At 38.7% G+C, this 72,089-nt stretch overlaps 2 protein-coding genes and 1 non-coding gene across 3 annotated transcripts; all 3 read right to left on the reverse strand.

Moving 5' to 3' along the window:
- Window positions 1-2,487: 2,487 nt before the first annotated feature.
- On the reverse strand, window positions 2,488-4,729 carry LOC127107962 (ribosomal protein S3, mitochondrial; the record flags this gene model as incomplete). The annotated part of the gene is made up of 2 exons (XM_051045314.1): window positions 2,488-2,990; window positions 3,076-4,729. Coding segments are annotated over 2 exons (2,046 nt in total), but the record flags the coding sequence as incomplete, so codon positions are not given.
- Window positions 4,730-27,399: 22,670 nt separating this feature from the next.
- LOC127102060 (uncharacterized) lies at window positions 27,400-28,740 on the reverse strand. The gene has a single exon (XM_051039477.1). It carries the CDS (start codon window positions 28,738-28,740, stop codon window positions 27,400-27,402), a length of 1,341 nt encoding a protein of 446 aa, XP_050895434.1.
- Window positions 28,741-35,986: 7,246 nt separating this feature from the next.
- On the reverse strand, window positions 35,987-36,093 carry LOC127109870 (small nucleolar RNA R71). The gene has a single exon (XR_007797118.1). It is a non-coding gene; the product is annotated as a small nucleolar RNA R71 (small nucleolar RNA).
- Between the last annotated feature and the right edge of the window lie 35,996 nt (window positions 36,094-72,089).

Below are 72,089 nucleotides of genomic sequence, written 5' to 3' on the forward strand. Positions count from 1 at the left end.
GACCGAGTTTCCATTAGGAGGTGGGACAAGAAGCTTAACCATACTTGGCTTTGGAAAGACTTCTGCTCGACACGTTCAAGCTTTTCCGGGAGGATCTTTTTTAAATATTTTATTCCCAGGTTAAAGACTGGGGCGGGTTTAACTAAATATCCTGACCCCTGACCCATAGTCTTCATGGATCTGATCTTTCCTGCTATTCCTAAGGAAAGGATAGTATTCAAGGCGATCAGAGTCAGCATCGGCATAAGGGAAGAAAAAGTGGCAAGAATCATTCCATTCTTCCTCGGCAAGAGCACCCGAATCCGAATTTTGTTTTTGGCCTTGTCAGTATCCCTTTGTGAGTCTTCTGCTGAAGACTTTCTCCTTAGTAGTCTCCCAATGGCCCTTGACCGGTGTGGCTAAGCCAATACATAATCACCATAAATTAGTGACGAGGGCTCTCTGCGGCTAAGAATAGAAGGTGGTGTACTAGTTCTCAGTAAGTATTGGAAGAATCCCATGAAATGTTCATCCAAAGAGGGATTTTAGTTAGTGAAAAAAGACCTTCTTTTTCTTGTTACCTCCTGCCCGCAGCCATGCACTTAATAAATCAATATCATAGGAGTAGTAGCGCTAAGCGAAGCATCAAAGCAGAAGGAGCTTGACACCATTGAATCAAGTGTTGAAAGACTACGTATGAAAATAGAATCCCCAGATGATAGGGGCCCGGGAACTGAACGATGTTAGCGCAAGGGGCTTAAATTAAAAGGCAGGTAGCATTCGATAAGCAGGCAGGTTTGGGAAACTAGCACCAGGTACTAGGTCGATGGCATGCAGAATACTCCTCATCGGTGGTAAACCATGGGAAGAGCATCACCAACCAGCTCCTTCAAATATTTTAATAGTATCTGAATGAAGAAGAATGTCGAGAGAATAGTTCAATGCCGGCGAATAGCGTAGGAAGTAACCAAGTTTGAATGGTGGAAAGCCAGCAAGGGAAAAAGCATTAGTTTCAGCGAAGCTATTCTAAGCGTCAGAGAAAAGTACTTTCAGGCAAGGTCGGCTAGCGAACCCCGCTACTCCTTTGTCTTTTAGGAAGGGAAGTCTGAGTCAAAGTCATTGTGAATCCTCAGTTTGAAGGCGATTCACCTTCACCCAGCATCTTTTAAAGTTTTAGTCTTATTATTTATCATCTGCCTGCGGCTCTGGCCGGCCCATCTTCCTCCATGTCCTCATCCGAGGTTCAAGCAATTGGTCATCATTCCTGGCCGGCTGGCCGAGGTCGAGTTCCTCCCTTATTTAGAATCTATACGGCTTTCTTCGTCTCTATTATTTGATTTATCAATAGCCAAAAACTTGACTTTCAGGTCTGCGAGAGGTCAATGTACTAGAGCTCATGCCCAAATAGGGGCTTTCTTTTCTCTTGCATGCGCCTTCCCTTCCTCCCTCATTCATTAAAATCAAAGGAAGCTTCATCGGGAAGGGATAGGGATGGCGCATTGGCTTGGTTGGCGGCTTGGCTTCGCTATCGCTCATGACTTGGTATAGAGTCCGTGTAGTCGGTGAGTACGAGTACAGCCTATGAAACAGGCTTTGAGTTCCATTACATTGCAAAAATGAATTCCCGCCACTCTCCCTTCCAGTGAACCCCACGTGTCTGCCTCCGGCTTCGAAGCAGTGGGGAAGAAAAGGACTCGGCTTAACTTCACTTGGGTTCGGTTTACCTTGTTACTATTGGAATGATGGAAGTAGCTCTTCTTCCTCTTTGCGTTAGCGACTCTGAGCTCATAGGGAGCTGGGAATTAGCTTGGTTAGCTGGAGAAGGGATAGAGTTGAAAGATCGGATTTTTTTAGCGCGCCTTATGCCTGTCCTTTCCTGACTCTGTCGATGGTATGCCTGAGATGGCAGTCTTTCTCCTTGGCTTGTACTCGAGATTAGATTCCCTTTTTGTTCGAAATCGATATCTTCGCCTTTGAGAAAGGGAACGAAGGAATTCCGTCTGTTGTCACAAGAATTGTTCAAGTTGAATGCGAATAATCGATTGAATCCGATCTTTGAAGACTTGAAGGACTAGTGTCCAATCCCGGCCGATGTAGAGTAGTCCCTTTTGGGCAGCACTTCCTCGTAGGGAACTACCTATTGTCCTTCTTTCTTGTGGTGGAACCTGGGATTCACCCTCCCAGAAGTTATTATCGCCAAAACAAAAAAAGACATCTTGAATTTCCCACAAGAGTAAAACTATAATAGTATCCGACTCATATGGCGGCGGGGGCTGCGTTCCCCTCTCTTTCTGCTGGATGGGGAGTGCATCGGTCGGCTATGTCCCTGGACCTCCTGGCTTCCCTGTCACGTCCGAACGTAATCAGAGAAGACCTGCCCAAGCACCGCACCACCTTGTGATCATAAAGAAGAATATCCAATACAATCACAGGAAAGAGTACCCGAAAAAAACCGTAACGTATCAGGGTCGTACGCCTGGAACAGTCGTACAATTTCGGCGATTCAAAAAGGAGTATATCCCTCTCCCTTAGTGTCTTTCCACTTCCCTCGTTCAGGAACAAACCCTTCGCCTAATTCTTTTGAGTCCCGGCCTGGTTTTTCCCCACTAACCAATTACGTTACGACCACTGAAGAAACTTGGTTGACGAACATGGTTTATGCGCCGCTAATGTAGCGGCTTGTCGAGCATTTGACAAACTCACACCATCCATCTCAAATAGGACTTGTCCCGCGGACACACGAGCAATCCAACCCGTAGGATTTCCTTTTCCTCTTCCCATTCTTACTTCTGTAGGTTTCCCGGTAATAGGGATATCTGCGAAAACTCTTACCCATATCTTACCATTTTTTCGGAATTGTCCGCTCATAGCACGATGGAAGTGCCCGATTATAGCCCGACGCGCTGCTTCAATGGCTCGATATGAAAGACGACCAGCTCTACAACTTTGAGTGCCATATCTTCCAAAACCTAGTTTTGTTCCGTCTGGTTTGCAACCCCTACTACATCTGCCTTTACGATATTTACTAAATTTCGTACGTTTCGGATATAGCACGTCCCTTTTTTTTTTTACTATATGAAATCCACACTTTGACACCTGAGATTCCGTAACGAGTAGATACTTCCGCAGAAGCATAATCTATTTTCTGGTTAAATACATTACGAGATGTTTTTCCATACTTTCCGCATTCAGTTCTAGCTATTTCTGCGCCTTCTGATCGACCTGAACAACATATACGGATCCCCTCAACCCCTTTTTTCATTACTAATGGAATATCCTTAACTATTCTACTAAAAATGGAACGAAATGATCTTGTTTTCTTTCTCAGTTGAAAAGAGATGTCTTGAGCAATCGGAGAAGCACTTTGATAAACAGATTTGATCTTGACCGACTCAATTAAGGTATTAGTGTTTGTTCTATTAGACAACAAAGATCGCATTTTTTTCACTTCGTTCAAATAAGAGTTGTACCCGTACGGAATTTTTCTGTTTCTCAGTATGATCTCTATCATCATCTCTATTCCCTTTATCCACTCTCCTATCCTACCTAGGTCTATGAATTTATCTATCAATTCCATTACCTTATCCTTACCCATGAGGTTCCAACATTTGATCCTTAATTGACCTAGGAGTGGTTCCCGGGCATCCTCAAAAAAAAGGTTATTATAAATCCCAACTCTATCCCTTGGAAAGAAAAAGGTAGCACCGAAGAAAGGAAAGAGCGAGATGGTGGTTTTTGTTGTTCCCGCGAAGCGAAGATCATTCGCCAAGCGAATGAAGTGGGTCAACCTCTTTTTGGCTTCGGCCAAACACTTTTTCTCGCTGGTCGAGCTTTCTACAAAAAAAGCGATGCGAGAACGTATTCTCTTATCTAAGCTTCTTCCCTGCGCATTCGCTCCCCCCATCGTAGATGGTTCAGCCACGCCCGGTGCCACGAAATGATTGAGAACTACGACGGGGTCGAAATGCATTTGGTTCTTTCTACAAAAAAAGTATTGCATGACCGAATAATTCAAGGAGGGGCGCACTGCAGGGAGGGTCCTTTTAAATAGATGACTCGTCGGGCCGTCGGAGCGGGACTTCTTGGGGAAAAATAACTTAAAAAACGAAGTTTTTCTGAAGGAGTCGTAATTTTCTATCAGGAACGCTATGTCATTTACAGCCCCGGCGTATTTCGGATGCTTGAAGGCCCCGCTGACCCGAAGTGATTTAGAAAGATTCTTCTTTATCGATGGTGATCGGTCATGGTATCCATAGCGTTGCTTCTTTTTCGGCCAAATCCTAATTTCGTTTTGCTTCTCCCGGTCGTCGAGCCTGATCGACTCGACTCTTTTCCCTGCCCTCCGGCCTCTCACTTCGTTTCGTTCTTCTTCTTTCTTGTTGCTGGAATGAAGACACCCGATCGGCCCGACTTTCCCAAATGCCCACCACCGGCCCTTCTCCTTTCCGGGTCTGGATTTATCGCGTCGTTTCAGTCGTCGTGGTCGACGGGGAAGAAAGAAATGAATGAATGTTCTTTTGGGAAAATGTATAAGAATACACCTACCGAGACGAAAGCCAAAGGTTAGTCTCGCAGGTGGACGTATCGAACCGAAATAAGATCTCAGATTGACATCTTGATAAACTAATTTACCATAATAATAAATAGAGTCAATGGTGACTCCGCCGTGGGAATAGCCGCTTCTTTCTTGATAGAGGGGCTTCCATTCACCAACGCTGACAAAAAGTGCTCTCCGAACCGTGCTGGATAGTCACCCATCACACGGCTCTCAAACCCAACCTGTGGTGAATCCCGGGAGACAAAGTCAAAGCGCTTGATCCTTTGCCCCATACTTTGAGATGCTTCTCCCCGCCGATCAAGCAGCGACGCTGCTCGTGATAGGCTTAGCTTTAAGCCGCTATCGTTCGGTTCGAATAAGTCAAGTCCCCTCGGTCGGTTCGCTCAGGTGGTCTTCCCTTATCTTCTCTTCTCTAACGTTCAGAGTTGTTCTGGTTTAAAAAAGGAGCACCGGCCGAGCGCCCTGAATGAATAATAAATGGACAGCAAAGGGAATCAATGATTCTTATTCAACCGAGTTGAAGTTAGCAACATGTCGATTACACACCGGAGGTTGGTAAGAACTGAGGGACAATGCCCCCCTAACCTAAGTGGGCCTACCAGCGAAACAACTGGTACTGGATCGGGGGTGGGGGGGTTGGTTTCGTGCAAGGCCTTCGCAGCAGGAAGAGGCAGTTGTCATTTGAAGGGAAAGGCCCTTTGTATAGGGTTCCCTGCGCACCCTGATTCAACATTTCTATGTTCTTAGTCAAGCCTAAACTTATTGAAAACTAAAGCGCTAACGCTATAATAATTATAAAAATAGCAACCTTTCGCCTTATAAACTAAAACAAAACAAGTTTACTTACTTACTATAAAAAAAGAAGAAAGCGGCAACAAGCACCTTCTTTCTCAAAGTAAACTTTCTCGCTTCTTGCTTTAGAAAGATTGCAGCGTTAGCGCTTCTTGACTAAGAACATCATAGAAAGTCAAGGCTCCTCTCCTTTTCTAGGAATCTACAACTCTCTTTACTGAGCGAGACTCCATCCATATCCCTACTAGTGGTTATATTAAATATTTTTTATTTTATCATTTGTTTGACAGCCTAAACTAGGCTCCATTTTAGATAGGTTTTCGGTCTTAATAAAAAAAATAGGTCAGGGGCGCGTCGGAACGGTCGGTGGCTGCTTAGTCTCATCCGAGAGTCTAATCTCTTTGTACTTTTTTATTATTTTTTTTAAAATAAATAAGAAAAATAAGGGGGTCGATTTAGGCTCCTTCCCTTCCACTGCATAGCTGCGCTAGCAGGTACTATGAGCCCTCTGTCCCACGCATCTAACCAGCTCGCGTGGTTCACCGGTTCCACCGAAAACTCTCATTTGTTGAAGCGGAGCATAGTGCGCTTTAGGCGCCGAGCGAGAAAGGTCTCTTTCTTCTTTCGTTTCGGTTTATTCACTGATCTGAAACTTAGCACTAGTTTTCTTATTGATTCCAGGGGCGGCGGCGTTCTTGAATGAAGTCTATCCGAACCGAATTAGCACTTCTCAGATCAGGCTAGGCCTCTCCAGCTCCGCAGGGCGCCGGGGCCCTGGATGCGCTAGCGATCGGCACATAGGGGGTGCCGGGTTTCTCGGCCTGGTATCCTGCACCTCGCGTTCATGATATCTACATTCAACTGTGCCCCGGAGACACGGTCGAAGCACGCCCGCCCGGTGTGCTTCTTTCACGACATGCTCTGGTCCCGGGTCTCTTCCAGTGGTCTTCTAGCGTTAGAAGAAGTCGTGTCCGTCCCGGACATCTGCTACGTCCTCCCATCCCAAGCTTTTTTATTCAACATATATAGGACAAACTGAAGGAAGGAAAAGACTGACCCATTCGGTGACTTTCGCGGTCGCCCTCACTGAACCGACTTGAATCTGAACTACGATTCAGATCGAGTCTTACCGAAATCGGATTTCCTTTTCGTGCCATATGCGCCTTATTGTTACTTTCTTTACTTTTTCCCCTTTTTTCTTCCCGGTTTAATATTTGTTCTCGAAAGTCTTCGTTTCGCAAACTCTCCAAATTGTTGACCAAGCAAGGTCGCACTGAGACTGTGAGAACACTAACGGAACACTCTCTGACCCCCACTGACCAGCTAGTCTGAACTGACGACCGGCCCGCAAGCTACTCGATTTTTTTTTATTCTTAGCTGCTCTGGATTCGATTCTAGATGCTACTTACTTACATATGATGTTTTCTTTCACAAGGTAGCGCATCTATATAGCATAGCTGAAAGCGGACAAAAAAAGCTGTTCCCATAGCGTTACGTAGGCTTAGCCTCTTTCTCTATCTACATTTATATATGATAATCTCACTAGTGGACAGCGAACAAAAAGATGCCACACTAAGAAAGCAATCCAATCAGGAACAAGGTAGTTAGGGACATGCGGACTAACTGCTCTGACATTCCTATTTTTTGAAATGAATCTTCGGACCTTCTGCCAGCGCTAACACCATCCGAGCTTGCACTGCCGCTCGAAGAGAGATGCCTGTGAGACCCCCTCCAGTTCTGTAATTCGAAGGAGGTTCTGAGAATGAAATTCAAACCCCTCGTCACTTACTAGTGAGCCGGAAAGCTTAGGGACGCCTCTCGTTCCTCTTCTCCCATTTGACAACCGTATCTCAGAATGTTCGGATGATTCTCTGGAACTAATATATGCTTTCTTTTTTTTAAAGAATGGGGATATATCGTTGGGAAAAAGCAGAAGAAAAGGATTTAACGGGCAGAAGAAGGGAAGTTCGGAAAAGCCTAGCAGACGGGACTATCAACTCCTTTCTATTACGATCTCGGCACCTTCCTTACCCCCCTACGAAAAATTAACCCCTATTTTGAAGAGGAAAGCTCCCAGGTTCCGCATCTTAAAAAAGTGCATGACCAGATTGGAAGAATTCGCAATGGGCCAACTCACCCAGCCATGATGCGCATGACAGAAGAGAGCGAGCACAAAATGGAGTTTCCATCTTGGATGAGGCTCACGTCCGGAAAGAATCTTTTTCAAGACTTTCTCCCCTATGTTGAACTTTCTCTATATTACCTTATTTTGGAATGCACTGGAATTTTCTGGTAGACTTGGACATGTTCCATGGCGCGAAGTCTCTTCTCATCTAATAGCTCTAATTGCGGGGATATCTAAAAAAGATGCTCCCCCTCTCATCCACATCAAAATCTTTGTCAAGCTGGGCCCTGATGAGGGATGGGAATGGCTGAATACGTCTGCCCGTACGCAAGTAAGCAACTGGCCAACAATTGTATCGAGCTACAGGCCCTTCTCATAAGATGTTGTAAGCTACGGGCCATAAAATGTCCGACGAAGCTTAAAGCAGACATAAAGAGCTAACTAAGAAGGGGGCCAACAAGCCCCTTTAAAGCAAATGCCTGTGAGAAGCCTTAGAAGTTACAGGACATAGAAGCAGGCCTAAGCAGCACCTAAGAAGCTGGTCAAGAAGTGGATTGAATCTTTTCCAGTCTAGAGACTGGCGGATTACCCTCGAAAGAAAGGATTCAAATCTTCCTTCTGCTTTGAACAAGATAAGTGGACAGATGAGTTGAATAATACAGGGACAGATAAGCTAGGCGAGGTTCCCCTTTGATATCTCCCAACCTAAAGGTTTATTCAGAGGTGGGTCTTTCAACTACTCTTTCGATGAAGGGTGCACTACAAGACCATCGGTACTAAAAAGATAAAATGGGGGGGTTTCGTTGATATTGAGTCGACTATAAACTACTCATCTTGCTTGGAACCGTCGTTGTGTATGGGAAAGAGGGGTTCTACCTATGCTTGGAAAAGGGTGAATGGTCCCAAAAGGGACGGGATAAAACCCACTAGAAAGAACGGGGGGTCATCCACTCCGTCGCTGGGTAGTCAACTTTATCCGTGACTCTGAGTACAAGATTTCCGGGATCAAGAAACTAGCAAACAAATATGCTCGGCTGGACGTATGCCCGGAAAATAAAATTGCGGTACAACTCAGCTTGCTGCAAAGCCTTTCTTTCTCGTCCAAACACTCCAGATCTGCACTTCCCTTTTCTCCATAGGGCCGAAGCTTTACTAAGAAGGGCTTTTTTTAGAGAGAGCGTAAGGGGCGATCTATATTGCTTGCCACAGCTCTATTCCCGACTCTAAATCCCTAAAGGACTTTAAGAGAGGATGAACATTCCCGTTCTATAGGTGGCACTGCCCCTATTAGAGAAGGGTGAGGGCCTACTGATTCTCTGCTAGCACTGTTAATTACCTTAGACCTACGCAGCAGGAACGATATGGAGCACCTACTCTACCGGTCGTCTGCTCTCTCGAGGTCGTCCTTCTCTAGGTACAAAAAGGACATTACGGGATATCTAAAAAATTCGATGTACTTCTTAAAGTGTGGGACACATCTCATGTTTGCCGAATCGAAAAACTATCGCCTTTGCATCCTCACAGCGGCTATGATCAGATCCCAGTGTTGGTTCACTTTGGACTTTATCCTCCACAAAATCTTCTGATCTCCTGTTCTCAATTATGTTAAGCAGCTCCTGATCGCAGCAATCATGCCTTCGAAGGTACGCTTTTTATAGGGGGGCCTTGCCTCTTGAATGAGCTTGTTCAACAATGTGCGCTCCTTCTTCCTATTAAGTATAAGGAAGGGCGAGTACCCCTTGAAGGACCTTTTGTAAAGGACATCTCCCAAGATCACAAATCGTCGGGCAAGTTCTCCTCCAGGCTCTCCTCTGACCACGAGTGGCGTACTCTGATATGAACCCGTCCTTGAGGTAATTGTAGAAATCATAATACCAAGGTTCCCATCGTCCTCGTAATCTTGACTGGTGATAGTTCATCATGTTCCAACTCTCGATAGTCTTCATCCAAGAAGATGAATGAGTCTCGTTCGACGGAAGGGCTCTCTGTGTTATGGCTGGGATGTCCAATCTCTCGATGACAAGCGACTTTATGCTTCGGTGTACTAGCATGTGTACTAGAGCGGCTGAGTATTTATTCCATAAGGGCTAGCGAGTCAGCCAAGCGATTGTAGACTCGCACCGCTCACTTAAGGTTTTATACAGAGGGGGTTGTATTGAAGGGCCATAAGCTTTGAATCAATATGCGTTGGTTCCAATCCGGATCTCGTAGTTTGGGTCTCGAGATGATATTCAGGAGACAAAAGAGCAGAGCTAATAGAAATGCTTATTATAATGGAGATACTAATTCTTTAATAAAGACTTGTGCCCATTGTCCAAGATTCCTTTGTGGGACTGTATTTTTCTTCTTCTTGACTCAAAAACCCTCCCATTCAGGACAGAACTCTGAGGGTATCTCTGAAGATTTAAAATACAGAAGAGCGACTGCCAATCAAGACAATATTGAAGCACGCGCCTTAGGACCGATCCCAGTTAAATATGAAAACGAATCCGCGCGCTCCAGTAAGAGAAGGGTTTCCTTCATCGATCGGAACAAAACTAGCAAAAGAAAGAGGGAGCTGCGCTATACATAATACTAAGGGACCCAGGCTCTGCCCGAATGATACGATCAGCAACTTCTAGTACCCAAGCTATGTGATCAATAACTATTCTCCTAGAGGCGAATCCCTCTGGGCGCCCTAAGCAACCGAAGGGTAGAGAAGATGAAGAATAAGGGTAATCTAAGCATGCGCCACCAAAAGGAAAGAGAGGACCGATTGATACCAATAGCAAGATACACATCTTTTTTTTTAGACTCCGAGGGGTGAGAATAGTTGAAGATCAGAAGATTGGCCTTAATAGATTAAGTGCAAACTTTCTTTTTTATATTATATTATATATATATGAGTAAGCCCCTTCCCTTAGGAACAGAAGGATTCGATTACATCGGCTGGCTATACGCTTTACACATCGTCTTATGTGCTACCTTCGGTCAGGGTTTCCCTTCTCTTCTGCGGCATCAGAATCAGAGGACAGATTTATCGTAACATCCGAATCAGGGGCGACTATTGGCTTTATTAAGACTGTTAGCCCTGAACTTATTCAATTAAGTGTTTGATAATTCATTCATTTAACAAATAAGGGTTTGTGTATTTTTTAAAATAAGACTTCTTCTTAAGTAGAATTCACCTTTTTTCGTATTATAACACATAAAGAAAAGATATCTCCTCAGAAGACGATTACGCGCATCTAGGAATTAATAGCAAGCACAGAAGCAGGAAAGCTAGCCACCGTGGAGTAGCATGAAATGCGCACCGAATCGTCTCTTTGCAGCAAATCGTCTATTATTGAATTGACTGCTTGATAGAATAGGCGGTTATCTTTCTGTTAGCAAGAATCCGCTGTTAGAGAATACGCTTGAACTAATAGACGGATGGGATTGATTGATTCTAAATCCGCCAAAAGTCTTTTAGTCAACAAGTACGGATTTATAGACTGGCATCTTATCTTAGAATAAAGGTTTAAGAATCCAGATCAAGAATAGAAGTAGAAGCATGCTAGCATAGAAAGAAGTCCCGAGTGAAAACGACTTTCCTTAGGATGAGCTTTTAGGGAAAAGTCTAAGGAGCTTATTCGTCGATAACAAGCCTTTATTCAAAAAAGGAATAGAACCGGAAAGCTTTGAAGGCTAAGGTCGTAGAGACAGATCCATATGCATATGTTTATAGGAGTGAGACCCCCAAATTTGATGGTATTACAGGAAGCTCGGCCATACGGGTTGAAAAATCTTCATTCGTACCATACCGAAAAGACCGCTGGTAGATTTTGGTAAGTAAATCAGAATCTAGTGCACATCCTTGCACCTCTCCATATGTATGTGCTTTAGCCCTGATGCCATTACAAGCCGGGATTAGACAGTCCAGACAGACAATACAATCTGTGTGTGACGAAATCATACGGCTATGCCAGGGCGAGCAGTGCTGCTGCTCGGCAGTCACCCGCAAGGATCCTGCCTTGTTAGTCATCCGTAGAGCTAAAGAAAATTTTCTTTAGCCTTAAGTCATTCCCACACACCGACCAGGTTAGGGTGGCTGTTCAGTAACTCCTAGCCCTACTAGAAAGAGAAGATAAATTGCTTGCGCGCTTCGTCAAGTGAGAGAGCCACTTAATTAGCAATAATGAGAGAGTGCTTTTATCTCATATGAGAAAGCGACGGGATAGGGTTAGTTTGAAAGGGCTACAGCAGGGGAATGATTTTAAGTCCTAAGAATAAGATCTTCTCGGACAATTTAGTTTGAAAACCTTGCCTTGCCTTTAGTTGAACTTCCCGAGTGGGAGATCAGTTGCAGGAGTTCAAAAAGGGGATGAGGAAGGTGACCATGCAACTTACGTGGGTCAGAAGCAGAGGGTTCTCAACTAACTAGTCGCTTCCCGGGAAGAGCCTTTGGTTCAGTCTGTTCCGCAGTTCTAGTTTCAATCTTGTTGTAACTGACTCCCAGTGAGGTGAGACAGGCTCCCCACTATAGCTATGGATTCCCGCCTAAGCGGTGGGTGACCACTTCTTCAGTATTATTGCTTGTTTAGTGTCGTTTTCTTGCTTGCTTTCTCTTGCTGTAAAACGTCTAGAATCATTCAAGTGGTGGATATGCCAATTGTAGCTAGCCTGAAGTGAAGGAAGTTTTTCCGGTACCGCTAGCTCCCTTTCACGAGAAGAGAGGCACACATTAGACTTTACTTTCAAATAAGCTAAAACCGTAGCCTCTGGCACACCCACATCGGATAGGACCACTTCCCCTTCCCCCCAGCCCAAGTTCACCCTCCTATGCTATGATACTTGGACTAGGGGCCTCCTCCCCTTGTGCTTTTATACACATGGAAGTACCTTTAATTATCAATTCGCCTTAACATAGTAAAATTTCTTTGGATTTGGTGACTACTATTTTAGTCCCTCTCGTCCCAAACTTCCCCTTTTTCCACAGAAGCCCTCCCCCCACTTTATTATTCTGCATGCTTCATGAGTGGGAAGAAAGCGGAATCTTTCTTATCCAATACCAATCCGGGAATACTAGGCTAAGCATGTAGCCTAGCCGCTTCACTCGTCAAAAACAGGCTTATAAGAATGGTACTAACTAAGAATGCTATTGGATGAGGAGATTTGTACTCAGGAAGACCTGGTAAAACTGAACGACTTTCGGCGGTTCCTTCTATTATCTCCTTCACGCTACCCAATCCGAACTCATGAGTGCCTGTAGCAGCATTGAGTGATCCCCTTCTCCGACATCGATACCCTAGGGATTACAAATTGTGCCAACTTCCCTCTGCTGCGTCGCTCTACAACTGGATACTGCATCTTTCTTTGCACTAGTCGAATTTATTGGAACCCTAAGAAGGAATCTACTGTCTCTCGCTTGACTTTATCGGTAAAGCATTTCTTGCTAGATCGAATTGAGGGTGACTTCTTCCCTTCCGCTTACTAAGGCGCTTCGCTTGTGCGTTTTCAACATCCATAGCTTCTGACTATGTCGGTGAAAAAGGTCCCTATTTTCTATTTCAAAGAACTACTTATGATCTGAGACTCTCTATCTATTGTCTGACTTTCGGCATCTTTATTTACGAGGAATTGCTAAGTAGGCGTACTGGTTGTCTCTTCTTGAAATGCTTTCCCTTGGCATCGGTGCCAGCTAGGACTGGTAGCATGTTCTTCTCTTAGGCTTTCTCTTGGTGTCAACATAGGAATGGGAGCTGTTTGAATGGATGCCTTTTTCCCCTGATCTTATAATACGAAACGCAATCGATTGAGAAGTCGGAATCTTTACTAATCGGCCGGGTGAAGGCAAGAAAATAGTTTCATTTGCGCACCACGGGAAAGCTTGAAGATCAGAGAAGCACCCTTTGGAATAGCAAACACTTTACTCTGGCCACAGGGAAGACATTTCTTCAATTAACATTCTGGTGACCAAGCTTTAATATTAATAGAAAAGAACGCAATGGATATTTTGAATTGAAGCAATTCCATCCATCTTCGATTCCCTTCTCCATGTGTAAAATGAATCAACAATTCTCATTGCTTCACTCGCAGGCGCATCCACGGGACACCCATACCACAACTTCGGATTCGAGTCAAAAGCAGCACGGGAGCTATTAGCCTTAGGTTCGGAAAGAAAATTCTTTATTCATATTAAACGGTAGCTTACGCTAATATGAGAAAAGGTTAGGGAATGACTAAAGAAGAACTACATTCATAGGTAAACCCCCTCTTTCTATTCGTTTATTCTTTTTTGTTGATTAGGTTCTGCCCTTTTCGTGCTGGCTAAGATTGATAATACGACTCAAACTCCTAAGTCACCATACCTGATTGCTTTGATCGAAGCTTAAACAGGGCCTGTGCTATCAGAGTGCTTTACTTTTTTTCGAGCGGTTTATCTTGTTTCGGTTGCCGATTGCTTTATTTTATGCGTAGATTGGTTGGACCCCGCTTTGACCCAGTCGTGAGACGAGCCGCAGGAAACAACTAGGTGTCAGCGGAAAGTAAGTCCTTGAAAGTTGGCAGATCGGCATGGGCGGTTAAACTAAAACTATTAGCTCCTCCGGTCACTCTTACAAAGCCTTATCCTTCATGTCTATCTTCCATGACAAGATGAATCTATTGCCTCCTCGCCTCACTTCCACTATAAGTTATTCTGTATGGGACAAACGCCAGTCACGCTCGTCATTGTCCACCGCACCACTAGTCACCCGACTCCGAATCCCATTTTAGAGATCGTTCCTTCCTCTCTCTGCAATCAAACTAAAGCCCTAACGCTATAAAGCCTATAGCCTGCCTTAGTCTCGCGCATACGTTTTCTTGCTGGGTGAGGGCTTTAAGACCCTATTCACATAGCATTCCTGACTTATAACATTTGAATTTCTCAAAAAATTTTGAATTTGAAACGGGTATGGCTTTAACTTCATTCATTTTGACAAGGATAAAATCAATGGGAAGAGGTGATTCATGTTCAAGAGAGCTGTTTTGTAGGGAAATATTAAAATTATATATGGAATCCCATAATTTCCATTGAGCGGGTATATGAAATTAAAAAAGAAGACTAAAATTTAGAAAAGGTTTTCCAATAAACTCCCCAGACTATAGTAAAATGGAGGGAGATGAAGCTCAAGAACAAGCACTCAAACGAGGGATCCATGTAAAGCAGACCGGCAGCCAGAGATTCCAATAGGCAAGAACGGTCCACACCAGTATGGGCGCACGGGAGTACTCTCCCCTCAAAGTACGCCACCGGTTAGGTTGAACGTAAGATGGCTTTGTGTTGTGCGAGAGTGGCAAGAATCGGGTCAGATTTCGCCGGGACGCAGCTCGATTGCCTTTCGTGCAGAGGAACCTTCGACTAGGGTTCGTACGATGCCCAAAACCTTACAGTCCACAAGATCTATTTCGAACAGCACTCTACGATAATTGTTGGAGAATTGGATGTAACTCTATAAACTCCTAGATTATCTCCTATCGCAGAATACCTAGTTTGAACTCCTACTCGAAATCGAAAGAAGGGAAGGTTAGTGGCACTTCTTTTTCACGCTTGAACTACGGGACAGACTAGCGGAAAAAAAGTTACATCCATACGGGAATAACCCCTGTAAGTAAACCCAGTTGTCTTAGGCTCAAATCCGCACTTTCGGGAATAGAATGCTTCTTTGACAGAGCTTTAAGCAATTGGACAAAAAGGTTCTGCACGTGAATCAGACTGGCTTTATCTCAGGATGTGGGATTACCGATGTCACGATTGGAATTAGGAAAGGAAGCCTCTGTCCCAACTTTCTTTCCAGACTTGTAAAAAAGGAAATTCCCACGGCTTCCGCGGAGAGACTCGGCTTGTGAGCTCCTTCTCCAATGGAACCTACTGTGTATACTCTTGCTTCACTGGAAGACTCGCTCGCTCTGTTGGTGTAGGTCTTACCTTTCTTGATCCCTTGGTTATGTGTTTGGTAAATCTTCATATGTGTAAATGCTGTGACTTGTTGAAAACTGTTATTCTCTATTATCGTTACCTAAAAATGCCAAGGTTCAATATAAGGGAATTTATTAATGCATCATATATATTACTAGGGCACCAATGAAAATACCAAAATGCCTAAAGAATTCGGAGATACATTTCTAGACGCAGTCTAAGTCAATAGAAGTCTGACTTAATGTGAAAAAACTATAGAAATGCATCTTCGTAAATATTACGGAGATGCATCTTGGGCGCTGGTTGTACATAACGCGTCATAATCATTCTTCTTCTTCCTCACTTGTTAAAAAAAAGAAGTTTTCTCTAAAGCCCTCTCAAAATCACATTGTCTCAAAATCAATCAAGCAACATCAAAGTTTCTTCAATCATCACCGAAAGATATCAAAGAGCTTATTCAACTACAACAACTTCAAATATTCCTCATTTTTATAATTTTTATTGTTGTAAACTTTTTTGAATTTTTGTAAAAATTTGTAGAAAATGATTATTAGGTATTGAAATACATAGTTTATGCATGTTTGATAATTTATACATTATGAGAAATGTGTTTCATAGTTAAAAGTAATGACCAATACATTATTTCATTAACGCCATTGACGAAAATGAAAGTTGCAGGAAATTCTGGAGATGCATCTTCATATATTTTCAATGTTTGGATTCTCAGGAACCAAAGATGCATCTCCGTAATTCATCAGTCTACATTTTTTTTGGCTTTCTTGCTTGTATGGTTGCTTTTAGTAATTGTGAGACAGATGTCTAGTTTACTTACATGCATTATGGCTGATAGAAACGAAAGATTGAGGCACAACAAGATTACACAACATGAATTTATCCGGATGGTAAAAAGGAAGGGCAGAGGAGGCCGAGGAACTCGGGGAGCTCTAGTCTGACATACGCAATAATTTATATTATTTGTTGTTTGGATTTATGTTAAGTTATTTTTCTACTTAATTCAACTTCATTGTATATTTCGACTTTATTGTGTATGTCATAATGACTTGTTTTGACTCCGGATTTATATATTTCATTTTTTGCATATCGGTTGTATGATTTAATTCACATCACATAACAAGGGCATTAACATTTAATAATCGTCATTTTCATCTGAGTCACCGTAAAACTAACTTAATTTGCACTATTTTGATTATTTACGAAGATACATCTCCGTAAACCCTAAACGAAGATGCATCTTCAAATCAATAAATGTTTAAAATATGCATTTCAGATAGGGATGGATGATGTGTGTTTTAAAATACTTTGGAGATGCATCTCTGAATCAATTGTAACGCTTTGACTTAAGATAATGGTGCATCTGGAGAGGCGTCTTTAGAAGCTAAAGGCATTTTGGGTTTTTCATAAAGTGTTTTTCCATCTCATAGAGTAGGATAAGAAATCCCATAATATAATATAGCTATCGTGAATCTAAGCATATCAGCCTGATACTTTGGAAATAGGTAGGGTGAACAAAAATAAGGCTCCACCTATAAACCGAGTAACCCAATTGATCCAATGGAAATTTGGGCAGACCTATACGAGTTAGCAGGTGTGTGAGTGAACAATAGCAGTTTGTCACATATATTTTGGTCGAGGATCTTTTAATGCACCCTATATATTTCTTAGGCACCACACAAAAATACTAAAGTGCCCATAGTTTTCGGAGATCCATCTCTAGTCACACCCAATACACACTTAACGTAGTCCTTTTGAGTGATGTCTTATAAGTTTAGTTTTTTAATACCAGAGATGCATCTCCAATATATTTTCGCAGATACATTTTTGGAACGTTTACACACCTGTAGTAGAAGCAGACACCAAAAATATGTAATTTGACAAAATAAAATTAACATTCATAACATAAAATAAGCATTATATAGATGATTTTAACATAAAATGCAACATTACACTTTAATATACAGGTGGACGCTTCAACATCTTCATAATATCTTTAATTAATCTTGAAATTGTCGCTTCCAACTCGAACAGAAGTTTTATTTTGAAAGGGAATATATATATATAGTTCCACACCTTATTATCTTATTCTGAAGATGCATCTCCGGAATCTCTCCTGAACTTATCAAACAGAAAACAAAACTTTTAAAAACAGAATGGTTTACGTTGTATATGTATTGAGTGCGTCCGAAGATGCAACTCCAAAAACTAGAAAGTATTTTATTATTTTAATATAGGATGTATTAAGAAATCCTTTTTAATTGCATGTTAAAATTTTGAACCCAATGGTACTTACAGTCGCCCAATTACATAATTAATACTATAAAAGTGACACATTATGCCTCTATAGTCATCGTGTTTTATTTCTGACATTTAACACTCATGATTCATCATCTTCTATAGAGTTAAAAAAATTGATGCTTCTAAATTTACTTTATCATCGTTTGTATCAAGTTGACATCTCTTTTTTACACTAACACTTTATATTCATACCTACAATGCATACATTCAATTTTTTTAATAATTGTATCTGTCTTGATTGTTGTGCAACAACATTTTCTTTGGTTAATGTCTACGGTATGTGAAAAAATAGTTTAAAGATAGCATAGCTGTTATACTAAATATTAACATGTTAGGCAATGATTTTTTTTTAAATAACCATGTTTTTCAAATTAAATCCCTAAATAACCATTTTAAAAAAAACAAAAACAAAATAGTCACATTTCCAAACAGATGCGCCAGTTGGACTGACGCATCCATTTACATTTCAAAGGAGGCGCCAACTCCATTGTCACCAATGGCGTTGCATGGAGACGCCATGGTTGCTGGCGCGTGCATGTGTAGTTTAGCACATGCGTCCATACATCTGTCGCATGCATGTGTGCTTGTGTGGGGCGCCTAGGCCTTTGACGCATACATTTCATGGTTCATCTATAAATATCATGCGCATCTCCCATATTTTTTCCACACAACTTCTTACCCTTCAACCCTATTTTCTTTCATTCTACTTCAATCACCTTCAATTTTGTTTTCTTTAATCATGTCTGAATACATTCACAAGAGAAATGTCGATTTAATCTTTTCAGCAGTCGCACCATCGATAAAGATTCGATTTTGGAATATAGATTTGTTAGAACGTCTTAATAGGACGTTGGACCGTTGGTTAGAAGGAGAAATTGCAGATGGTGAAAGGATTATAAGGATGCAATGACTTGAGTTCACGTTCAACCAAAATGGAGAAGTGCGTGAATGTGTGGATATTAAGATGACAGAGACGTTTGCAGGATGGTGCATAATATGTTAAAAATTGGTTTGATGGTTGTAATCGCTTAGTTATAGTAATGGTATTTTAATTGTTGTAGTTGTTTGTGTTGTTGTTTATGTGTTACTTGTGTGTTGAATGTGTTGTATTTGTTTGTGACGGTATTTCCTCACAAAGTTATCATATGAAATAAATTTTGTTTTTTATATATTACAAAAGAGGTACGTGTAAAATTATCTTGTTGTGCTCATTCCAACACTAGGACAGTTAGTACGATTGTGACCTGGTTGACGGCATGAACTACATAATTGAACCATTTTGCTCGCTGTATCCATTTCGGTTCGAATACGGGTTCTGTTTGGGCGACCCTTTTTATTTCTTCGCATAACTTCATTGTGCCAGAGAATGTCCCCTTGATATTCTGGCCAGTAATCATCTTTTGTAACTACTGAAAAACTAATTTTGTAAATATTGGATAAGCTTATGACTTTGTAAACATTAAATAGTAAGTAGGATGGATCCCTTCGAACCTTTGAACATGCCACAATGAAATAGGAGCAGGGCGTAAGTAAGGCTTGTAACTTTCCGTAGTCACACCAACCTCTATCTAGTTCCACTTTGTATTGTCCCATCGGCATGCCTTCATTGTGATCCATGGACTCAACAACATTGTATCAACCTTTAGTACGGTCAAACACTATGACCACGTGTGTGTTTGCTTTGACAGCTTCGTATCTAATGAATTTCATTGAAGCATCACTGAACAACTGCCCAAATTGCAACAATGAACTCCATTTGGAACGTCTGGTCTCAAACCTATCCAATTCATCCACCTTATCCAATGCTTCACATGTTGCGTACCTATTCAACCTCTGCAACACTTACTCATCTATAAATAGGGCATCAACTCACAACACTCAACATTTGTAACACTAATAATCAACATCTGCAACACTCCATTTTTACCACACTCAACCTCTACAAGTATGGTAATACAGTAAATATTATGTATTTACCATTGTTACGAAACATAAATAAGGTAAGCACATATAGTTGGTGTTCAGCTGTTTTGGCCCATCTATATAGTGCGATGTGTAAAAATGCCAAAAAAAAAATACTTGTACTTTTTATTCATGCACATATTTGCTACAATGGGGTTGGTCAATAATGTAGTCACTCGCCCCGGTAAACGAGAAGCCATTCATATTCTCGTTTACAACAAAGTAAGTTTAAAACATTATCATATAATTAATTAGACTTTATATTACAATTAACTGTAAATAATATTTTTTAGTTGTTTTTGATCTAGGTGGTCAGTTAGAGGGATGAACTACAATAGGTGTCTGAAACACACTATAGTAGTCTATCACAATCTATTGGATCACATTGGACCAGACGATGTAATACTCCTACACAACTCTATTTTAATTTAAAAACAGTTATCAAATTATTTATCATCTAATCATGTCGTATTGTTGTACAGTTTATCTGGAGGCCATATCTGGGTCTTTGTTTACTAGTAATTTCTGACAAACAATCGCTAGTCCTCCAATATTATTAATCTTGGTAACTTACAGGATCGACTAGATTGATCCTAGGGCATGTGTCTCAAGAACTAGTGTTATGGTGATTTGACTCATGATTAAGTTTGTTTCTGGTTTATGAATGGTAAAAGGTGTTTCGACAATAAACTCTAAATGAAATTTATGACTTTAAAGACAAAGGATAAATGGTAGTAATCCTGTAAAAAGGGCTTTTTTAAGATCCCAAAGGTAATTGGCAAAAGTAAAGATAAATAACTTGAAGTGAAAGGTTTTAAGTTTGAAAAGATGCTGGAAATAAAGGTCTAGCGAAATGTAAATGCAAAGGTAAAACCAATGACGAAAAACTTTGAAGATAAAGGCAATTCGACAAAATAAAATACAGTAAATGGTTTAATTTAAGTAACTTGAATTAAACAAATAACATGAAATGTAATCATGGTGTTCTTCATACATACATTTTCAGCAAAGACTCGTTTCTCTCGCTCCGGTACTTTGAGTATTTTTAGTGAATTTTGTATATCAGTTTGAACACCCGAAATCTAAAAACTAAGACTCCTATTTATAACAATTTGACCCTAACGGTCTCTACACAGATGATTGCCACGTTCGACATTTTCAAACGTTGCGTGTCTCAGATGCTTCCACGCGTTTTCTTGACGAAACTACTTTGTTTGAATTTCAAATCTTTCCCGCTCGAAGCTTCGAATCTACCAAACGCTGCTCTCAAAGAGAACTTGTGGAGATCCTAAAATCTTCTAAGTCTTCAGCTTCGACAAAAAGGTCCTTTCTCCCAAGAAAAGGATTTAATAAACAGCTTCGACAAAGCCATTTTTATATTGTTCTCCAGAATATAACATTTTCAAAGAATTTCAACCTAATGGTCGAAATCTCCAGCTAACAGTCTTGATCATCAAGTTAACCATGATGATGATGCAGTTTGGACAATAAAAACACCAATTATCTAGTTCAATACTATGGATATGCACCAGAGTGAACGGGTAAAACTGCAGTTCGGCATGCAGTAACAAATTCCAGAATCTCCGACGTGTTTGGGAGATTGGCATAAAAAAAGAGTCGATGCCCAATGGGATTATTCCAACTAGAGAGACTTTGCAAAAGAGATGCGTCATCATTGGAGGAATCGACGATAACACATCTTAAACGAATCAGTCATATATGGTGCTAGACTAACTCAATAGTATATGGCATGGTTTAGGTCGATTACAATGCAACAATTTTTGTCTGAGCCAAGGTATTTGATTGATCCACGCCAACTAGCTTCGTCGTCATACGCCCAACAATAAGTCCCCGTCCAACAACAATGTCAAACCACCCAAACCCAATGACCAACCTCACAAAATCACCCTACCACATACACCCAACAACCAAACACCCAACCTCGCAACCCGTTCATGCCACACACTCAACCTCAAAACTAAGAATCAAATCCTACCCACCAACAACCATACGCAGCCAACACAACAATCTATAGCCCAGATGATTCATACAATTCATGCCATCGTAACCCCCCACCAATGACGACCCAAACATCCCATCACCACAACACCCAACCATTGTTTAACTATAATACACCCCAGGAACCATTGCTTCATTTCCAAAATGATTCAATGTCCTAATTCGGGCAACTGTATCATCCACAACTCACCCAACCACATTGAGCCAACTTCGACAACATGGACACCAAACTGAATTACGGAAGCATCGTTGGCGAGAACTCTTCCCCCCCCCCCCCCCCAGCTATTGGAAATAAATAATGACACGTCTATCAAATATCGTTGAACCTTCCATCGGACTTTCACTCCAGCCACCATTGGATCATGTCAACACTCAAAGACCCGAAACACCTCAGGAAAATCGTGGGAGACCTGGAAGTCAGACTAACGCATCTGGATGTGGAATAGGGGGCGTTTCAACCGGACCGGTCATTGAATTTTTTGTCAACTCCATGTAATTTTTACTATAACGTAAATAAACTTTTTTTCAATATTTTTTATTTAATTATTAAATTAACATTTAAAATAAAAAAAAATTATTAAAGGTGCATGCGCCAGATGCATTGGCGCATACACCAATGCATACATGCATGCGCCAAGAGTCATGACGCCTACATGCATGGCCATTGGGAGCAAGCGCCATCTCAAATGATGCCTCCTTTGAAATGTAAATGGATACGCCAGTTCAACTGACGCATCTATTTGAAAAGATGGTTATTTTGGTATTTATTTTAAATAAATAATTATTTAGAGATTTAATTTAAAAACTATGATTATTTTAAAAAAAATTATTAGACAATTTAAGGATATTTTAGATAGTGCAATCATTTTTTCATCACACAAAATTAGTTTAATATATTACAACGTATCATATAAATATTATTGATATCATATCCGTTTCTACTCTTTTTATCTTTCTCTTATTTTAATCTCATGTAAAGAAACTAGGGTTTAGCTACTGCCAACCTTTGTCACTATCTAGTATGTATTTCTGGGATAGTACATATAACACCTTTCATCTCCCCTGTGGAATGATAACTCCTACGCTCTTCGACGTAGCTTCCATTTCTGGACTTCCTCCGACAGGAGAAACCTTCGACCCCTATCAAGACTGCGAAAACTTAATTGACTTTAACGTCAAGAATGCTTCGTTCAGCACTTATATTAATTTGTATCATGCTGATGGGGAAGAAGTTTCCAACGTAGAACATATAGCGTTCTTGGGTCAGTGGTTATCCAAGTTTTTCTTCTGCTGTAAATCTATGCAAGTTGCAAAGAGATTTCTAACCCTTGCTAATCAATTGCACGCTGGTCAAAAGGTATGTTTAAGTGAACTTCTATTGGCTAGTTTGTATGAGAGTCTAGGGTCTGCTAGTTCCAAGTTAAAGGAGTATAAAGCTGGTACAAACTTATTAGTATCTGGGCCTTATTGGCTTCTTCAATTGTGGCTCAATGCCACCTTCGAACCCTCTTTGCCAACACATGGAAATGTTGATGAAAATGCCCCAGAGATAGTAAATCGAAGCATTGAAGGCACCAGACTCCTTCAGTTGACTCCAGTTGATGATGTTGACAATCTGCAAACTTCCCTTGCCAAATATACCCTGATGTTCTCTAAGCGTCACAATTTCTCTTCTTCGATGGCTCCATTTGCCAATCGAACCCATGGTCCTTCTTGGTTCACTGCTTCGCTTGAAGATGCCGTTAAGAACGCCAATACAGAGATCAAAGACATATGGTGTGCATTTCTATTCCCAAGGCTGCTTGTTTCAAGGATCTTGCCAGTAAAGAGCCATGTTTGCTTGTTGGCTTACCAACCTAATTTTGTCTCTCGACAATTTGGGTTGTGTCAACTCATTCATGTCTCTCTATTCAATCGAAAGCACGGGATATGTTGTACAGGGACTGATTGGAGCGCTCGAGACATTGCAACACACAAGGAATTCCATGCAAACTTTACTGAATTTCACTTAATAGCATATCAACCATCATTCCACTCTACCAATGGGTTCGCCACTTGGTGGACAGATTTCTATTCAAAGAACATGTTTACTACTGCTGAAATCAAGGAACGTCTAACGAAGGCCTTTTCATCTTTGCAGGAAAATGTCTACAAGGGTAAGCTTACATATTCTGAAGAAATACAAGCATTCCAAAAGTACTTTGAAATTGTCTATAACCTAATGGAACTTGTTCAAACCGTCTGTTATGCAACGCCAATTTTAAAAGAGAAATTTGAAAAACAAATTGCCAAAAAGAAATTTCCCAAATCTGTAAAACCTGAATTTAAATATGATTTGGCCTTTGAGTGCGAACCATCCAAATTTCCAAATTTACCCAGTGCAGACTTTGCTTTGTCATTTTTTCCCCTTACCTAGATTGGTTCACATGTGGGAACATTTTTAATGAACTGAAAAATGACCGACAAAGACCTGCTAAAAGAGTAGTTGCAACCAAACATACCTTAGACAGTTTCAAAGGCTTTCTTCACTTTGACTTGGATGCAGTGAGAATTACCTCTTCGACATGTAAAGGTGTGGAATGTTTGGATTTCTTGGTCTTACAGAAAAAGCAGATTTTGCTGATGTGACGATCGCCACACATTCATGACGCTCGTCACGACCCAGACTATGACGACCGTCACAGGCCCATGACGAGCGTCACACGGCCACAAATTGCGCTTTGAAGCAGTCAGCAACAGGCACCAAAAAAGTGCCTATATTTCCTCCAACAAACTTTTCCCCACATTTCCCTCTCTCAAGACCAAGTGTTCCATGAATTCCTCAACTACCAAGACCTAATGGACACTATATAAAGGACTCAATTGGGAAAAATTGGGGACGCCTACTTTGATTGGATGCCTACTTTGATTTGACGCTCTGCAATTTAATTTCCAGTTTTTAGCATTCAGCAATTTTTCTTTCTTTCCAGCAACCTTGTTTCCGTTGCCTTATTGTATTCGCCATTCTTTTCATAGTTTCCCTTTTCCAGTTAGTTTTTTAGTTAGCCATAGTAGTAGTTTCCTACACTAGGGAGCTACTACACCTTTGTTTAATTTTAAGTAGTAATCTGTATTGAAGAAGCAAAGCCTACCGACTTGTGGAGGACTGCTCAAGTGCTCCAAGAATCGCTATACTTTGTACTTCGATATCCAGGTTTTTATTGAATTATTATTATTATTGCCCATTTATTGTTATAAGCATGTTTGCCGCTGAGTTAATCTGTTTATGTCTTGCGATTGCCTTATTTAATATGTCCGGCTAAACAACCGGTATCGGTATGTAGCAACTTAATTTGATGGGATTTAATAATAACCCGTGAAAACCCTTTTTTCTCAAATAGCCTTTTAGGCTGAAGTTTTTAATCTAAATTTAATTAACTTTATCACAAAAGCGTGAAAAGCTATTTAATACGATTTTGCCACGAGAGTGGGAAATTAACTAAGGTGAGAACCAACAATCGCGAGAGCGTGAGGCTCGAGCTGGATAGTAAAAATTAGGCATTGGGTTTAAAAACAGCGAGAGCACTTTAAAAACAATTAGAATTTATTTATTTTCAAAAAGTAATTTTGACTTCAAATGGGACAGCGAGAGCGTACATTCTGACTTAAAGTTATAGGTTGAATCAACAACCACGAGAGTGTGAGATAAAGTCTTTTAAATGAGCATTTTCTATTGAGAGATATTTGGCATTTAAACTATTCACCGGTGACTTATCGAATCTCTGACGATTAATGCGCTGCATATTGATTCCTTCCTTTAATTCTTTCTTAAAACCGAAAATTTCCCTTAGATTTACTATATTACCCCCGAACTCTTACTAATCTATTCCCTTAGCTAAACATAGTGACGTTAGCAGCACTAGTTTGACCATAGGTCCCTGTGGGATTGATATCTTTTGAAACTAAAGCGACTAGACTGTGCACTTGCAGTCAAGTACCCGACAGACTATATTTTATATATAGCCACGACAAGCATCATTATCTCGGCTTCGGGAGCCGCTTTTCTTTTGTTCTCAGCCATGTAGGCCGAAATCTTTTCGGAAAAAAAAGACTCAGGCATAATCCAGGTCTTCATCCCAGCCTGTTGGTCGTACTTCATATGATTCCCCTTCTTCTAGGTACCCCATAATTTTCCTATCCCACTGAAAGCCATTGGGATGTAGAGTCAAGAAATACAAAGCATTTTTACTTGGGGAGTAGCTGTCTTCAGCTGGGTGGCATGGTCCTATATGAGCCAAGTTCCTATCGAAGTTCTTCTTATCTACATGGTTCACTTCTGCCATGAAGTAACTTTGGTCAGCTTCAAGATTTTCTACTACACCATCTTCTTTCCAGATGGATACCCTCTGATGCATGGTCGAAGGAACTGCCTCTATTCCATGGATTTATTCCCTTCCTAGCAGCAAGTTGTAATTCGCCTTCGCAGGTATCACCATGAACATTGTTGGTCTTGTGATTGATCCAACAATCATATCTACTTGTATGACACCCAGAGTCTGTCCTATCTTACCCTCATAGTTCGACAATACCATATTGTGAGGTTTAACATCAGCGTCGAACATACCTATCTTTTTCAACATGAATTGAGGCATCAGATTGACTGCTGCTCCTCTATCCACCAAAACTTTGTTCACCCCCATATGTTCAAATTTAGCTCTAATGTATAGGGGCTTGAGATGGTTCTGCATCCCTTGGTGAGGCCTTTCAAAAAGAGTGTTATGCTCTTCGAAAACGCCGCTGTTGAGAACATAGTAACACACAGGTTTATGCTTCGCCATCTCCACAACATCCGCTTCCTCATTATCTTCAATCTCCGCCTCCTGATTATATTCGTATGGCAAAACTCAGACCACATTGCAATTCATATTAATCGATGACACTCCGTCAGACTCAAAGTCGTCAGTGAGCATTTCTTCCTCTCTTATTTGTTCCTCCTGAACTTTCTGATTTTTGTTTTCATCTGGAAACAACTTCCTTCCCACAGGGGGTTTGGTCGAATTTGTAACATTTGGGGGAACCTTGATGTTACTGGATTCTCCAATCTCCCTCGAAGTAATCTCTCTTTCAACCTTCCTCAACCTCTGATGTCTTCTCCACTGAGACCTTGACATGGGATTCTTTCCTTTGTAGTTCTCCAGTCTGATAGCCTCTCTCTTAGATGCCTGGAACTGTTTTCTATAAGCCCAAGAGGTTCTTCCTCCATCCTCAAAACTTTTCCACTTTCCCTTCTTCGACACCGCCTGAGTCCATTTGTCCTCAGGGACTTCTGCCGGAAGTTTAAACATAACTCTTTTCGCCCTTGGGTGAGGGTTATCTTGCCTCCTATGAACTCTCCTCTTGTCGAATATGTACATATTCGGGTTACCTTCGTGTCCATTCCAACCTTGGTTAGATGAAATTCTCTCGAACGCTTCAGCCAATTCCCTGTTGTAAACTGCCCAACATCTGGGACACATCAAGCATTCTGTTTCGTACTTGTAGCAATGCACAATAAAACCAAGAAGGCTTTCTCCAGGCCTAGGATACACCTTCAGTAGTTGGCTTTCCTTTCTCCAATTTCTCTCAGTCTTAGTTCGTTGCCATCTTTCATAGTCCTCAGCCACCCTTCGACACATCATGATGCTACACCTTGGGCACAACAGCATGTCAGAATTTCTTTTGTGACACATCCAAAGGTATTCACGTAGGCTCTCATTAGCTTTGGGGTAGCCAAAATACATTCCCTCTTGATCTATCTTCAGACACCTCTCCACTTCCTCCATTTCTGGGGGGGGGGGGGGGTTGGTTTAGATCCACCACGTTGACACCTAGATTGGCGCCATCAGCGATTGAAATTTCCTCAAATTTCTTCCTTAGGCCCTCAGTAGCCTCAGTTGCCTTCCCATTAAGACCTTCAGTGGCCTTTGGTTTGACATTAGCAACCTGTTCACCTTCGACAGAAATTCCAAAGGGAACATCATTATTTAGGCCATCAGTAGCCTGCTTTCCAACTAGCACATAGCCTTCAGTTCCTGTTTCCTTCACAGCCTCCACTTTCACCATGTCAATCATGTTGGTTTCGACAGGTTCAGCATAATTTGTGTCAGCAATGTTGAGGGGGTCAGCGTCAACCTTCATCTGGTTTTTCCCCTTGTCAACGAACTTGAGGCGGCCATCCTTAATTGCATTCTGAATAAGATCCCTGAAAAGAAAGCATTGTGAGGTTTTATGGCCTAAAAAATTGTGATATTTACATAAGCCTCTTTTCTTCTGTTGTTCTAACGGAGGAATTTTGGTATTAGGAGGCACTATCATTTGGCCATCTTTTACTAATAAATCGAAGATTTCATCACATTTGGTAACATCAAATGTGTAAGTCTTTTTAGGAGATCTGTCATTCTTTTCAGTTTCGACAGGATTCCTGCCATTTGAAGGTGTAAGTAATTTACAAGCATAAGGGGGTGCTTCTTTTAATTCAGCCAAATCTACTTCGAATTCCTCGAGACCATAAGGGTCATTAGAGATTTCAGACTCCTCATCTTCGAATTCGACATAAGCAACCCTTTCTTTCTTATAATTCTTATTCGCTCTGGCCTTTTCAGCTTTTAAACGTTCGACCTGTCGAACCCTGTTTGCTAATTGGGCCATATCTCTTAGATACTGGGTATATAACTTTTTCCTAATGGAATTTGGTGGCAAAGTTGTAAACCACATGAAGGCATTCTTCGTTAAAGAACTGGGGAAATATTTCATTCTTAGGTTCTCACTGTTCGCCAAACCCCTTGCCTCAGTCATGTATCTAGCTATGTGTTCTATAATGGATTCACTAGTGTCCCCTGAGAATTTGGTGAACTTAGGGATTTTACAACCCCTTGGTAGTTCAGTTTGTAGGACGTATTCTGATAAAGGAGAGCTATAATTTGGCCGTCGAAGTCCTGTATTCAGACCATTATGGGCCATGATTCTCTCTATCATAGTAGTTAATTCATTTTCCATCACGTTTTCTCTCCTAACCCTATGAATTACTTCGTCTGCATCCTGGTCTCTATTAACCATTATTACTCTCCTAGGTTGTTCTTCAGGGACTTCCTATCGAACTGGCTGTTGTTCTAATCTCGTCACCATGACCCTTTCGTCAAGCGCTTGTCTAAGTGGTTGAACCTGATTTATAGTTGGTTCTTCTTCCTGGATTATAACTTGGTTTAGTCTGCGTCGAACAGAGGACTGAGGGGAGCCTAGGAAATCTTCTATGCGTCCCATCTGCGCTGACAGTTCTTGGTATGTTTGGGCATTATCATTGTTAGTCCTATTTACATTCTGTATTAGGGGAGAAAATATAGTATTCATTTCTCTGGCAAGAACTCCTACCATATCATGGTCACTAGCATCCATTTGTTGTCAAAAGGCTGCCTGGTTATTCGTTGTAAGGGTAGGTAATAGGGTGGATACTCCTTGTGATTGGGTATTTCGACCTACGTGGTTCATGCCAGAACCAGAATTTTGAATTGGCGAAATAACCGTATTATGGGGTTGAGTATATATGGAAGTATTATTTTGAAGCTGGCATGGTAGTAGATGGCATTCCATATGGGTATTCTCTCAAAGGCCTAAAATTCTCAAATCCCGGTGGCCTAGGGGTTGAATTTGCAGAAATGTCTGCTACGCTTGACATAATAGGCATTGTTGTCGAATTATTTAAGGCCATGGACCCAGATGTTGGTATGGCCTGTGTACTAGGGATCTCAGTGGATGCATCAATCGAACTTGTTCCGATTGTGCCTGTTCCCTGGGGAGGAAATTGTTCCCCTTGACTGGTTGTATTAACCATCTTTTTTGTGTTTTTTCTTTTGGTTATAGGTTGCGAATTGTTGGCTATCTTACCACTTCTAAGATTCATGCAACACTATGATTTTTTAACTCAAAAGAATAACAACAATTTTGTATTGTAAAAGTAAAAGACACTATTATAATTAACAGTTCTTTTGACACTGTCCCACTAGGCGTGCCAATTTGTTTACCAGTAATTTCTGACAAATAACCGCTAGTCCTCCAATATTATTAATCTTGGTAACTTACAGGATCGACTAGATTGATCCTAGGACATGTGTCTCAAGAACTAGTGTTATGGTGATTTGACTCATGATTAAGTTTGTTTCTGGTTTATGAATGGTAAAAGGTGTTTCGACAATAAACTCTAAATGAAATTTATGACTTTAAAGACAAAGGATAAATGGTAGTAATTCCGTAAAAAGGGCTTTTTAAGATCCCAAAGGTAATTGGCAAAAGTAAAGATAAATAACTTGAAGTGAAAGGTTTTAAGTTTGAAAAGATGCTGGAAATAAAGGTCTGGCGAAATGTAAATGGAAAGGTAAAAGCAATGACGATTTTTTTTGAAGATAAAGGCAATTCGACAGAAGAAAAGACAGTAAATGGTTTAATTTAAGTAACTTGCATTAAACAAATAATATGAAATGTAATCATGGTGTTCTTCATACATACATTTTCAGCAAAGACTCATTTATCTCGCTCCGGTACTTTGAGTATTTTTAGTGAATTTTGTATATCAGTTTGAACACCCGAAATCTAAAAACTAAGACTCCTATTTATAACAATTCGACCCTAACGGTCTATACACAGATGATTGCCACGTTCGATATTTTCAAACGTTGCGTGTCTCAGATGCTTCCACGCGTTTTCCTGACGAAACTACTTTGTTTGAATTTCAAATCTTTCCCGCTCGAAGCTTCGAATCTGCCAAACGCTGATGTCGAAGAGAACTTGTGGAGATCCTAAAATCTTCTAAGTCTTCAGCTTCGACAAAAAGGTCCTTTCTCCCAAGAAAAGGATTTAATAAATAGCTTCGAGAAAGCCATTTTTATATTGTTCTCCAGAACATAACATTTTCAAAGAATTTCAACCTAATGGTCGAAATCTCCAGCTAACAGTCTTGATCATCAAGTTAACCATGATGATGCTATAGTTTGGACAATAAAAACACCAATTATCTAGTTCAATACTATGGATATGCACCAGAGTGAACGGGTAAAACTGCAGTTCGGCATGCAGTAACAAATTCCAGAATCTCCGACGTGTTTGGGAGATTGGCATAAAAAAAGAGTCGATGCCCAATGGGATTATTCCGACTGGAGAGACTTCGCAAAAGAGATGCGTCATCATTGGAGGAATCGACGACAACACATCTTAAACGAATCAGTCATATATGGTGCTAGACTAACTCAATAGTATATGACATGGTTTAGGTCGATTACAATGCAACAATTTGTGTCTGAGCCAAGGTATTTGATTGATCCACGCCAACTAGCTTCGTCGTCATACACCCAACAACAAGTCCCCGTCCAACAACAATGTCAAACCACCCAAACCCAATGACCAACCACACATAATCACCCTACCACATACACCCAACAACCAAACACCCAACCTTGCAACCCGTTCATGCCACACACTCAACCTCAAAACCAAGAATCAAATCCTATCCACCAACAACCATACGCAGCCAACACAACAGTCTATAGTCCAGATGATTCATACAATTCATGTCATCGTAACCCCCCACCAATGACCACCCAAACATCCCATCACCACAACACCCAATCATTGTTTAACTATAATACACCCCAGGAACCATTGCTTCGTTTCCAAAATGATTCAATGTCCTAATTCGGGCAACTGTGTCGTCCACAATTCATCCAACTACGTCGAGCCAACTACGACAACATGGACACCAAACTCAATTACGGAAGTGTCGTTGGCGAGAACTCCTCCCCCCAGCTATTGGAAATAAATGATAACACGTCTATCAAATATCGTTGGACCTTCCATCGGACTTTCACACCAGCCACCATTGGATCATGTCAACACTCAAAGACCCGAAACACCTCAGAAAAATCGTGGGAGACCTCGAAGTCATACTAACGCATCTGGATGTGTAACAGGGGGGTGTTTCAACCGGACCGGTCATTGAATTTTTGGTCAACTCCATGTAATTTTTATTATAACATAAATAAACTTTTTTTCAATATTTTTTATTTAATTGTTAAATTAACATTTAAAATAAAAATAATAATTAAAGATGCATGCGTCAGATGCATTGGCGCATACACCAATGCATACATGCATGCGCCAAGAGTCATGACGCCTACATGCATGGCCATTGGGAGCATGCGCCATCTCAAATGACGCCTCATTTGAAATGTAAATGGATACGCCAGTTCAACTGACGCATCTATTTGAAAAGATGATTAGTTTGGTATTTATTTTAAATAAATAATTATTTAGGGATTTAATTTAAAAAATATGATTAGTTTAAAAAAATTATTAGACAATTTAAGGATGTACAATCATTTTTTCATCACACAAAATTAGTTTAATATTATTACAACGTATCATATAAATATTATTGATATCATATCCGTTTCTACTCTTTTTTTCTTTCTCTTATTTTAATCTCATGTAAAGAAAGACAAATGATGTTAAGCATTCTTCTCTAACCAGATTAATTAAGATTGTTTTTTTGTTTAATTTCATTGACACGGAAGAACAATACATAGTAGGCAGTTATAAAGACTTATATTTAGACCATTAATATTTGGAACACAATTCTTCACTTGTCTATATTTAAAATTAAAAGTGTGTAAAATCTAACCACTTAATACTTGACAAAAGAAAAAAAATACTGGAGCACGTAATTTAAACACTTATCACTAATCAATTATTAGTTAAATTTAATATTTTTATATTTTCCAATTAAAAATTAAAATCATTGTACTATAAATATATTATAAAAATTGTATATGAAAAAAATATATCTAAAAAATTAAACTATATTAATATTTTTTTATTATTAATCAATTAAATAAACATAACCTTTTTCTAATTTTCTAAATAATACTGAAAATAATTAGAATATATCAATTCAGTTCATTATAAACAATACATTAGAAAATGTTTATTCCAAAACAATGAGAACATCTAGAACTTACTTGCTATAAAAATATCATACTTCAATTTCTTTAGATTGTTTTTCTAGAATTGATTCACTTAAAAAAACTATTTGAGTGTATAATATATAACCATCACAAATGTGTGTCACTAATTAGTTAATTAAATTTATTTTTTTAATATATTTTTTAAATAAATATTAAAATAATTATAATATACTAATTGAATTTTATAATTAAAAAAATGCACGAGACAAATGTTTTTTATTTGAAAATTAGTTATATTAGTATCTTTTAGTTAAATATTACTAACATAAAAATGAGAAAACTGAAAGAATCAACATAGATTGGAATAATTCTCAATCCAACTCTGGGGAAGTGTTAACACCTGAGTTAACTTCTAGAGATTTCAGACTCTGAAGAAAAATCTATCTCTGAAGGAGATTATGAGTTTGAAGACGAGTCTGACTCTGAAGGTGATTCTGATATAGAAGGAGAGTATGAAGGCGGGTCTGACTCTGAAGTTAAATCTAATTTTGGTCCAGATTCTGATGATGACCCAGATTCTAGTGGTAATCATGCCTCTGAAGGTGGTCTAGCCTCTGAAGGTAGTCTAACATCTGATATTATTCCAACATCTGAAGAAGATTCAGAACAGGTTCAAAGATCCCGAAGAATCAGACAAATACCAAGAAGATTTGCAGAGTTTGACATGTTGCTAGATAATGAGATAGACTCTGAAGAGGAAGTCATTCAGTGTGCCATGTTGGTAGACTCTGTACCAGTAAGTATTGAAGATTTTGTCAAGAAGAAAGTATGGATGAATGCCATGAAAGAAGAACTTGAGACTATAGAAAGACGCAAGACTTGGGAGTTGATTGAACTTCCAAATAAGAAGAAAGCCATTAGTGTGAGATGGGTTTACAAGTTGAAACTGAACCCAGATGGATCAATTGGCAAACACAAAGAAAGGTTAGTAGCTAGAGGATTCTACAGATATCTGGATTAGATTACTTTGAGGTGTTTTCACCTGTAGCTAGACATGAAACATTAAACTGACTTTGATCTATAACTGAATTTTAAATTATGTTAGAAATTAGTTACAGTTTTCTCTCTTCCATCTTCATCTTCAACCTTATACACCAACAACCTATTCCTATAAATAGGTGATAACACGAAAACGTATCGTATTATTGGCTCTATATGCATTGCTTTTTACTCGATTAACACTACTTATTACATGGTATTTTATGTTTATTTGCAGGTATTTATCGATTAAAAGGTTTACCACAAGAAAAAGGGAAAATAGCAAAAAGGAAAGAAAAAGGAAAGAAAAAGGCAAGAAAAGAGAAGAAAATGAGGTTTCCAAAGGGATAATGGACCACCAAAGCAAATGGGCTTGTGGCGCCCATTATCCAAAGGATGTGGCGCCCGCCACATTGGGCCAAGAGGGAGGTGGCGCCCGCCACCAACCCTTGAAAAGTGATGGGCGGTTACTACAAGAGTGGCGCTCGCCACTCATCATGGAAATAGGGTTGTGGCAAACGCCACAACCTAGTCTTCCTACCTTTCCTACTTTTCCTCCACTACTTTTAGCCACGGTTTCCACTAACTTTTGCTACAAATGAGGAATATTGAAAGGATATAAAAAGTACCATTCAAACTCGCACGAGACATCTCTCTTCTTCCAGTTTTCAGTCTACGATTAATTTTTGTTATGCTTTATTTTTCTTTTAGTTTCTAGGCAGTTTCTTACCATTGTAAAAGTGATAGTTTCTCCACATCGGGGACTATTACGGTTTATTATTTTTACGCATTTGGGATTCAATTGTAAGGGGTATTCATTGCCAAATCCTGCCGGAATTATTTAATCGAAGATTCAAGATTCAATTCCAGTTCTTAAATTGCAATCTAGGTTTATTATTGTTTATTGTTTTATTTATTTATGCCTTACTGTATGTTTAATTCCCCAATTGCCATGTTTGTCACCGGATCTATGTTCGGCTAAACCCTTAGGGATCGGTATGTAAAGACCGTCGAAACGACGAGATTCAATAAGTAAATGGTGTTAGTTTTTATAAAACTTATTTTTCTGGTTTTAGTTTCTTATTTTAATCAAACTATTTTTCGTACGAGAGTACAAAACAAACTAAGTCTACGGTCAACAAGAACGAGAGTTTGAGATTTTAACCAGATTGCTGGAACTAGGCATTGGTCCTAAACACAACGAGAGTGCTTTAGGATTAATTAGACTTTATCTATATTCAAAAAGTACTTTTAAATTCAAAATGAGACCGCGAGAGCCAAGCATTCTGGTTTAGGAGTATGGTCAAAGTCAATAAAAACGAGAGTGTGAGACTAAGTCCTTTCTATAAATAATTTCTAATGAAGAATATTTTAACCAATAAGATTACACCAACTACCTATCGAATCCCCGAGGTTTGATGTATTACATACTGATATCCCCTATATCTTATATTTTATCTTTATTCTATTTTATAATTATTTCTCTTCATCCCTCCAATCATAGAACAATCATCAGGCTTAGATTTACATAGTAACATTAGACCACAATATGTTCGATTATTAGTCCTTGTGGGTTCGATAATCTTTAAAACTACGCGATAGGATTGTGCACTTGCAATCACGATTCACATGGATTTACCAAAGTTGCGATCAAGTTTTTGGCGCCGTTGCCGGAGACTAATTTAGTCAATATCGTAACTCTAGCGTTACCCAGTATAGACTAAGGCAACAATTCTTTTTCCCTTTCTACATTTGTCGAGTGTATGCCAAATACTCACTCTCAAGGCGAGAAATTAAAGCTACAATTCGACGAACCCGAGCATTATCTTAGATTAGAACGCCGGATACGAGACTTGATACGGAAACATCGTATCAAGCTAAATCTTCCTGACCTTAACATTCCAATTTCTGAATGAGTTGTTCAACCAGAGATGGCCGAACAAGTGCAAAACCGTCCTCTTAAGTATTATACAATCCCTTCACAGGATGAACCTCATAACAACATCGTTGCCCCTGCGATCGAAGCCATCAATTTTGAGCTAAAACCTTCATTGTTGTCAGCTGTACAGCAAAACCAGTTTTCAGGTAGTCCCATTGAGGACCCGAACGTACACTTGTCAGTATTTTTGCAATACGCAGACACGGTGAAAGCGAATGGTGTCAGCCCAGAAGCTATAAGTCTTCGTCTTTTCCCATTTTCATTAAGATATAGAGCTAGAGCTTGGCTCCAGTCTCTACCATCCAACCCTATCACTACGTGGAACGAGTTAAAGAAAGTCTTTTTAGCCCGATATTTCCCACCCAGTAAGACGGCTATGCTAAGAGCCCAAATAAACGGGTTTAAACAAAAGGATAATGAATCACTTTTTGAAGCTTGGGAGAGATACAAAGACATGATGAGGCTATGCCCACATCACGGTCTAGAAGAATGGCTGATAATCCACACTTGAAAGTATGACCCAGAATCATTACCAATGGGGAAGCGAAAGAACCTCTGTAGAGAAACCTCAACCTAAGGGCGACATGTACGAATTGAGCAATCTTGACCATGTCAATGCCAAGGTAAATTCCCTGACTCAAAAGATAGACAACTTGACCATAACACCAGCAGCCACCGTGGCTGCCGTAGCACGAAACTGCGAGATATGCGGAGTTCAAGGGCATACTGCCCCAGAATGTCAACTCTTGACAGGAACTTCCACAGACCAGGTGAACTATGCTCAAGGAAACCCCTACTCAAATACTTATAACCCAGGTTGGAAGAACCATCCTAACTTCTCATACAAAAACAATAATGCATTGTATGCACCTTATTAAATACCCGTTGTATCCCTAGAATATCATAAAGCTGCCACAAATACTCAAAAAGCTCCTAGGAAATCAAACTTAGAAATAATGATGGAAAACTTTATAGCTACCCAAGCCCAAACAAATAAAGATTTCTTAAATCAAAACATACACACTAGTGAGCAAATCAAGCAGTTAGCAAACAAGATAGGCGCATTAGCCACCCACAACAAAATGTTGGAAACACAAATCTCACAAGTGGCTCAACAACAAGCATCTACTGCTACTCCTGCAGGCACATTTCCTGGACAGCCGCAACCAAACCCGAAAGGTCATGCAAATGTTATTATATTATAAAGTGGGATAGAACTAGACGGAACGTCTGACCCTAGAACTCAAAACCCATCCATGCATCAAGACCCAGGTAAGGTAACTAAGAAGGAAGATGAAGAAGAGGAAGATAAAAACGAAGAGGCCGTAGAGAAAGAAGAACCTTATGTGCCTCCACCACCATATAAACCCCCTTATCCCTTATCCTCAAAGACTTGTTAAATCTAAAAGTGTAGGGAAATTTAAAAAATTCGTAGAGCTTCTAAAACAATTGAATATCATAATACTCTTTACAGAAGTCATAACTCAAATGCCCTCATATGCTAAGTTTCTCAAAGAAATCTTATCTAACAAGAAGAAGATAGAGGATAACGAAACCGTTACACTTACTGCTGAGTGTAGCGCCATAATACAAAACAATATGCCTCATATGCTGAAAGACCCAGGTAGTTTCTCCATACCCTGCGTAATCGGAAAATTTGTCATCGACAAAACACTATGCGACTTAGGAGCCAATATTAGTTTAATGCCCTTGTCCATATGCGAAAGGCTAAAAATGGGAGAACTAATACCTACGAGGATGTTTGTACAACTTGCAGATCGTTCTGTTAAATTTCCTGTAGGTATGCTAGAAAACGTTCTGGTGTGTATAAGATAATTATATATTCTTACTGATTTTATAATCATGGATATAAAAGAGGACTCCAACATCCCTATCATATTGGGAAGACCATTCCTAGCCACAGCCGGAGCTATTATAAATGTTAAGGAAGGCAAGCTAACATTCGAACTTGGTGAGGAAAAAGTCGAGTTTATTTTGACGCAATTCCTAAAGGCACCAGCTATAGACGACACCTGTTGTCTACTAGATGTCATCGACGAATGCATAAGAGAGATGGAGAATGAACAAGCATCATACTCCAAAATACTGAAAATTCCAAGGCCTCCTACTTTTGACGAAGAAAATTCAAGTAAGGAATACCGAGATGACAGCCTAAACGAATGCCTGGCACTAACGCCTGATCATATGCCTTTCCCAAAGAAACCAGCCCTAAAACTTAAGACGTTACCCAAAAATCTAAGGTGTGAATTCTTATACACTGAACTTGAGCGACCTGTAATCGTAAATGCAGACTTAGGTCAGATAGAAACCGAAAAGCTTCTACATGTTTTGAGAAAATACGTAACTGCTTTAGGCTACAATATCTCAGACCTAAAAGGAATAAGCCCTTCCATATGCATGCATCGCATAATGCTAAAGGAAGACAGTAAGACCTCTAGAGAACATCAAAGAAGGATAAACCCCATTCTGAGTGATGTAGTAAAGAAAGAAGTACAAAGGCTGTTAGAAGTAGGTATTATCTACCCAATATCCGATAGTCAATGGGTTCAGCCCAGTACATGTTGTACCCAAGAAGGGAGGCGTCACAGTCGTTAACAATGAAAAAGGAGAATCTATAGCACAAAGAGTGGTTACTGGAAGTAGAATGTGTATTGGTTATAGAAAATTCAACAAAGCCACTCGGAAGGATCATTTTCCTTTACCGTTTATCGATCAAATGCTTGAAAGATTGGCTAAGCATTCTCACTTATGCTACCTAGACAGTTATTCGGGATTTTTCCAAATTCGTATTCATCCCGACGACCAAGAGAAAACGACCTTCACATGCCCCTATGGTACATTCGCCTACCGACGAATATCGTTCGGACTGTGTAACGCTCCCGCAACATTCCAAAGATGCATGCTGGAATTTTTTGCAGATTTCATAGATGACATCATGGAAGTCTTCATGGATGATTTCTCGGTATGCGGACAGAGTTTTGAAGGTTGCTTATCGAATCTTGAAATGGTACTAAAAAGATGCGTAAAAGTGAACCTAGTGCTAAACTGGGAAAAATGTCATTTCATGGTCCGACAAGGAATCGTGCTCGGACACATAGTATCCAACAAGGGGATTGAAGTTAACAAGGCCAAAATAGAAGTTATAGAAAACCTCCAGCCTCCGAAAACTGTAAGAGAAATAAGAAGCTTCTTAGGACACGCCGGTTTCTACCAGCGATTCATTAAAGATTTCTCAAAAATCACAAAACCACTAACTGGTCTATTGATAAAAGACGCAGAATTCATCTTTGACAACAAATGCCTAGCGGTGTTTGAACAACTGAAAACAGCTCTTATTACCACACCTATCATGCAACCACCCGATTGGAGATTACCTTTTGAGATCATGTGTGATATTAGTGACTATGCTGTAGGCGCAGTCTTAGGACAAAGAAGGGACAAGAAACTTCATGCAATATATTATGCAAGTAGAACCCTAGACCCTGCACAGATGAACTATGCCACCACAGAAAAGGAACTTTTAGCCGTAGTGTTCACTCTGGATAAATTCCGTTCCTACCTAGTAGGAGAAAAGATAATTATCTATACCGATCATGCTGCAATTAGGTACCTGTTAAACAGAAAAGACGCCAAACCAAGACTCCTAAGGTGGATCTTACTATTACAAGAGTTTGACATAGAAATCAAGGATAAAAGAGGCACGAAAAACGTCGTGGCCGATCACTTGTCGTGAATGGAAGATATTGAACCTAAACAAGTGCCTATAAACGATGATTTTCTGTACGAAAGACTCATAGCCCAGGGTGCTTCCGCCAGACTTGACCTACCAACAAAAGAAAAAATTCTTCCACGATCTTAAACACTATTATTGGGATGAACCTCTACTTTTCAAGAGAGGCGCCGCCGGAATTTTCCGTCGATGTGTCCCAGAAGATGAGGTAGAAAGCGTATTTCCCACTGTCATTCTGCTCCCTATGGAGGACATGCAAGCACCTCGAAGACTTGCGCTAAGATCTTGCAAGCCGGACTCTTTTGGACCACTTTATGGAAAGATGTCCATATCACAATCACAAATTGCGACTGATGTCAACGCACTGGCAACATATCTAGACGTGACGAGATGCCTCTTAAAGGCATTTTAGAAGTAGAAGTCTTCGATGTTTGGGGAATCAATTTTATGGGACCTTTCCCATCTTCTTTTGGTAACAAGTATATCCTTGTTGCGGTCGATTACGTATCCAAATGGATTGAGGCCATTGCCTCTCCAACTAATGACACACGAGTGGTAATCAATCTTCCCGAGATTCGGAGTACCGAGACTTGTCATCAATGATGGTGGCTTCCATTTTATTTCAAGGATCTTTGAAAAGCTATTACTGAAATATGGAGTCCGGCACCGCGTAGCAACACCCTACCACCCACAGATGAGTGGGCAAGTAGAAGTCTCGAACCGAGAAATTAAACAAATCTTAGAAAAGATAGTTGCCACCTCTAAGAAAGATTGGTCCTCAAAATTACCAGAAACCCTGTGGGCATATAGGACAGCTTATAAGACCCCAATAGGAACCACACCTTTTAAGCTAGTTTATGGAAAATCATGTCATCTGTCGGTGGAATTAGAACACAAAGCATATTGGGCCATTAAGACCCTTAATCTCAATTATACTGCCGCAGGCGAGAAAAGAATATTAGATATCCATGAACTAGAAGAACTTAGACTAGATGCATATGAGAATGCTCGAATCTATAAAGAAAGAACAAAAAAATGGCACGACAATCGCATATTAAGGAAAGAATTTAAGGAAGGCAACAAAGTACTCTTATTTAACTCCCGCCTCAGACTCTTTCTCAGAAAACTTCGTTCTAGATGGTCCGGTCCCTTCGGAATTACCAATATCCTTCCGAATGGAACAATAGAGATAAAAGGAAAAACGAGCGAACCATTCATAGTAAATGGCCAATGATTGAAACATTACCACAACAGTGATAACAATGATTTCATTGCAAATCTTAAGCTTGCAGAGCCTCACGCTCACTCGAAAGAATAACGCCTATCCTTTCTGTCGAGCTTACGACAATAAACAAAGCGCTTTGTGGGAGACAACCCACACTCTGTCTTTAACTATTTAATTTCATCATAAATTTATAATTATTACTATTGCTTAATCTTCATTTCGTTGTTTTCTTCTTTATTTATTTTTCATAAAGTTAATTGGTAAATTTCTGTATTATTGACCATTTCTAACTTAATGCTATTATCTACTTGATTTTATCTAACTACTGACTATCACAATGCAACAAGTAGATTGCATGGATATAGTCTTCAGAGGCAGAGCTCAAAGGAGACGTTTTGAGGCTGTAGCTCATAGAGAAATGACACTAACCTTGTACCCAGATGGATGCTTCATGACCAAGTTAGGTATAAGAGACAGTGTTACGTTCCTAAATAACCAACTAGGCTGGGACACCTTTGCCATGAAAAGAAAATTTAGTTCCTACAGTAGGTTGACCTTAGAATTCCTAAGCTACCTAGTACATCTGCAAAACCATGGTATTGGACTTAAAAAAGGCCTAATCACCTTTAGGTTGTTTGATATGGATTACCGCTACACCCACAGAGAAATGGCTGAACTCCTAGGATGCCCTCATGGACCTGATACCTTTACCATCACCCAGGAAGACAAGCTAGTAGACCATCAATTAGATCTCTTATGGGGTAGCATCACAGGAAACGACCATCCCGAGCCAGACCTTATGCATTCAGAGAATATCCATAATCCTGCGATTCGTTACTTCCATAAGATCATAGGTCACACCTTGTTTGGACAGGAACATAACAGAACCTTTGTGTCCAAAACCGAACTCTTCATAATGTACTGTGCATCACAGGCCCGACCTGTTAACACTGCTACATTTATGATAACTAATATGTACCGTATGGCACAAGAAGACTTTGGACCAATTTTAGTGGGAGGCTTAATGACCATGATAGCTAATGCCATCGGATTGAGACAACCACTTATCAGGCTCACCCCTTTAGGTGGAATACGACCAATGAATATTGACTTTTGCTTCAACACCAGTATCATTAGGAACCTAGGTCCAGACGTGTTTGAGTTTCTAATCAATCGCGAAGTAGTACACCTGTTTACCCTGCCAGACCCTAGGACGAGTGTACATGATAGGAACAATTGGCACATTTATCAGCACTTCTACTCGTTCGCTCTTCCTACCAGCAGTCGTTGTAATGGCTGATTTATTATAGTGTTACCGATTTACTGACTTTTATTTTATTTTATTTTCTTGTTGGGAATTTTATTGTTATTTACTTTTACACATTGAAATTTATTTGATTACTTTATTACCTTTTATTCCAGTAGACAAATTATTTCATTTTTTCCCGTCTACCTGATTCGTTTATTCGTCAATATTGCGATTAAATTCCATTCCAATGTTTCATGTTTACTATTCTCATACACTATATTATTGGTAAATTAAAAATTGCATGGCCAAAGCAAAATAAAAGCACATGCATGGGAAACCACACTGCATGTGGCGCCTGCCACACATAATTGTGGCACCCATGTGAGGGCTGGAGCTCCCGCCACAGGGCCCTAGTTGTACCCGCCACACACACCAAAAGTGGCGCAGGCCACTACACAAGCCTGCACGCACAGGTTGTGTACTTTGGTCCATTCAACTCACATTTATTGTGATGTTCCTTGCATGCAGACAATGCCTTAATGACATTCAACCAATTTCAAAACTCTTGGACCAAGGCATTGACTATGGTAAATGCTATTTATTTACCAATTAATTTTCCAACCACCTTCACCTCTATATAAACCACCAACATTACCTCACCAATTCACAACTCTCATTCACATATTTCTCTCATCTCTTGCTCTATTCTCACTATATTACACAAGGAGTGTGAAATCCAATATGGCATAAATGAGGGGATATGAAATAGTGTTCGGAAATGGCGAGTCAGGCGAATTACAAGAGGAGACGCACACGTCTCTAAGCGCCAGAAAGATTGAATCAACAAGGTATGCCGATGAACACTGTTTATATGCCTTAGGAATTCAAGATAGTTTTAACTATATGCTATATATTTTAAATTTGAATTATTTTCTCTCTCTCAAAGACCCTGTCTATGCTCAACTAACATTATAATTCCTAAGCTCATTAATCTTTAGTCTCACACCCAACACAAACTGCTCCAGTGGAACTGTCCAGTTTCGTTTATTTAATGTCGAGTACGCCCTTACATTCTCCCAACTAGCGGACCTGCTACATTTCCCCCATGGGGATGGCATAGTAAGTGAGGTCCCAGATACTGAGGGTTGGCAGCGCGCCTTCCAACCATTTTGGAGGGCAATAACCGGTACAGTAACCCATAATTTTGAGGGAAACAGAGCCACCTTAATTCAAAACCCGGTTATTCGATATTTTCGCCAAATATTGGCGTGCACCATTTTCAGTCGAGCAAACTCTAACAAGGTGAACGAAAAAGAACTCTTTTATTTATTCGTCACATTTTTGCCATAAAAGGTGAATACCGTCCCGTTTATGTTATCTCACATGCAGCCCATTGTTAATGTGAAGCGAGACCCGATTATTTTTGGAGGTTTAATAACCTCCATAGCCAGATTCCTAGGACTCGAAGAAAAATTCTCCAGGCTAACCCCGCTCCCGCATCATGCCATTGACATTGACATTGACATGGCAAGAAGCATGAAACTAGTAAAACGAAGGAGTGACGGTAAATTTAATTTAATAATTGCTAATAATATGTTACAAGAATTTATCCTCCCAAATCCAAATCGCACAGATGTGCGCAACCCGAATAATTATTGTTATACTAATAATCTGGTGCCTAACCAAGTCCCCACGCACATTCCTGAGAATGTAGCTGCTGGTGGGGACACCGATGAGGATCACATTCCGGAGCAAACTTCTCCTGCTACTGACCCACACACCACACACACTTCATTTGAAAATGTTGCAGGTACATCTTCCAGTCAAAGACCAAGAAGAAATGTGGCACCAGCCACTCTTGATGATATCTATGCTGAACTGTTGCGGCGTAGAGAATTAGACGCTCAGTGAGACCTACAGATCCAAACCATAGGAGCTCAGCAAACTGAAATGATACAAATCCTTCACCAAATGCAGCATGATCAACACGACTATGCTTTCAGGACCGAACAGAACATGTCTGGCTTGATCGATGAAATGGCAACACTGACAATGCGTGTGGAAGATCTCCAAAACTATACGCCACCTCACCATCCAGGAAATGGTGGACATCCATGTATACGTGGCAGAAGGCGTCAGTAGCAGAATAAACCAGGTTCTACCTTTCTTTCCTATCTTATGCCGTTGCATTGGGCACAATGCAAGATTTAAGTATGGAAGAGGAAGCTTTATCGTTTTTTATTTACCGCTTTCTAGTTAGATTTAAATTATTGTTATTTCTTTTTGTTATTTTATAATTTAATGGTTATTTTAATTTTTGTTAAAGTGTCAATCGAGTTAAATATCAATGTGATGTCGAGTCCTTATGTGTGGTTTTCGTTATTTACTGATTCTCCTGTTTACTTGAGCCATACAATTTTTTTGCAAAAATCTAGACTTAGAGAGACATTGCGTCTTTTGAAAATTCTGAACTATAAATCAAACTGAGATTGAATTGTAGAGATTTGGAAAAGCTTTATAAGATCAGTATCGCTTTAACACCTTAAATCTCCCAAGTATTAGATCGATTTGAGTATTTGTCATGCCATAGCCTTAAATTCTATCCTTTAATATTTCCTTAAGTAGTTTATCTAGCAGTCAACACCATCCTAAGCACACACTACGCAAGAAGTCGATGCAAATAAGTGTATGATTTCAGGCTTAAAAGAAGAAAAGATTATGAAATGTATGAAAAACGTTGTTACCTCTAAGTTAGGTGATCCTCACCAGGTCATTTAGCCCAATGGTATAACCATCTTTAAATGTTATTTGAGCCAAAGTGCGAAAAAGAAAGAGATAAATGAAGATGAGATCATAGTCACTAACAGACTATCTTACTATGAATGTGAAAGGATAACGGGCTTAATGTGATTGCGCCAGAATGAAAAAGGATAAAAAGAAGGTTTAGTAAGGTAGGCTTAGGCATGACGACATGATTCAGATTGGTTTGTATAGGAGGGAGACTTATGGTTGCAACATTGCGACTGTGTGTTCTAACGATACCCTTAGTGTTGAAGTGAGTACCTGTTAATACAAATTTGAACCAAAGTAAAGTTTATAAACTAGAATGAGTATCTAAATGCAACTGTGTTTTCTACGAGTCTTGGTAATGTATGCTGCAAGTATTTTACAAAACTTTTCATGTACGCGACATTTGCTTGAGGACAAGCAAATGTTCAAGTATGGGGGAGTTTGATAACGCGAAAACGTATCATATTTTGGCTCTATATGCATTACTTTTTACTCGATTAACATTATTTATTACACGATATTTTATGTTTATTTGCAAGTATTTATCGATTAAAAGGTTTACCATAAGAAAAAGGGAGAATAGCAAAAAGGAAAGAAAAATGCAAGAAAAGAGAAGAAAATGAGGTTTCCAAAGGGATAATGGGCCACCAAAGCAAATGGGCTTGTGGCGCCCATTATCCAAAGAATGTGGCGCCCGCCATATTGGGCCAAGAGGGAGGTGGCGCCCGCCATCAACCCTTGAAAAGTGGTGGGTGATTACTACAAAAGTGCCGCTCGCCACTCATCATGGAAATAGGGTTGTGGCAACCGCCACAACCTAGTCTTCCTACCTTTCCTGCTTCTCCTCCACTCTTTTAGCCATGGTTTCCACTAACTTTTGCTACAAATGAGGAATATGGAAAGGATATAAAAAGGACCATTCAGACTCACACGGGACATCTCTCTTCTTCTAGTTTTCAGTCTACGATTAATTTTTATTCTGCTTTATTTTTCTTTTAGTTTCTAGGCAGTTTCTTACCATTGTAAAAGTGATAGTTTCTCCACATCGGGGACTATTACAGTTTATTATTTTTACGAATTTGGGATTCAATTGTAAGGGGTATTCATTGCCAAAGCCTGCTGGAATTACTTAATCGAAGATTCAAGATTCAATTACAGTTCTTAAATTGCAATCTAGGTTTATTATTGTTTATTGTTTTATTTATTTATGCCTTACTGTATGTTTAATTCCCTAATTGCCATGTATGTCACCAGATCTATGTCCGGCTAAACCCTTAGGGATCGGTATGTAAAGACCGTCGAAACGATGAGATTCAATAAGTAAATGGTGTTAGTTTTTATAAAACTTATTTTTCCAGTTTTAGCTTCTTATTTTAATCAAACTGTTTTTCGTACGAGAGTTTGAGATTTTAACCAGATAGTTGAAACTAGGCATTGGTCCTAAACACAGCGAGGGCGCTTTAGGATTAATTAGACTTTATCTATATTCAAAAAGTACTTTTAAATTCAAAATGAGACCACGAGAGCCAAGCATTCTGGTTTAGGAGTATGGTCAAAGTCAATAAAAACGAGTGTGAGACTAAGTCCTTTCTATAAATAATTTCTAATGAAGAATATTTTAACCAATAAGATTACACCAACTACCTATCGAATCCCCGAGGTTTGATGTATTACATACCGATATCCCCTATATCTTATATTTTATATTTATTCTATTTTATAGTTATTTCTCTCAATCCCTCCAATCATAGAATAATCACCAGTCTTAGATTTACATAGTTACATTAGACCACGATACGTTCGATTATTAGTCCTTGTGGGTTCGATAATCTTTAAAACTACGCGATAGGACTGTGCACTTGCAGTCACGATTCACATAAACTTACCAAAATCACGATCAATAGGTATAGACTATTACATGATTATTTGATTTTGATTCAAAAAGTGACCGTTATAAAAAAATTACTTTTGTGTAGTTTTATTAATGATTAGTGTAAAAAACAGTTGATCTATTTATACATTTCATTAATGTTATATAATAATATTTAAATAATAATTATAATTTAATTTAATTTCAATCAACAATTTATTGAGTTCTTGTGGTCAAGATAACCAACTACATCCTCTTTAGAAGTTTTGATAAATTAGTATATACAAAATTTAATTATATATCAAAATCTTTTTCCAAGGTCACGACATGTTGTCTTTATTTTTATCTATCAAAGAAAATCTGTAGCCTTAGTTTTGCACTAGAAATTCTTGAAGATCTAGAAAAGTATGGGGTTATTAATAATTTTTTATCGATCTTGTCTAATAGGTTTCATTTTTTGTACGGTTAGTTAGGAATTAGGATAGTGTGTTTTGGTACATTATTAGTTATGATTTTTCAAATTAAGCTTATATATTTCTTATTTTTTGTTTAAGTTGTTAGATTATATTCAACTCTTATATTGAGCATCAATGAATATGATGATTCTTACAGATTACTTTTAAACTACTATCTTTATCATCCACCATCACGATACAATTTTTTTAGATTTTTTTTTGAACTTTAACATTAAGTTTATACATATTAAATCTTATGTTACTTTTACTATTTAGTTATTTTTGTTAATGGTTAGAATAGAGGGAACCAACCATATTTAAAGGGTCAATGATTTTTTTTTATAATAATAGGAACAATGTATATAAATGTGTAGATTAATTTCTATTTTTTTGAAATATGTCTAAATATTTATAGTATATTCTCATAAGGAGGGATGAAGAGGATGAAAAACTAAGATTTTGTTTGAGAATTTAGAAGTAAGGAGAGAGAATTTTGGAAAAAGAATTTTTAAAAAATATAGAAAAATATTTAATATTTTTTTGAAAGTATAATTTTATATAGAATAATAAAAAAATCTATTTATCATTAATATATTTTAAATTTTTAGAATACTATAATAAAAAAATTATATTTGAAGAATTATAAACCTTCTATAATCCTCCTCCAGTATGAATTTAAAGAGATTTTGTGTTAGGAATAAAATAAAATCTCCAAAATCCTTCAAACAAAATGTTTTAATTATTCTGAGTATATATATATAATATATATATATATATATATATATATATATATATATATATATATATATATATATATATATATATATATATATATATATATATATATTATTTTTCAATATGCCAAATAAAACTTAAGAAAATAACTAATAGTTATGTTCCTAGTTTAATTTTAAAGCTGTATGTGATAAAATTTATGATTTGTCAAAAATAATATGAAAGTTATAAAGTTGTAGGTAATTAATTAAAATAATTTAATTATTTGATAAATAATAAAAACATAATATATAAATGCAACACATGTTAGAATTTCCAGCCAATGTCTATCTTATTTTATATTTATTTTCACATATCAGGCATGATTTCATTGTCCTATTAAATTGCATGATTTGATTTGTAATATTAAATATATGTAGAAGGAGAAAGACTTAATTCTCATGATACATAACAAATTAAATGGTTGTAAAAGACAATCTTTAACATATGCACGAAGAACAAGGCTAATAAAAGAAATAAAATATAGGCATGACTTGTACGACTTAATAATCATAACCGATAATGGAATTTTCATCGTACATATCAAATTAAAATATAGGCATGACTGGTCAAATAGTGAATGCCTCAAAGTCTATACCATTTATGCAACGTCCATATCTATAGTCATACACCGTCTAGCTATTATTAGATGTAATTCATATATAGATTAGATACATTAATAATTAAGTATAATAAAAAAAATCAAATTTATTTATAATAGTAATCGGGTGATGTATTGCAAATATTTGATCCAATTATCGATTTTTTTACGAAAATAATTCAATTTTTTACGAAAATTTCCAAAATACCACTGATTTCAAAAAATATCTCAAAATACCCCACTTTTAGGAGGAGGCGTCAATTCAATTGGCGACTCCTCTTAAAAATTGAATGGAGACGTCAATTGGATTGGCTAGGGCATATGCTCTACCCAATCCAATTGGCGCCCATGTGTATTACTTGAGAAGGCGCCAATTGGATTGACACCTCAGTGTAAAATGCAATTTTTTTTGCTAAATGGTTTACGTGATACATAATTTTGAAATAAGACCAATTGATATTAATAAAATTTTCCATTTACACAAAAAAGGCTAATGGTGATGACTGGGATCACCTAACCGACTTCCGGTCCCATATCCCCTAGTTATCCTAACCCGTGACCCTAACCCACGTTGATGATTTACTACTGGTGTTTGAGCATCTGAGGGGCCAGGAGCGTCACTACCAACTACAAGAGATGTCCTGTTAAGGTAGTCAGACAAGTCGGCATAGTCTTCAGTATGCATCGAGGGTGTACCGTCGTAGATGAGTTAATGACCCATGCTAGAGTAGTTGAGTTGTGTTTGACTCATTGGTGGGCGACCGGGACGATTGAAGGGAGACATGTGTGTGAATGATGCGTCGAGGAAAGGTTGGAAAGATTGTTGGGATGTTTGGTAAAGATAAGGTTGTTGGAGGTTTTGGTTTTGTGAGGTTTGAGCTTCTTGGCTATGGTAGGAGGAGGGGCAGTTGGTGTTGAATGATCGTTGGGTGTTCTGGCTAAGGCGGCTTTGGTAGGGTGATGTGTTGGGTGCGAAGCGATGTTGGGTGTCAGGTTGATGGTCAATTTGTTGGTGGTGGTATGAGGTATGCTCTTGGTATTGGGATTGAGTGTATGGTGTGTTTTGATTGTATGTTTGTGTGTTGGTGGAACGGAAAGTTTGACGGACAGGGGGTTATGTGTATCCGGTCTGACAATGTTGTTGGGGGTTAGGTGTTGAGGGGTTTGGTGTGTAAGTTTATTGGCGTGGGTCGTACAGGTACATATCCTCAGCGGTGAACTGAAAACCAATCGATTTGTACCAAGCCATATAAGTACGACTTGGTTTTTCTTCATTTGGCATAACTGCGTCAGTTAAGACATGGTCATGGCGGTGCTTCCATTTGCGACACTCCGATCTTGCGAAGCTTTGCCATGGATTGAAGTTCCATTGGTCGTTAACTTTGCGCAAATGCCATTCTCCTAGGCTCGTTGGGGGATCTGGGATGTTTTGGGGCAATACCGAACTGCAACTTCACCCGATCACTGTTGTGTATCTCCATAGTTGTGAATCGTATTATCGGTATGCATGTAGTCCATACAGTTGCATCTTCAGCGTTGACCTCATGGTCATGATCCAAATTAAGGTATGGACGCCAAATGAACTAAAATGTGAAAGAAAATAGGATTATAATCTTGGTAGAAGAAGTTAACAAATTATAACAAAATAATGAGGTTATTATCCTTACGTCTGTCGGTCGAAGGTGATCCAACAGATTGCGATACTGAGTAATACAGTGTCTAGGACATCTGTTATAACTCATACCACGTGCAGACCATCTGCACCAAAAAGGTAAAAATATTAGTTAGAGATAATAATCTTTAAAGAAGTAAGTAAATATATAGCAATTTAAACAACTTACTTTTGTGCATACGGGAATGTGAAAGGGTTGTTGTTGACGGGTGCTAGGGACGGTAGTCTTGACCAACCTCATGCTTGGAGCAAAACAGCACATTCAGAAAATGTAGATGTGTCTTTGTGTGAGTTTTTGCATAAAGAGCTATAGAGATAGGTAAGACAAGCAGATCCCCAACTGTAACTTCCTATTCTATCTACATGTCTAAGTAAAGGTAAATACATAATATGCATACTAGAACCACTACCTTTGGGAAATAAAAAAGAACCAATTAAAAGCATAATGTAACACCTAGTTTTTATTATTCGAGCATCTTCGGTAGAATGCTCATCTAAGTATAAACTGTTATAGTATGACTTAAGGCGTGAAAGGAGTATACCTTGTCCTCTTGAGTTATCATCTAACAAATCAGTCTCCAAGAGGTCCATGCAAATTGAATTTGCATAGTTGGTTTTACCATTTACAACATTACCTTCAATGGGCAGTCCCAAAAGCATGTAGACGTCTTCTAACGTCACGGTACACTCACCGGTTAGGAACCAGAATGTGTGTGTCTCAGGACGCTATCTTTCGCATAAAGCAAGAATAAATTTATTATCTACCGACCAAGACAAAATCTTGCTTATATGACCAAAACCGGCGAGTTCAACATAAGGTTGAATCATCGGGTCCATGTGGACATATTCGTGGACCCGAGTCCGGAACCTTGAAACATCCTATAAAAGAAAGAACAAAAAACTTTACTAAGTTGGTATGTTATTAAACGGGACTCTATTAAAACAAATAACAAAACAATAAAACGCTTACATAAGTTGTTATGTTTGCAACCGTTCCTCTATGCGATTCGCCCATTGTGAGGATAGACATTTTGTCGGGGATGAAAGCGGTTGGTGCAGATGAAACTACAAGAAAATTTGTCGGGGATGAAAGCAGTTGGTGCAGATGAAACTACAAGAAGTTGTTTCAGATGAAATTGTAGAAGAAGTAGTGAGTGATGGTGTGGAAGAAGTGTTGATGGTGTGGATGTATTTATAGGCATCAACATTTGAGGTTTGTCTCTCGCATAAATCACCTTTCCGTATCGGCGACGAACACCAAACATGATTTCCAAATGATGAAATGAGATGTGGAACAATGACTCACACAACACATCTATTTATAACAAAAAAATTGCATTTTACACTGAGGTCCCAATCCAATTGGCGCCTCCTTTGTAAAAATACACATGGGCGCCAATTGGATTGGCTAGGGCATGTGCCCTAACCAATCCAATTGACGTCTCCATTCAACTTTTAAGAGGAGTCTCCAATTGAATTGGCGTCTCCTCCTAAAAGTGGGGTATTTTGAGATTTTTTTTGAAACCAGGAGTATTTTGGGAATTTCCTTGAAAAATTGGGTTATTTTTGTAAAAAATTCCCAATTATCACTACGTTGAAATAAAAGTTTTAAAATGTCAAAATGAATATTTTTCTCAAAATGTCATTTTTTCTGTTATTTAAGTTTTCTAATATTTTATTTGTACCCTCTATCTGGGATAACACACGCGTCAGAAGTTCAGTTGGGATACGTCATCTCAGATAAAATATTTTTTTGTTCGTTTTTAATTTTTTGACTTATTTTTAATTAATTAAAAATATTTTTTTTAATATATAAATTAATTCAAAAATAATATTTAATATTATTTTATTTTATTTTTTAAATATAATATAATTAAATTTCTTTTTAAAAAAATATTTTTTAATACAATGCTACATGCTAACTATTATTAAAATATAATTAAAAATTATAAGAAATTAGAAAGAAATCAATTTCTACATCGATGAAATGACTACCGATTCCACATTTTGTACGAACTCGAACCCGATGACCACAACCTAATGGTTCTGTTGAGGTAGGTATATGAGGGGCCGATGATGTGGAACAATTAGGTCGTGGTCACCAGGTTCAAGTTCGTACAAGATGTGAAATCGATAGTCATTTCATCGATGAAGATCACAACGTAGAAATTATTTTTTCTTAATTTCTTGTAATTTTCAGTTATACTTCAATAATATTTAACATGTAACATTATATTAAAAGAAAAATTAAGAAAATTTTAATTATATTATATTTTAAAAAAATAAAAAAATATTATTAAATATTAATTTTTAATTAATTTATATATTAAAAAACTAATTTTAATTAATTAAAAGTAAGTTCTAAAATTAAAAAAAAAAAAAGGGGATTTCATCGCGGACTCTAATTGAGTTTCTGACGTGTCGTAATCCTAAATAGAAGGTGCAAATAAAATATTAGAAAAACCCACTAAATTAAAAAATAATATGACATTTTAAGATTTTTTTTTCGAGGGAATGGCATTTTGAGACTTCTATTTCATTATAGTAGCAATTGAGTCAAATACTCCCGGATTGCATAGAATGGCTTATTTGGTTGGTAACATTGGCTCTGCTACTCTTTTTAGCTACTTTGGAGTGCCAATCTTCAAGAGTAAACCTAAGGCTATGACAAAATCAAGGTCAAACTTACTTCTTGGAAGGCATCTCTACTGTTTTTTACTGGCAGAATTGAGCTGGTGAGATATTCAAAAAGTATGTTAAGAACTTCATAGGGCTAGAGACATAACTTTGAGGAAATACACTACAAGTTCATGGAAGAAAATGTGGAGCCTTATAACGAAGGAGGAATGGGTATTAAATCTCTAATTGCTCTAAATGAAATTTAGCAACCATATACTTATTTCAAAATTCCTATTATATTATTAGTTCATTATAGTTTTAATGGTGGAATTTTTTTAAAAATAATTATATTTTAAAATAATATATTTTTCAAATTAATTACGAAAATAACCATCTTTCATTATTTATGCGTTAGTTGAACCGACACATCTATTATCCAATCAACAGTAGGCACCCTAGCCATTGGCACAGGCCTCGTGTCATGCATGTGAAGGCGCCACATGAAATGTAGTCATCTGAATGTGCGCCAAAAGCATTGGCGCATGCATGTCGCCATGTGTGTGTGCGTCCAAAGCAATGACGCATGCATATGCACTGATATATAAATATATAGTATTTTTTCCATTATTTTTCACACATCTTTTTACCCTCCTTCCATTTTTCTTCCATTTTTCTTCAATCTTTTTCAATTTTCTTTTCTTTAAAATGCCTGTATATTCATATACTAACAAGAAAAATGCCGATTTAATCTTTTTAGTAGTGCAACCTCCGATAAAGATCCGACTTTGGAATATAGATATGTTCGAACGTCTTAACAAGACCTTGAACCATTGGTTATGGAGAAATTGCAGAGGATGAAAGGATCAGAAGAATTCATTGACTTGATACCACGTTCAATCAAAATGGAGAAGTTCGTTTATGAGTGGATATTAAGACTGACAGAGACGCTCACATGATGATGTATACTCCTTACAAAATTGTTTTGATGGTTGTAATCGCATAGTTATGTTGTTGTAATCCCATAGTTATGTTGTTTATGTGTTTATTTGTTAGTGATAGTATTTTATTTGTTGTAGTTCGTTGTGTTGTTGTTTATGTGTTGCTTATATGTTGTATGTGTTGTATTTGTTTGTGTGGTACTTCCTCACAAAGTTATCATATGAAATGACTGTTGTTTTTAATATAAAGCAAAAGAGTTACAATTAAAATTATCTTGTTGAGCTTGTTCCAACATTGGGACAGTTAGTACGATTATGACCAGACTGACGACATGAACTACATAATCTAACCATTTTGTTCGCCATATCTATTTCGATTCGAATACGAGTGCTCTTTGGGCGACCCTTTTTCTTTCTTTGCATTATTTCATAGTGCCAGAGAATGTCCCCTTGATATACAGGCCAATAATCCTCTTTTGCTACCACTGAAAAGTTAATTTTGTAAACATTGCAAAGGCTTATAACTTTGTAAACATCGGATAGTAAGTTAGATGGATCCTGTCATACCCCGATTTTGACCCTGAATATGCGATTCAATACATTCATCATAGTTGTTGCATCTCTGCATAGTATGACATCCATTCTATACCGCATAGTGCCTACAATATTAGTCAAAATAAATTTCGGATCTACAAGCAAACCGGTTGAATCAATTGTCAAATGTGTGTGCCAAAATAGCAGGCGAAAAAAATTTCTAAATCAAGCTTGCAAATATCAGTTTTATTAATCTACATTTCACGTAGTTTAACCTGGTATGCTCGATTTATTTTTTCGACCACTTTTTGGTCATATTTTGATCAGTCTGAGTGTTTTAACCGGGCGTTTTCCATTTCAAAATTTTACAAAAACATATATGTTTCTGAGTCGTTTATTTAGCGCTGATCATTATGGTACATTCATTTTAATTTTATGGGCATTTTTGCGTCTGATTTTTTTTTTTTTTTAGTTATTTGATTTTTATTTTTTGTCAAAAATATCCAAAATAAATAAATAGGATTAACTATATTTTCATTTTCATTTTATTATTTTTATTTAAATTTATTTGAATTTATTTGTTCTAATTAATTTAGACTCATTTTAATGTTAAATATTAAAATAAGGCTATTGTTGGTATTTCAAATAAGTCATAACCCTAGTATATATATGAATGAAACATGAAACGTAAAGTATATATTACTATCAACATAACAAAATATATGTCCTTTACGTTTCATGTTTCTTTATATATATATATATATATATATATATATATATATATATATATATATATATATATATATATATATATATATGTATATATATATATATATATATATATATATATATATATATATATATATATATATATATATATATTTCTATCATATTTTATTTTATTATAGTTCTATTTTTGTTCTATAGCAATGTGAATTCATTATGGGTAACATGTGTGTGTTGCGTTTTCTATTTTTTTTTCTGATTATTTTGAGTTGATGTAAAAATTTGTAATACTATTTAATAATAATATATTTGGTTGCTGCTGTTATTTTTTTTTTGTTTCATTGCGTTACGACTTTCGACGTTTAAATTCAATTTTACTTTTTGAAAATTATTTGGACGCATAAATTTTGTTGCTCGGATTCTAACAGATTGATTCCTATATGAATCCAATTTAATTTATGTTAGAGCTAAATTCAATTTGCTTTCGACTTTGGTTGATTTTCAGTCTTGGGCCTTCTTACAATGAGTTTGGTTTATTTCGGTCTCGTGGCTTACTCTTGGGTCTTCTTACAATGAGCTCTTAAGCAACATCAACTTAACTTTCAATAATTTCAAATCTTTGTACTTTAATTATTTTAATCTGAAGAAAAAGATTACCTGGATGAAATATCCAGTCGTAATCCCGAATATTAGTCCCAAGTTGTAAGAGCTTGCAAGCCATAAGTATTTGTCTTCTCTTCAAAACGCTCTGATATTCAAATCATTTTCATAAGTGAATCTGAAGAAAAAGATTATCCTGGGTGGAATATCCAGTCGTAATCCTAAATAATAGGCCATGGTTGTAAGAGCTTGCAAGCCATAAGTATTCGTCTTCTCTTCAAATTGCTTTGATATTCAAATCATTTTCATAAGTAAGTTGGAAGAAAAAGATTACCCTGGATGGAATATCCAGTCGTAATCCTGAATATTATGCCCAAGTTGTAAGAGCTTGTAAGCCCTATGTATTCGTCTTCTCTTCAATTACCCTCAAACATTTCAAACCATTTTCTCAACTAAATTGGAAGAAAAAGATTACCTGGATGAAAGGTCAAGTCGTAATCCAGAATGTTAGGCTCAAGTTGTAAGAGCTTGTAAGCCATAAGCATTCATCTTTTCCCTCAAAACACTTGTAAATATTCAAACCATTTTCATAATTAAAATTGAAAGAAAAAGATTACCTGGGTGAAAGGTCCAGACGTAATCCCGAGTATTAGACCCAAGTTGTAAGAGCATGCAAGTCATAAATACTCGTCTTTCACGCCCAAAAATACATTCAACCAATCAAACTCTTTTTTCGCCGTCGTGCGATTGATTAGGAAAACCTTTTCATAAATGAAAGACATCTTGTCTTAAGGTGATGTAAAGCAACGCTTCGTCCATAATTGTTGAGTTGAGATAAGTGACGTTTTTCCGAATGCTGATTTGTAAATCCATTTGATGTATCGTATACATCCGCTCCTCATCTGTTTTGGGTAAAACAATGTTTTTCATCAATTAATACAATATAGTTTTCACTAAAATCGACGAATAAACAAACATTTTTCTACCCAGAACTACGTAAGCCTTGAGTTGTCTATTGCACCCGGAGATACGTAGGAGCAGGATTTGTAAATCTTGTCAGGCCCATTAATAAAAAAAGTTAGGTTTAGTCCCCTTCGTTGCAAAAAAAATTCCAAAAACATCTTCTCTTTTCTTTTGATCATATTATTATTTCCCTCATAATAACTTGAGAAGCTCAACATTTCAAGCTAATACTAACGTACACAACTAACCTAATGGTTCTCGTTGAGTACAACAGACGTGAGGGGTGCTAATATCTTCCCCTTGCGTAATCGACTCCCGAACCCTGATTTGGTTGCGACGACCATAATAATTGTCATTCTTTCTTGGGTTTTATCGATATTTCTCCTTTCCTTTTTAGGAATAAATAAAGTTCGGTGGCGACTCTATTCAGTCCATCATTGCGAGCGTGCGATTGCGCTTCACTAAGTCGTGTTCTCATTTTTTCGAGGTACGACAGATGGCGAATCTGCTGGGGAAATAATCTCCATAAGTGAGTCAAGCCTAGTTAGGTAGTTTGTATGCTTTTGTTTGTTTACTTGTGTGGCTTTTCTTTATTGCTATCTTTATTGTCATATTGATAAAATATGTTGTATTGGTTCAATTATGCTTTGGTACTTGGATACTCTGGTTGCAAACCTTGTGGGAAAGACTTTTTACTCGAGTCTCGAGTAAAAACATAAGATAAGACGAGGTTGAGTGGTGCGGGTCCACGAGATGAATTTCTCGTTGGGTCAGTACAAGAACCTTACTTAGAGTAGATCATTGGGAGAATGTTGTCGCCTGGCAAGTAAGTTACCGTAAGCTTTGATATTTTCATTAGGATCCATGACTCTGAGGACCATTTGTAGAACCATAATCATGTGGCTAATTGGGAAAGATGGTTGCGTAGTATGGGTCCGCGAGATGAATTTCTCGTTGGGTCGATGCGAGAACCTCACTTAGAGTAGATTATTTGGATGAAGTTGATGCCCGACAAGTAAGTTGCCACAGGCAGCAAACAGTCTAATGGATCCATGACTCTAGGAACTTTTTTTGAAACCCTAGATCATACCCGATGAGAACCTATTCTTGGAAAGCAATCAGATTCATCAGTACCTCAGACTTTTGAACCCGTGTATTGAGGAAAAAACAAATATGCATGGCTTGCATTGCATTGATTCACATTCCATTGCATCTGCATCTTATCATAATGCATGTCATTTTCCAGACAAAATACAAAAAAAAACTCATCCATCCTTTGTCCATGATCAGCAAGGTGATTCCCAACACGCGTTTAGAACAAAGAACCATGTCTCAAGAGATGATGGATAAGCTAAGGAAAAGTCAAGAAGCATTGAAGAAGGAACTCAATCTTTTGAAGAGTCAAATGGGATGGGTCGTGGAAACCCTGCAAGCCTTAATGAGAAAAGAGGGTCATCCCATACCCATTGCTGCAGCGGAGGGAGCTACTACTCCACATCCATCCGGTGTTACCCCGAGTCAAAGGCAAATCTATATGGAAACTCCTCATCTACCGACATATGGCCCTCCCTCAGGATGCCATCATCAACATCCTCTGGCTATTCCTCCTCAAAATCACCGAAGTCAGGTTCGAAACAAAAATCAGAATCAGAACAAGGGAACAAAGATCACAATAACCTGATTCCGATGCCATATAGCAAGCTCTACCCCCAGCTGATCCAGAATACTTTGGTGAACCCCCGAGCTCTCACACCTACGTCACCATACCTGTCATGGTACAATCCAAATGCAACATGTGAATTCCATAAAGGGGTAATAGGACATGATCTGGATTCTTGCTTAACGCTGAAATCCTTGGTACGAGAACTGATTAACAAAAAGAGCTTAGTCTTTGAAGAAGATCACCTGAAGGTCAAGTGTGGATACCATACCGGAACAATGGGGCACTCCATCGAGGAATGCAAGAGTTTTAAGCTCAAGCTGCAAATATTGATTGACATAAGGTCACCAACACTCAAGGAAGAAGGCTCAGGTACAAATATATTAATTTTTGGTCTAGGTAATGAGAAAGGCGAAAGACCTCTGAAACCCCTCAAGGTATTGTACCACAAGGAATAGGTCAGGGATGTGGCTAACGATATATCATTGTTTCTCGGTAAGAGAATTGAGATATCGCATTGGATTTCCAATGTCACAACCCATGCCAACAGAAGCAAAGGAGAAATGAGTAGTGGATCCAAGAGGGATGCATCCAACGATGAGATTGAAGGAACCAAATTTGAAGATCTTCATGCCAATGTCAAAAAGCTTGTTGATCCTAACTTTCATGTGGCTGAAAATGAGCAGTTAGCAATGCCCAAAATACCATGCCAACAACCATTACCTCCCGGTCCTCAGTACCAACAACCTTGGCAAAGTCCTCCGAATCAGCCAACTCAGGTTCCATGTCAGCATCAACGCCAAATTCATAGGGCTTGATATCTGAATAATGAACATCGACGCCAGAGTCAACGTAGACCTCCAAATTGGCAAGAAAGAGAGACTCCCTAGATTGGCCCGATCCCGATGGCGTATAGTCAATTATGGTCTCAGTTGGTCCAAAGCTCATCGGTAGCTCATAGAGGGACCAAGTCCATGGAGTTTCCATTCCCTCATTAGTACAACGCGAATGTCCAATGTGAGTTTCATGATAGAGTAGTGGGACACTCAATCGAAGAGTGTAAGGTCTTCCAAGAAGAAGCGCAATGTATGATTAACAAAGGGTAGCTGACTTTCGATGGCCCTAATGCGGTGAATGGTCCATTACCCTCATGAGTTTAGAGACTTCAGGAAGCACTTCTCAAATTAAGCAAATCAAGACAAAGGATCTCATCCTCAACATTGACAATCATTTGGCTATTTCTAGCACTTCATTTGTATTTTCTTTGAATGTTAAACATTGTTCGCTTTTAAGCATTGTTGTTTTCTTTTAATGGTAATATTAATGAAGTGATCCTGCATTTTGAATCAATCCATTTGTATTCACTCTTGCCTTTTACCCTTCATTTATGCAAAAAAGATACTTCTCTCATTCACTTTTGTTTATCAAACTGTTGTGTTAACAAAGATTGGAAGGAGGATGATGAAAACGAAACACCTAAAGTTGTTGTGGTATGCTTTTGAATAAAACCTTGTCGGTGATGTAAGGCATTGTTTCAAATCCTCAAACACTGAAGGGATAAGGAGTTAATCCCTAGTCAACCATTTTGAGCCTAGAAATTGCTGTTTCTTTTAGATCTAAAACCTTTAATCTTAACCTGGGACAGGGTAGTTGTGTTCAGATAGTTTGACCATGCATTCAATCTTTCAAAAGAATTCGTCCATCTGTACACCCTCCAATTAGGTTCAACCACGTGTTATCCTTCATGCACATGTTGGAGTGTCGAAGAAGCTTAGAAGAGCTAAAATTAGTGTTGGTTGATCCTCATCCACCAATAATGTGGCAGTCAACACCTTTAAAAAAAGAGAAAAAAACCCGCTAAGTCAAATACCACAAAATGACTTAGGCAAAAGTTAGGGCATCCCAATGGACCGAAAGCTTCAAAGAAGCGGTCCAGGAAAAAATAGGGATAAAGAAAAACAAAAAAAGAGGTTCTCAAATCCTCAACAAAACAAAGCAAAATAAGGTGACTACAATTTCAAGAAAATTCGTCTTGAATCCTCATCACACCCTCGAACCCTCTTGGAAGTCGAATGTGTGTATAGAATTAACTGAATGTAGGAATTGGAGATCATCAAGAAGAAGGGGTGGGTTAAAATTAAATTTGAGCCTTATATCCTTTTGTTTAAAAAAACGTGAACCATGCAAAATTACAACCCTTAAAAGACCTAATTGAGACATGGTTTATTCTGAAAGCATACTACAACAAGGTTGTGCTAACCTGACTCCAAACGATTTTTGTTAATCATTTGACACCAACTTGCATACTGTGAATGACAAGATCACCATTGTGCTCTTATCAGTGACCCTTCACTATATTTCACCTGTTTATATCAATAAATTTTAATTTCAAATTTTTGCATAAACACTACATTAAAATTACCATTTTTGAATGAACAATCTTATTTGCGAGTCAACATTTAGCATTAAAGGTATTCCAACAATATACAGTTGAGGAACTTGATAAAGTGAAAGAAGTCCAGTCAGGAGAAAATCACCCTATGTATCAGTCTATCCGAGCCAATCACCCCAAGGGTCAGTTAGTCAAGAATATTTTGCTTCAAGACTCATACTGGGGCAAGCCACCCCAGAAGCTCATTGAGTCCAACTATCCAAAGACAGACAATCAGAAGTCTACCATTCCAGGTTTTAGTTAATCAGGGTCAGATCACTGTGATATTCAAACATTGGGGCAAGCCATCTCGAGATCGTCTCATGTCAAGCTATTTCAAACTCACTTTCAAGGTGAACATTTTCAAAGATCCAATAGACTAGGGCAAGATGAGCCACAAAGGGGAATACCCCCTTCATGCTTTCAAACTTCTCAAATAAATTCTACCATACGTAAACAACTATTGAGTTTGAGACGAATGCCCGAAAATTATGCTAGCACGATTCATTAATCCTCCAAAAGGATCCCATTGGCTAAGTTGTGGCTATCAAACTTGATAGAATTCTCCTTTGACAACATCTATCACAAAATATTCGGTTGAGTTCTCGGTGTTAAGGAATCATGACATCCATAAAAGCCTTTACAAACTCCCAGTCCACTCAAGTGTCAGCATTTTCATATCATGATCATTCAGATATCATGCATAAAAAAATCCAAATCATGCATAGCCAAAATGTACTTCATGCTCATTTTGCATTGACCCAGGTCTTATTGTTGATCCTATATCATTTGACCTCTAATTCCATTTTTTATTTGGTTCCCTTAAACCATCATCCAGTTTTCACAGTCATTTTCAAGTCCAACTTAGTTGGCACCTATCAAAAAAATTTGTCCACGAGGTTCAATTCCTTTTTGGATCATTTGATGAATTTCCGGATTACTCGTGTTTATATTGATGTATTTCCATAACTTGTCTATTGTGTTTCCATATGTTTGCCTACCTATCTGATATATTCTCAAATATGTCTGTCTTGTATTTAGATGTATTTCCATAATTTCATTGATGTATTACCTGATGTGCTTGTATTCTGATGTATTTCCATGATATCACTTGTAATTCTGATGCATTTCTAGAATTCATTTCTTTTACTCTCCGATGAATTCTCGGACATGTCATTTTTTTCCTGATGCACTTCCAGAACCTATATGTCATTCCCTAGCATTATTTCGCGGCTCATTGGGGTCTCCTTAAACTCAGCTGTTACTAGGAATTATTCCAAGCTCAGTTGTTACAAGAACTCATTTTAAACCCAATTGTCTTTGGCATCAATGCCACTTCCTTTGTAAATAAAATCGTAATTGGTATCTGAAGTTTAGTTATTGCCAACATCATTTCAAGTCCAATTGTTACTTTAAAACTCCGTTTTAGCCGGTATTTGTTTTACTAATGCCTTCGTACAAGTGCAATTGTTGTTGGCAAAATTCGTTAAAAGATGGTTGTAATCCATTGCTTACGGTCAAAGTCCAATTGTTATTGGCAAAATCCGTTAAAAGTTGGTTGTAATCCATTAGTTACGGTCAAAGTCCAATTTTTGTTGGCAAAATACATTAAAAGTTGGTTGTAATCCATTGCTTATGATCAAAGTCCAGTTGTTGTTGGCACATACAAAGAGTTTGATTACCCTGTCTTTCCTGATGGTTCCGTGAAAGTCATGTATGACTCATCATCTTGAGGAATTCCCAGAAGCTTTGAGGTTTTCGTGTTAGAAAACTCCAATGATATTGCTTTTGTTTAATTTATTTATAAAGAATCATCGTAGCCTTTTGTGGGGATGATCTACTTAAAAGAATACTCTTGTTTATCTTTGCTTTGTATAAATTCTTTGTTAGGAATCTCCAAAATCTTTGATCGGATGAAATGTCTTGTGAGAAATCTCTAGAACTGTCAGATGTATTCTAAAGTGCCAGTTCATGTATGAACCTATTGATGAAACTTACTTTGTATGTTTTCCAATATTATTAGTTCATGTATGAAACTATTGTTGAAGTTTTTTTTGGGTTTTCTAGTGTTATCAGGTCACGTCTGAATCTGTTAATAAAATTCTTTGAAACCTCCAGAATTGTTAGGTCATGCATGAACCTGTGGATATACTTTCTTTGAATTTCCCAAGTGTCGTTAGGTCATGTATGAACCTGTTGATGAAACTCCATTTGATTTTTCCCAAGTGTCGTCAGGCCATTTATTAACCTGTTGATAAAAATCCCTTTGATTTTTCTAGTATTGTCAGGTCATGTCTGAACCTGTCGGTGAAACTTTCTTTGAATATCCCAATGTTGAGGTCATGTATGAACCTATTGATTAAACTTTCCTTGATTTTCTAGCATTATCAGGTCATGTCTGAACCTGTTGTTGAAACACTTTGAATTTTCCAATGTTGTCAGGTCATTTTTAATTGAGCACTCTTTGAATATTCAAGTGTTGTCAGGTCATGTTTGAACCTGTTGTTGAAAATTCTTTGAATATTCTGGTGTTGTCAGGTCACGTATGAACATGTTGTTAAAATCTCTTTGCATATTCCCCAGTTGTCTTTCCTCCAGCAGGATTATTATCCCCAAGAAATTTCTACCTCATTTTTTATTTTATAAGGGCCACCTTTACCACATGTCTCCGTCAGTCCCCATAAATCTTTATTCCATTCTACATCCATCATAAAGCATCCTGATAGGGTTTATCTTATGTATGATCATATCCCTAGTGTAGCACCTCAAATTTGCACCTATCATCATGCATACATTTTCACATTAGGTCATGGCATATCATGGTCCCTTGCATAGCATTGCATTGTCCCTTAGTTGCCTCAAGAGCAAGCAATCAAGAATTAGGTCAAACTAATCTCCTGATCAGTCAACCAAGCAAGCAAAAGAATTTCTCATTAAATCAAGGCCTTGGGGTTTGTCCAACAAGTTCACATGGTTTGGAGGTCTATTTGAAGTATTTTGGTCAAGGGTTGAGGGCTCAGAGGTCAGCAGTTCATGCACAGACAGTCAAAAACCCTAAAAAAGTCAACTGTCAGTCAAAGCAATGGATGGTGGTCATTCTTGTGGAATTTGGGCACCATGGTCAATAATCAAGAGTTCATACAACTTGGGACACCATTTGAAGTCAAGTTCTCAAGGAATTAGGGTTTGGAAGTCATCAGTCAATGCACAATCAGCCAGAAACCCTAAAAGTCAACTGTTGGTCAACTGTCCATTTAATCAGTGATTGGATGATTGGAATTGGTTTGTGAGAGTTCATTCATGTCCAAATAGTCATCATATATCATGCCAAACACCATCATGGAAGAATTTGAAGCCAGATCATGAATTTCCCAAAATGGAAACTGGGCCTGTAATTGAAACCTGCCATAAATGGAAAGTCTTGATCCTCAAACTTACATTTTGATACAAGCCTCAAATGAATTTTTGCCCAACATGAAAGTTGAAGATCTTGTTCTCCCATTTCCAAAAAGTCCTAGAACTCTCAATTCCCATGTGTGGTTGGCAAGTTATGATCGAATCGATTTCAGAAAATCTTGAACTTCAAAGGGCCATATCTCCCAAACCGTTTGGCCAATTTTGGTGGGGTTTTTTCCTACAAGTCACATTTGATCCCCTCTTTCCAAAAATATAAATTTCATGAGCCAAAACTTCACCAATCAAAATGGCATATTTTGACCTTTTTCATTTAAATGCAAGTTTGACCAAGAGTTGACTTTTTGATATAAACATTTTTTCAACATTTGGCCAATTGGGACAGCTCAGAAATATCATTTTAAGTGTGTTTGCAAGCTCATATTATGCAGTACATGAAGCCATTGCTTGGTTGCTTGAATTGTAAGAAAAGTACAATTTCATCATACTTCACCATGCTATCCACCATGCCTTGCCTTGTACCATGGAAACAGAAATCTAAACCATCATTTGCTGTTATTTTGAACCTCATTTAGCAGCATAAAACCACAGAAGAGCCATGCCTTAGCTGCTGGAAGTGTGGAGAAACAAGTACATGATTTCATGAAATCCATCTCACAAATCCAAGAACCATGCTTGGCACTCAGAAAAAACAGTAGGGCACCATCATTTTTTCTGTCATAAGCAGCCACATTTTGACAGCAAAAGGAGGGAATTTGATTCATTTTCAAAGGAGGATCATCTTACTTGCACTTCAAGAGGGCTGTCAAAAAACAGAAAAAAAAACCAGAAGAACTTCTAGCAGCAGCCTTGTCCATCATTACAAAACTTGGCCAACCTAACCAAAACAACACACTGCAGACTTGACTCATCCACTTGGCTTTAGCATCCTTGCAAAAAACCTGTCAAACTCAAAAGGACCAAACACATTGCAGAACCAGCAACAAAACAGCAAGGGTTTTTTCATCTTTTTGCTGAAAAACAAAAAAAAAACTCACAATAAACTAAACCTAGCCTTGCATTGCTTTGACCATCTATTCATCAAACCAAAATTGCAGCTACAAGCCAACACCCTGCAGCAAGAAAACCACTTGCATTCTTCCAACCTGTCAAAAAGAAAACTCCAGCAGAACAAAAAGCTGCCTGGCAAGACTCACCATGAACCAAACCTAACCTGGCCTTGTTTGTGACTTGATAAAAAACTCATTTTCTGTCAAAACATAACAAAAAGAACCAAGAGAGCTTCATTCATAAAAAGAAACCACCTTGACCATTTTGCTAAAAAACTGCCAAAAACTGACAACAGTGAACCAAGCTTGGCTTTGATACAATCAAAAACCTCACTTGCTGTCATGAAGTAGCAGCAAGCCAACACACTGCAGCAGCCTCACTCACCTTGCTTTGCATTTCCAGAAATCAGTCAAAGCATCCAACAGCAAACCAAACTTCATTTCTTTGCCACCAAAAAACAACAGCCAACAGCAGATTTTGGCAAGGAGATTTTTCTGTCATTATGAGGACTGGTAGCAGCAGCAATAGGTGGCACACAGTTCTCTCTCGAAATTGCCCATGATGTTGAAAACTAGGGCATCATCCAACAGCAGGCAGATCTTTTCATTTTTCTGTCAAAGATGAAAAACTCCTAATTAGCATCCATCACTGACCATTTTTTGGGGCAAAGGCAAATTGATTGTGCAACCTCATTCATTCAAAAACTGACCTCACTGTCAAAACTGAAAGAAACAAAACTTGAGCCTTGCATTTGACAGTCCAAACCATGCCTTGCCAACATAGGACAGCAAATTGAAGCACCCTTTTTTTTTCCTGTCATCAGAAAAACATGTAGCTAACCAACAGACCAACCAAGAAGCACAAACTAATCCAAAACTGCATTCAGTTGGCATTTGGCATTTTAACACCATCTGTCAAACCCTGCAGTAGCAGAACCAACCTTGCTTTGGCCTTGGCATTTTAAATCTCCTGTCTAAACTCAAAAGAGCTGGCTTGGCTCAGTACCACATCTGCCCATCTTTCATGACCATGCCTTGGACCTTCAACAGCAGATTTTAGGGAGACTTTTCTGTCATAACAAACTGACAGCAGCACCATTCAACTGCAGACACCCTGCTTTGCTTCTAAAAACCCTGCATTTGACCCTTGGCCTTGGCATCTCATTCACTCTATCAAAACACAAACAGCATACCACAAACACCCTTCACTTATTTTCCAACCAAAGCCCTTGCTCACTTGGCTATTTTTCTGTCCAAAACACAATGGTTTCAAACATCACATAGCAGACCAACAAAAGCCTTGGCCCACATTCACTCAAAACCTCACTTTGCTTGCCTCTTCAAACAATCAGTCAAACCTCCAAAACTTGACCTGGTTAACATTGTTCCTTCACTCAAACAACCTTGTGAGTTTGTTTCCATCACATTACCCCATCTGCAAGCAGCTCAAAACCACTGTCCCATTGGAAGCTTAGCCATGGCAGATTTGGATGCAAGCACGAGCAAGCTTCATTGAGCCAAGTTTACTTCCCCATTCATCTTGTAGGAGCACATTCTTCATCTGTTTCAAGCACTCACCAGCAAAAGGTGGCTGAATCATCACTGCTCATCATTTTGGTTAGTTTTTCGACTTGCTCTTTTTGCTAAATCATGTGGTGGTTTGTATAAATCTTGCAATGCTGAACACAATGAGCTTTAGATCATAGGAAATGGTTTAGTATGTAGCAAGTTATGCTGAAATGAGTGTTGATGATCCAAACTTGTTTTGCTTGTTTCTTTTTGCCTAGCTCGATTTAGTGGAAACCATGGTTGGATTCATATTGCTTGTTGTTTGCTGATCATGTTGGTATATGCAATTGTTTTTTTGGAGAAAAATTGGTGGGGTCGAATTTGAGAAGATGATGCTGCTACAGTAAACCCCAAAGCCATTTTCCAGTTTTTCTTCTTTCCTCACGTGTACTGTGCCATTCCCCACTGGCCAATGAAAACATTTTATTTTTAGGGCCAAAACGGCAGTGTTTAGATAAGTGAATCAAAATATTACCAAAATGCCACTCTTTCAATGTTAATTTCAATAATTATTTCATTTTTGATGCCCATCTTGTAAAAATCATAACTCATTCATTTTAAATCCAAATTTCATGGGAATTTTTGCATAATGATCATCACAATCTCTAGTTTTTTATCATTATTTTTCCAGATTTTTTGGTTGAGTAATTTTTAATTGGCCTTAGGGTTTGTGACATGTGACCAAATTTTGTACACTTTGCCAAATCAATTGTGAAATGATGAGAATGTATCCAATGGCTCCCAAATTTTTTGTGCTTAAACTAGACACACTCATGGTGATTTTGGTGTAGAGTTTGTGAATTTATCATTTGTGGTTTGTGAGTTATGATTTTTTGAATTAGGGTGTGACAATTTGTGTCACACCATTGATGTCCAACTTCATGATTTTCGTTACCATGTTTCTTGACCTCCAAATGGATTGAAATTTTGCATGAGCCTACTCTTGTATGTCTAGTTGACTTGTGAATTTTCTTGGATTTAATTGAACTATTTTCCATTTGTTTGAGATTTTTCTTCCCTGCCTAGTCAAATGTTGACTTTGTGTGACGCATGTTCCCATTTCATTTGTGAAATTCCCATACTTTATTAGATGGACATGAAATTTTACATGAGATAACTAGACATCCTCATCTTTTCCATGGTTTTGATCCCATTCATTTATCATATGCCATCTATGATTTATGAATTTTCTAAGTTGATACATGTTTGGTTGACCTCATTGAGCATGTTCAAAATTACTTTGACTTTCTGATTTTCATTGACTGCCTTCCACTTGTCCAAATGGGATGAAATTTTACATGCTTACCATGCTATGTGTTAGGTTTGATCATGATTTATTTGGTGATTTTTGAAAATGTCTAAGTTTGCTTTTGATGCAAGTCTTGCTGTTGACTTCTATGAGCTTCTGTTTGCCATGTTTTGACCTAATTTGTTCATGAAATGATGATAGTGATTGATATGAGTGTGAACCCAATTGGTTTTGTTTCCTAATTGTTTGAACATGATTTTGGATACTTACCCCTTGCTGTTTGGACTTTCTCATTCATTTTTGACCCTAGGCTTGCCCTAGTGGTCCTGTTACTCACCTTTGAGCTTGTGTTTTCAGGTTGACCATCAAATGGCCATTGAGACCAATTCTTTTGATTGAGCTTGCTTAAAAATCATTGTCTAACTTGTGTGTTTTGTAGGTGGCTTGGCTCACATGCCCTAAGCCTTGTGCCTTGCACATTCATTTACTCCTGATTAACTGGTTGACATCTGTTTCATTTTGATTTAACTTTGACTTGTATACTAACTGTGCTTGACTGATTTCAGGTACTTTAGTTGCTTTTAGTTCCTTGTGAACTTTGCTTTGCTTTGCTTAAGAGCAATCTGTTTGAGGTATAATTTCTCATCTTCATGTAGTCTGGAAGACCTGGCCTGTTACTTGGCCAGGCAACTGTCTGAAGCCCTCCTTAAGAGGCAATGTTTGTGGATGTTTACTTTTGTCCTTGCATAGAGTCAAAGTCCTCCTAAGTGAAGAGGCAATTGGTGGAAGGTAGGGATATGCAATCTATCCCCCACTATTCAGTGTGTCATCTGCCTTGCTCACACCACTGTGTTGATGCATTGCAGATACAAACCCAAGATCTTGTACAACTGTACAGTTGAGTCAGTTTTAATGTGTAGAAGGGTTCCCACTTTCTGAACCCACACATTCTTGTCTTGAGCTCTCCCTGGCCAGGGATAAGAGCTGTGAAGTCTTATCTTCACTCACCTTTCATCTGCTTCACCTTAGTCTCTCAATGGCAAGGTTAAGAGCAACATTCACCCAGTTCCAGAGGTTTGTTTGTCGAGGTTGATATGACCCCTTGACTAAAACCTAACCCTTGTTTGAGCCACTTGTTTGCGTATAGCGTGTGCTATCTGTGCTTGTAGGATTGTTTGACTTGCTTCCTGTGCAAGATAGGATGGTTTGACTTGCTTCCTGTGCAAGATAGGATTGTTTGACTTGCTTCCTGTGCAAGATAGGATTGTTTGACTTGCTTCCTGTGCAAGTTAGGATTAGTTTAGACTTGCTTCCTGCGCAAGTTAGGTTTTGCTTGGCTTGCTTCCTGTGCAAGTTAAGTGTGTGTGGCTTGCTTCATGTGTGAGCCATACTTAGGATAGGTTGGCCCTTGTGCCATTTAGCTAGAAACCATAACTTAGGGTTGATTTTGCATGACAACATCTAGGCTCGAGTCGTAGTCTCCCTAGAGTTGTGTCTCCCTCTGTTATCTGGTTAGGCTGGTCCTTTATCCCTGCGTAGGGGAACTACATCGCCCTGATCTTCATACCAGATGAAGTATGTAGGCAGGAGATTGAGCTGATCTCTCCGGGCGCCTTTTCTTTCTTTTGTGCGTGTTGTTTGCCATTGCTAGGCTCGAGTCCCCGTACTCCTTAGCATTTGCTGTCTGTTTTTGTGTGTTTGACAGTTATAGGCTGAGTCCCAGACTCCCTATCTATCTGTTGTGTTGTTTAGGTTCGGATGTCAATGTAAGTCCAGCGATTGGCATTTGGGCTCCACGTTTGCCTCTTTGTGTGTGTTTAGGTTCGGATGCTGACATAAGTCCAGTGATTGGCAGTCGGGCTCCACGTTTGCCTGTGTCTTATTTGTTTGTGAGCGTGTCAGCCGAGCTACGAATGCTCTGATTCTTCTCTCGTCCGAGAAGATACGAATGCATAGGATGCGACATCCTAGCGAGCATGTGTCGTTTCCCCAGTCCGAACTACTTGGACTCTGATGTCTATGCCTGATAGACTAAGTAGGCCCAGGATGCGACATCCTGCCGAGTTTAGTTTCAGTCAGTCTCTTTCGTTTCTTTCAGCCAGTGTGTGTGGATATTTGAGCAGTGTTTAGCAACCAATTTTCCTTTCTAGTGTGCGTGGATCCCATAGAGTACTACGGATGCGTAGGGGTGCTAATACCTTCCCTTCGCATAACCGACTCCCGAACCCATTCTCTTTGGTCGCGAGACCATGTTCTTTCCCAGGTTTACTCTGAGCGTTTCCTTTCCCTCTTTTGGGATAAATAACGCACGGTGGCGGCTCTGTTGTTTCTTTCTTTTCCCGCCGGTTTTTCGCGCGATGCGACAGCTGGCGACTCTGCTGGGGATAATAGAGAAGTTGACCTATGCTGGTCCATCTTCCCTGAGCGAGTCTCTCCTAGCGCTCTCTAGGTTAGGGTTTTGGTTGCTTTGTGCTGTTATTTATTGCATTCATTGTATATATGTGCATTTATTGTTTGCATTTATGGTTTGCATTAATGTTTGCATTTCATTCATATTCATTTGCTGGCTGTGCTGTGTTTCTCTGTTTGGGGTGGGAGTTACTCGAGGTAAAAGGCCCAATACCCAGGCTATGAGTGAAATCTAGGAAACCTAGGAATAGAGTGATTCATGGGAAGCGGGTGGTGTACGCCACTTAGCGGAACATTGATATCACGAGCAGTTCAGACCCTGGTGGGATATTATCGGTGCATACATCGGGTGTGCACAGGATAGTATTCTGCGAAAGGTTATTTATGCTGCGTTTCTCTTCGACTTTACCCTGGCCTAGATAACACCCGTGAGTGGGGAGGGTTTGATCATTACAGGTACAGTTGCTGATTGGTTGGTGTTTTGTTGGTGACTCTTGGTACTGATGGTAACTGTGAATTATGGGGCATTTGTTTCTGGGACGCCAGAGTTCTGTCCGTGGTTTACCAGCGGGTTCCGTTTATTTCGGATCCCCGGGCTGAGCTGAGAGTACTTGTTCAGAGGATCCGTTTGTCACCCGTTCAGTGGTTGTTCCTGTGAAGATGGTGATGTAATCTCCGGTTCCGTTTATTTCGGAACCCCCCAAGTCGGGTTTATGGTGCCTTGATCCCACAGATATGACTGGTTCAGAAAAGCAGAGGGTCTACAGTTGACTTGGTGGCACAGGGGCCTGCACTCATGCATTTGCATCATATCATCTCGCATTCATCTGCATTCAACTCATGTCTGTCCGCACTCAGGGCCCGTTATTTTTAAATTAAAAACCCCGGTTGAGAGACATCCAGATGTCAAAATGTTGTTGATTAAATTTTATCTGTCTCAATGAAACCAAAAAAAAAGAGGACTGAATTTTCCTAGTACGGACAGACATTGCATGTGTGAGTCATACTAACCCATTTGCTGTTTTGTAGGTTTCAGTATTCAACCGGTACGCATAGCTCGTCTGTTCAGATAACCTGCTGAGGGTCAACAAATCCAAGCTGATGGATCTTCTCAACGCCGACATCCTTGAGCTAAAAGAGATGATGAGGGAGTTGTTCAGTGTTGTGCAAGGACTTGCCTTGGGCAGAAAGCCATGTCTGAAAGACTGGAAAGGATTGAGAAACGGTTGATAATGGAGAAAGTTCAGGAGAAGGCTCTGTCCTCCGAAGTGAACAAACCTTCTGGTACTGCAACAAAGAAACCTTCTGACAGTGGTCCATTCCAGAAAGAGGTTAAGCCAGTTGGTGTGCCCGCAAAGAAAGAACGTAGCAAAGACCGTTATCATCCTTATGTTACCACTGTGTCCACTCCTGTCGGCAAATCACCTGTTCAACAGCAACAACTGCCACTTCAACAGAAGACACCGGGAGCTAAGAACCAGGTGAAGAAGAAGAATGAGGATCGTCAGTTTGAGGAACCACCCGTGACTTACGCCCTTCTGCTCCGAAGGTTGATGGATCTTGCTTTAGTACGGCCAAGGATATTGATTCCCATAGAACAGCAGAAGAAGCCACCAAACTATGATGAGAATGCCAAGTGCGAGTTTCACTCTGGGGCACCCGGGCACAGCATTGAAGGTTGCAGAGCTTTTAAGCATATTGTCCAAGATCTGGTGGACTCCAAGGCTATCAACTTGGCCCAGATTATGAAGGGGGATGTCAACCCTGCGCCTAGAAGGGGTCCAGTAAAAGTCAAGATGGTGAAGAAGAACAAGAGAGGAATGGAAGTGGCTGAGGAGAGTCAGTTAAAGATTCCAAAATCTGTGGTCCCAAACTTCTGCTACGGGATGTAGCCTTCCCTGCTGTTGATAATGCTTGTGCGACTGTCACTA

Source organism: Lathyrus oleraceus, chromosome 7 (genome assembly GCF_024323335.1).
Source record: "Lathyrus oleraceus cultivar Zhongwan6 chromosome 7, CAAS_Psat_ZW6_1.0, whole genome shotgun sequence".
Classification (NCBI taxonomy): Eukaryota; Viridiplantae; Streptophyta; class Magnoliopsida; order Fabales; family Fabaceae; genus Lathyrus; species Lathyrus oleraceus.

Excerpts from the sequence above, each read along its gene's own strand:
- LOC127102060 (XM_051039477.1), bottom strand. The coding sequence starts at position 28,740 with ATGGTTAATAGAGACCAGGATGCAGACGAAGTAATTCATAGGGTTAGG.